The sequence below is a fragment of the Ammospiza caudacuta genome, chromosome 25 (genome assembly GCF_027887145.1).
Source record: "Ammospiza caudacuta isolate bAmmCau1 chromosome 25, bAmmCau1.pri, whole genome shotgun sequence".
NCBI lineage: Eukaryota > Metazoa > Chordata > Aves > Passeriformes > Passerellidae > Ammospiza > Ammospiza caudacuta.
Genome location: NC_080617.1, coordinates 4,617,875 through 4,680,220, shown reverse-complemented (window position 1 = coordinate 4,680,220; position 62,346 = coordinate 4,617,875). Strand labels below are relative to the sequence as shown.

At 54.5% G+C, this 62,346-nt stretch overlaps 6 protein-coding genes across 11 annotated transcripts; all 6 read right to left on the bottom strand.

The window, feature by feature from the left end:
• Window positions 1-2,861: 2,861 nt before the first annotated feature.
• EVA1B (eva-1 homolog B) lies at window positions 2,862-4,713 on the bottom strand. Of its 2 annotated transcripts, XM_058819819.1 has the most exons (3): window positions 4,635-4,713; window positions 3,367-3,483; window positions 2,862-3,285 (listed from the first exon to the last, which is right to left on the bottom strand). In XM_058819819.1, the coding sequence occupies exons 1-3, from the start codon at window positions 4,711-4,713 to the stop codon at window positions 2,867-2,869; spliced, it is 615 nt and encodes a 204-aa protein (XP_058675802.1). In that variant the 3' UTR covers window positions 2,862-2,866. The 2 variants fall into 2 exon arrangements, with proteins under 2 accessions (XP_058675802.1, XP_058675801.1); XM_058819818.1 differs by lacking the exon at window positions 4,635-4,713 and having other exon boundaries at window positions 3,367-4,406.
• A 730-nt stretch (window positions 4,714-5,443) lies between these two features.
• On the bottom strand, window positions 5,444-27,200 carry STK40 (serine/threonine kinase 40). 3 transcript variants are annotated; one of them, XM_058819686.1, is made up of 12 exons: window positions 27,145-27,200; window positions 21,167-21,279; window positions 19,154-19,273; window positions 18,169-18,254; window positions 17,567-17,710; window positions 16,275-16,502; window positions 15,405-15,457; window positions 12,449-12,564; window positions 9,290-9,434; window positions 8,497-8,616; window positions 8,142-8,226; window positions 5,444-7,504 (listed from the first exon to the last, which is right to left on the bottom strand). In XM_058819686.1, the coding sequence occupies exons 3-12, from the start codon at window positions 19,263-19,265 to the stop codon at window positions 7,286-7,288; spliced, it is 1,308 nt and encodes a 435-aa protein (XP_058675669.1). In that variant the 5' UTR covers window positions 19,266-19,273; window positions 21,167-21,279; window positions 27,145-27,200; the 3' UTR covers window positions 5,444-7,285. The 3 variants fall into 3 exon arrangements, with proteins under 3 accessions (XP_058675669.1, XP_058675668.1, XP_058675670.1); XM_058819685.1 differs by lacking the exon at window positions 27,145-27,200 and adding an exon at window positions 24,317-24,489; XM_058819687.1 differs by lacking the exon at window positions 27,145-27,200 and adding an exon at window positions 24,317-24,479 and having other exon boundaries at window positions 21,194-21,279.
• A 1,077-nt stretch (window positions 27,201-28,277) lies between these two features.
• Window positions 28,278-29,837, bottom strand: LSM10 (LSM10, U7 small nuclear RNA associated). Its single transcript, XM_058819776.1, has 2 exons — window positions 29,802-29,837; window positions 28,278-28,830 (listed from the first exon to the last, which is right to left on the bottom strand). The coding sequence occupies exon 2, from the start codon at window positions 28,823-28,825 to the stop codon at window positions 28,454-28,456; it is 372 nt and encodes a 123-aa protein (XP_058675759.1). The 5' UTR covers window positions 28,826-28,830; window positions 29,802-29,837; the 3' UTR covers window positions 28,278-28,453.
• On the bottom strand, window positions 29,838-41,919 carry OSCP1 (organic solute carrier partner 1). 3 transcript variants are annotated; one of them, XM_058819774.1, is made up of 11 exons: window positions 41,786-41,897; window positions 40,013-40,042; window positions 35,570-35,724; window positions 34,699-34,866; window positions 34,271-34,351; window positions 33,608-33,711; window positions 32,854-32,982; window positions 32,366-32,435; window positions 31,623-31,759; window positions 31,003-31,066; window positions 29,838-30,712 (listed from the first exon to the last, which is right to left on the bottom strand). In XM_058819774.1, the coding sequence occupies exons 1-11, from the start codon at window positions 41,895-41,897 to the stop codon at window positions 30,596-30,598; spliced, it is 1,167 nt and encodes a 388-aa protein (XP_058675757.1). In that variant the 3' UTR covers window positions 29,838-30,595. The 3 variants fall into 3 exon arrangements, with proteins under 3 accessions (XP_058675757.1, XP_058675755.1, XP_058675756.1); XM_058819772.1 differs by lacking the exon at window positions 40,013-40,042 and having other exon boundaries at window positions 29,839-30,712; window positions 41,786-41,919; XM_058819773.1 differs by lacking the exon at window positions 41,786-41,897 and having other exon boundaries at window positions 29,841-30,712; window positions 40,013-40,055.
• Window positions 41,920-43,411: 1,492 nt separating this feature from the next.
• Window positions 43,412-50,486, bottom strand: MRPS15 (mitochondrial ribosomal protein S15). The gene is made up of 8 exons (XM_058819834.1): window positions 50,353-50,486; window positions 49,435-49,497; window positions 48,819-48,894; window positions 48,047-48,095; window positions 47,436-47,520; window positions 46,201-46,259; window positions 44,047-44,238; window positions 43,412-43,597 (listed from the first exon to the last, which is right to left on the bottom strand). Exons 1-8 carry the CDS (start codon window positions 50,426-50,428, stop codon window positions 43,457-43,459), a joined length of 741 nt encoding a protein of 246 aa, XP_058675817.1. The 5' UTR covers window positions 50,429-50,486; the 3' UTR covers window positions 43,412-43,456.
• A 509-nt stretch (window positions 50,487-50,995) lies between these two features.
• Window positions 50,996-57,652, bottom strand: CSF3R (colony stimulating factor 3 receptor). Its single transcript, XM_058819827.1, has 16 exons — window positions 57,560-57,652; window positions 56,660-56,755; window positions 56,094-56,393; window positions 55,895-56,018; window positions 55,651-55,820; window positions 54,828-54,982; window positions 54,496-54,655; window positions 54,094-54,176; window positions 53,557-53,770; window positions 53,195-53,383; window positions 52,930-53,031; window positions 52,568-52,714; window positions 52,260-52,400; window positions 52,047-52,137; window positions 51,833-51,914; window positions 50,996-51,385 (listed from the first exon to the last, which is right to left on the bottom strand). The coding sequence occupies exons 2-16, from the start codon at window positions 56,727-56,729 to the stop codon at window positions 50,996-50,998; spliced, it is 2,418 nt and encodes an 805-aa protein (XP_058675810.1). The 5' UTR covers window positions 56,730-56,755; window positions 57,560-57,652.
• Window positions 57,653-62,346: the final 4,694 nt, after the last annotated feature.

Below are 62,346 nucleotides of genomic sequence, written 5' to 3'. Positions count from 1 at the left end.
CGGGAGAGCTGCTGGAGAGGGGCGGGCAGGATGCCGGGCATTTCTGGGCACTGCTGGGCACCATCACCCTGTGCCACCAGAGCCAAGGAGCACCGGGGCCTTGGATTGGGGTGTCCTCATCCCGCAGCCCTCGGTGTTTCAGCCGCATCTTTGGGTGGGAATCCCAGCACCATTTTGGTGTCTGCGAGGCCTCTGTGACAAGGGCTGTGCTGGTGGCAGCGCAGGGACCAGGCAGCATCAGGGCTGCTGGCCCACCATGGGGCCAATGGCCCACCACGGGGACATGGTGGCCAACCACAGGGACAGCGTGGCCAGCTGTGGTGACAGGGGGGCCTGCCATGGGGACAGGGTGGTCCATCATGGCCCGATGTCCTGTACTCCACCTCGCCAGTGGGTTTGTCCTGCTGTGACCCCAGGGTTCAGGGATGCTGGTGGGGATGACACCCTGCCCGTGCTGCAGCGCTCACTGCAGCTCTGCAGCTGCTGCTCCGCCTCACACAGAGGAAGCGCCGACCACAGCAGGGCTGCTGTGGGGCTGGTGCAGGGCTGGGAGAGGCTGGAACGAGGGCCCTTCCAGCACGTGATGATCCCCTTTGCTCCCCAGCAGCTGCAACCAGAGAGAACAACAAGGAGGGCGAGGACAGGGAGCCCCTGGGGTGAGTGCTGGGCTGGAGGAGAGGGAAGCACAGGGATGTGCCTGGGCCAGGGCATGCCACGAGCAGGAAGCGCTTCCTGCTCCTCTCTTGTCACTGCTGGTCCCAGCCCCAGCCGTGCTTCTGCCTCCTCTCCCCAGAGCTCCCAGCACCAGCGAGGATGGAGCCGACCAAGCTCCCACTCACCAAGAGGATGGCTCCTGCTCCCCCCGTTCCTGCCAAGACCAAACCAGCCCCCGTGCTGGCCACCAAGTAAGAAACGTGGCTGTGGTGGGGTGTCCAGGGCCACTGCGATGTCCCAGTGCCAGTGCCATGCTCACAGCTGGCCTTGGCGTGGGGCTGGCACCTCCCTGGCTGTGCCACTCACACCTCTGCTGTCCCCAGGCCCAGTGACCCCCAGGCCAGCACCTCAGCTGACATGGAGTGGGGCAGAGCCGGTGACCCAGGTAGGATGCAGGGGCCTGCAGGGGTGTCTGGGCCCTGCCCAGCGCCAGGGGCTGATCCCTGTTCTTTCTTTGGCAGATGCCAATGGCTTCAACACGGTGTCAGTGACCACAGCCAGGCTGAGCCACCCCACAGCCACACGGCCACGAGTCCCTGGCCAGCGGCCACCCAGCATGGTCCTGGGGAGCACGGGGGGTCCCCATGGCGGGGAGCAGCCCCAGGGGCTGCCCCGTGCTGCCCCCTGTGCCCCTGTCCCCAGCACGGGGCAGGCGCCGGTCCCAGCATGGAGCACAGAGGGGCTGGAGGGGCTGGAGGGGAGGTCACTGGCCCTGGAGGATCTGAAGGCTGAGGTCCGGACCCTGCACATCCTCGTGGACCTGATGCGAGTCCAGCACCTGTGAGTGGGGATGGGGGTGCCGGGGGGTCCCCAGTGGCTCCTGGCTGCCTGTGCTGGCCCCAGCTGAGCCCCCCGGGCGTGTTGCAGGCGGGACCTGCAGGAGCTGCGGCAGGAGCTGTGCCAGGAGCGGGCTCAGCGCCAGGCGCTGCAGGTGAGTCCCTGCCAGGGCTGGCTTTGTCCTGGGGTCCCCTGTGCCCCCCAACAATCACAGCCTCATCCCACAGGCAGAGATCGAGCGGGTGAAGAAGGGGCTGCCCTGTTAGCATGGAGGAGCAGGTGGGTGGCACATGGTTCCTGTGCCCCCCAGCCTGGTTCTGCACCCATCGGACACCAAAGCCCACCCCAGACCCAGGCACTGCTCCCTGAAACATAACAGCCCCATGAACTACAGATTTCGTTTAAAATAAACTATTTTGGGTACAAAGTGCTGTGTGGGGGTTGCTCAGGGCTGCCATGCCCTTGAAGGGTTGGGCTGGTCCGGCCAGGCACAAGGGGTCCCACCATGGCCCAAGGGGTCCCACCATGGCCCGTAGCAGGGCTGGGGCAGGGCCTCCTCCCCCTCCCCTTCCGCCTCCCCCCCTCCTCCTCCTCCTCCACCCCCGCACAGTTTCCCAGGCCAGCTCCAGTCCCAGCCCCGGCCCATCCTGGCCTCCAGCCACTGGAGAACATCTGGAAAACATCTGGGTCCCGCTGGCGCTGGCGGCGGGGGGGAGCCAGCCTGGGAAGGAGCTATTTTTGTAAATCCTTCGGGGAGGGGGCAGCGGGGCCCGGCGCCCCGCGGGGCCGGGCTGGGATGGGGCAGGATGCGGCCGAGCTGCGGCATCCCCGGGGAGCGGCGGCCGGCCCGGAGCCCAGCGGGAGCATCCGCCTCGCTCCGGCCGCGGGGTCACGGCGGGCGGCGCCGGAAAGGACCCGGCTAATTTTAGTGGGGCCGGGAAGGGAATTGGCTCGGGGAGGGGTCCAGGGCCCCCAGAACCCGGCCAGACCCGCCACGCCGGGCTCTAGTTCGTGTACAACAGCACCATGTTTGTGGGGCAGGAGCCCACGGCTCGCACGGGTGAAACCCCCGCCAGATCCAGCCAGGGCTGCCCTGTCCTTGTCCTTGTCCCCATCCCCGCGTGTCCGGGGCTGTTCGGCTGTTGCCAGCCGTCGTACCAATGGCTCAAAGTGCATCGTGTCCCGCAGTGGCGGGGCGAGTCCAGCCCCGAGGGTGCCCGTGACACCGGGGATGGCTCTCGGTGCTGCAGGGTCAGTCCAAGGCGGCTCCGTCAGCTCTGGGGCAGCGAGCAGCTCCCCTGTCCGCCTGGTCCCTCCTGGCTCGGTGCGGGATGAGCCGTGGGGTGCACACACCGTGCCGGGGCAGCTGCCGGGCTCAGTAGTAGTGGACGCGGCCCAGGGTGCCGATGGTGCCGATGGTGCCGGAGCCCAGGATGTCGGGCTGCCCGTTGCGCCAGATCTCGCGGATGATGCGCTCCCGCTCCTCCAGCCGCTGCGCCCGCTCCAGCTCCTCGGCCGACGCGAACACGTTCACGGCCAGCGTCCCGTCCCCGGGCCCGTGGCTCTCCAGCGGGATCTCGGTCACCGGCAGCAGCGACTCAGACGCCGCGCGGTCGACGGTGTCCTCTTCGTCCTCGTCCTCGTCGTCGTCGTCGTCCTCGCTGATGTCGCCGGGGCGCGCCGGGGGCCGCGGGGAGGGCCGGCAGGACAAGCGCAGCACCAGCAGGCACAGCGTGAGCACCAGCCCGAAGCACACGCCCAGCACGAAGTAGAGCCCGAAGCTCTCGGGGTTGGCTGCGGGGGGAACGGAGCGGGTCAGGGACCTGCCCGAACCCTCCGGGGCCCGCGGTGCCGCCCAGCCCCGTCCCGCCTCACCTCGGATGTGCGCGTACGCGGCCATGCTGTTGCTGAGCAGCTCCATGTCCCTCCGGCGGCTCTCCATCCTGGGCCCGGCCGTTCTCAGCGGCTCCAGGGGCGGCACATGCTGGGCATCTGCGGGACACGGGCTGAGCACCGCTCTGCAGGGCTGGGATCTCCCCCTTAGTGCCCCGTCCCTTCCAAGGCCGTGCCTGGGTGTGCCCTTGATGAGCTCCAGCTGAGCAGGGCTTCGTGCCTGGGCTGGAACCCCCGGGATGCCGAGCCGGAGCCGTCCCGCTCCCGCCGCCCTCCGTCCTTCCTGAGGGAGCGGGACGGATGCGGCTCCTCCTGGCCACGGCATCAGGCGGGTCTGTGGCACCGGGCCAGGGCTGTGTCCCATGCCCGGCCATGGGATGGGTCACGGGGCACAGCAGGGCCCCAGCACCAGTGGCTGGTGGTGCTCACGGGCACACACGTGTGCTCCACACACTCCTGGGCCGTGTCCCTGTCCCTGTCCCCCACGCTGCTCCGGCCCAGCTCCAGCCTTGGCCCTTTGCCGTGGGACCCTGCAGGGCAGGGACAAGGCCAGGCACAGTGCAAAGGCCACCAGGACAGGACAGCAGGAAGGATGGGCAGCAGGGCAGTGGGAAGGATAAGGGGCAGGACAGCGGGCAGGGCAGAGAAGGGCAGGGCGGGAGAAAATTTGGCCCTGGCAGGGGACGAGCTGATTCCCAGAAACGGCTCCAGAGAGAGAGGAATGAGGAAAGAAATGCAGAAAATGTGACACATCAGCAAAACCATCCCGGACGGTCCAGAGCTGAGGGGCCGCGGCACATTCTGGGGCTGGGCAGCCCCTCTAGTGGGACACCCCAAAACAAGGCCAGCAGGGTCCCTAGGAGGGAAGGGTTCCCTTCCCGTGGAGCAGCTGCACGGGCAGCCCTGCTCGGCAAGGGGCTGCGGTGGGGCTGGAGGGGCACAGCCCCCCCATGGAACCCCTGCCGGTGGTGGGGCATTGATGGGGGCCGGGCTGGCTGTAGGGCCTCTGAGTCCCCAAGATCCGAGCCCCGAGCTGCTCAGTGCTGCGTCCCCGAGCATTACACCGTGTCCCCAAGCCGCCCGCTCCGCATCTTCCGCTGTGTCACCGAGCCCTGTGCCCTCAGCCCCGCGTTCCCCAAAGCCAGAGCACCTGAGCGGGGCCGGCACCGAGCCTGGAACCCGCCGGGCCGTGCTGAGGTGCCCCGGGTGCCCGGTGCGAGCCCCACGCGGTGCCCGGGGCTGGTACTCACCGGGGCGGGAAGGCGGCGGCGGCGGAGCCGCTGCACTTTGGCTGGAGCGAGGGAAGAGAGAGCAAGGTCTGTTTAGCATTAACGCTGCAGCAACAGGAAATAGTTCGGAGGCGGCTGGCGGTCAGCGCTCCCGCCGGAGCCAATGGCAGCCCCGGCCGGCGCTGAGCGGGGCGCGGGGCCGGGGCTCGTCCCGCTCCCCCGGGACGCCACGCTCGGCCCCGCGCTGGAACGGGGCCACGGGCGGCTCCAGGGCCCGTCCCGGCCTTGTCCAGCGCCCATCCGGGCTTGGCCGTGCCGGAGCGAGGGCGAACGCTCCGGCCTGGGGGGCTCAGCCCCAGAGTGGGTTTGAGGGAGCTGCCGGGGCCGGTGCCACCCCTATGGAGGTGGCGGCCACGCAGGGTGGTCCCCTCAGCCCCACCGGCCGAGTGTGGGACACGGCACACCTCGGGGACACGAGGCTCCGCATGCCAGCGCTGTCCTCAGGCTGGCCGGGACAGGCCCAGCGGGGCTCAGGGCACCGGGCCTTGGGGCAGGACAGGGCTGCAGGTCCCATGGGACACTCAGGGCCGCTGATCCGTGAGCCTGCCCCCCTCCCAGAGCTCATCAGTACCCCAAAATCCCCCATCCCATCCCACCCATCCCTCCCACCCTTCCCTGTGGGGGCACCGGGCTGTCGAATGAAGTTTTATTGCCGACATGCAGGAGTAGTTCCGATGTAGTACAAAAATAACGTCTTTATACAAATTTTTTTCCTTTTTTTTTTTTTCTTTTTCTTTTTTTTTTCTCCTTACAACAGGCTCTGTCCCGCCGTGGCCCTGTGGCCCCCATGCCCCCTGCACCACCCCTTCCAGTTTGCTTTAGCACAAGTGAATTGACCGGTGCTGCCACTGCAGGATCCTGGTGTGATACAGCCTCAGGGAGTCCCAGAATATTGCTTTTTGCTTTAACATTGGGGAAAAACAGTAAAAATAAACAGGGAATGAGGCAGGAGTGAACCAGAAGGAGAGAGCAGGGCCCTGCTGGGGTGCTCAGGGATCCCTGCCCTGCTGCTGGTGGCACAGGGGGTGATGGGCCCACGGGACAGACCCACACCATCTTCAAAATAAAATAAATAAGGCGAAAGAGTTGGGGCTACTGGCTCAGCTGGGGCGGTGCAGGGAGCTGGTCTGTGTTAGTGTTCACGAGGCCCTGCCTGGCCACAGGGCCCTGGCGAGGCGCAGGCAGAACGTAATGCCCAACACGGCCAGGGAGGTTCAGGTCCAGCCCCCTGTCCCCACAAAGCCACTGCTGGGGTGGCCCAGCTTGGACCCCGTCCCCTTCCCCAGCCCGGGGCAAGAAAAGGCAACAACACGCTACAAACATCTGCAACTCGCTCCCTGCCCACGCCCAGAGAGCAGCGCAGCCCCAAACTGCAGGGCAGCCCCCCAGCTCCAACCTCCCTGCTCACAGGGCTGGCCAAGGGTGATGCCAGGGCTGGGAGCAGCCAGGAGCAGGGAAGGAGGCAGCTGAAGAAGGTGCTGCCTTGAGCAGGAGCCCTGGGCAGGGCACTGGGAGCCCTGGGAGCTCTGTGTGAGAACAGTTCATCTGGCAAGACAGGCATCCAGTTCATAAATGAGGCTCAGAAACAATCGTTCCTGCTCTCAGCACAGGCCAAAGCTCTTCCAGTGGCACCAGGTGACAAACCAGGATGTCCTTCCCCTGCCTTGGCATGAGGGTAGAGGCAGCCCCAGGTTTGGGCTGGGATGGCAAGAAAAGCTGGGAACAAATACAGTAGAGACTTCAGCCAGCCCCTCCTATCTCTAGGCGAATTATTCTGGGAAGCTTTTCACATTATAACTCATATATTACATCTGTACCACAACTGAGGGGGGAAATGCTAAATCAGAATTAATGCAACTGTAACTGCACCTGGGATATGCTACTGAAAAATAAGATTAAATCATAGATCCTTAGAAACTAAAGGAATCAGTGAGAGGTGGGAGACGGGGCAGGGGCCCTGGCAGGCCAAGTCCTGCAAAACCCTTGAACTGGGGACAGGATCTGATCCCTGCCCCTGACTCCTCAACTCCTGCCTGAGGTGTGGCCGGGCTCTCCGGTCACAGCAGTGGCCACACAGGACTGGCCAGCATGGCCAGACCAGGTGGGAAATAAGGACAAAAAACAGATTTGATGCAGATGAAGGGAAGTGGGAGGTTTCAAGAAATTCTGCCTTTCGAGAAACCCTGATAAATCCAAATCCAAGCTTATTCAAACCACACGGAGCGGGCGCCACGGGCCGGCCACGGCTCTGTGCCAGCAGCTTCACCCTTGGAAGTCTCCTCCTCCTTTCCCACGGGCTTTGCTTGATCCAGAGAACAGCATGGTTAAAAAGACAAGAGAGGTAGATTACAGTCATGATCAAAAGCAGATTAGTCATCTAGGCTTCGATTTTAAAAAAACAGATTCCAGAAGATGCCAAGAGGTTGCTGCTTCCAAAACTAGCTTTTCCAAAAGTCTCCTCCGTCCGGGGCGGGGGTGGGTGCGTGTCCCTGGACAGAGCTTGGGATTGCTACATTATTCCCCGTTGTGGGACACCGGTATTGCTGTAGGCTGGAGCGGGCGAGGTGAGGGCAGACTGCAGGGTGGTGCTCGTGCTCTTGGGGCATGGGAAGCTACTTCCGGAGGTACCTCTGGGCCAGGATGGCCGCGTCCAAAGGGTTCATGGGCTGCGCGTCGTGGCCCAGGCGCCGCACGGGCGGGATGTTCCCGAACTGCCGCTTCTGCAGGAAGCTCTTGGCCTCATGCAAGGTGTTCTTCTCCTCAGCCAAGAGCAGCTGCTGCCTCATGTAGTTCTCGAACTCGTACTGGGAGCACTCCTCCGTCACCTTCACCTGCAGAGAGCGATCTGTCAGAGCCACACCTGGCAGCCCCACGGCTCCTCTGATGGGCCTGAGCTACCGTGGCAGCTAACACAGAAAAGGGACCTGCTGCTGGGGACGCAGGCAGGACTCCTTGTGAGCTAGCAGTGCCACCAGGACACAGCAGCTCTGTCCTTACATGGCTCATCCCAGCCCTGGCAGCACTGAGGCTGCAGCTGCCTGACCCCTGTCCCTGTAGCACTGTCACAGACCCTGCATGGCTGTCCCTGGGCAGCCAGGCTGTGGCCAACACTTTGAGCATGAAACAAACCGCAGGAAAACAGGATGTTTGCTCCCATGGCAGAGCTCACTGGGAGCCAGAGCCAACACTGCTGCCTCCTCCCAGCATTCTCAGCTGTGGGAGAGGGAGTGAGCGCTGCTGGCAGCGGGGTGAGCTGCTCTCAATCAGCTCCGGGGCCGAGCTCACTTCCTGGCAGCTCAGCCAGCTGGATGTGCCTCCTGCTCCCAGCAGCATCAGCCTTTCCTTCCGCTGCACAACGTGAGGGACTCGGCTGTGTCCTCCCCACCCTCCCCTTCCCAGCTGGGGACACAATGGGTGCCATCACAGACAGCACAGAAAAGCAGTTCTGTGGGAAGCATGGAAACCTACCTCCTGGGGGTTTTCAGGATTTGCCACTTGGTCATCTATGTCCGGCACCACTTGCAAAGGGCCACTCAGCGAGGACATGGACTGCCTGGAGGAGAGCACAGCATTGGGATCCAGAGCATGGCACTGGCTCAGCCACCCTCACCCACCCCAGGGTGATCTCACTGGGAAGGCCATGGCTGCCATAAGCATTTGCACAGCCTCCCCAGCTGTATCCATCAGCACACTGTGGTGGACACGTGGGATTTAAAGGCTTACTGCAGTTCCCAGACTCTCCTGTGGTGAGGTGAGCCAGCCACAGCTGGAACAACACAGCCTGTGGCCAGAGACAGCGTGTCCTGACTCCCCTTGCACATACCAGGACGCTATGATGGAGCTGAGGGAATCCAGCACTTCAGAAGCCGTCAGCCGCTGCTGCGGGTCCAGGACCAGCAGTTTCCGGATCAAGCACACAGTGTTCTCTGAGACCCGGCCATCCCTGGGACAGACAACATGGGGTGAGCCTGGCCTGGGCACAGTGTGGCAGCATGGACAGGCTGGGGACACAGACCAGTGTTGCAGACTTTTATGGACAATCTTTTCCTTAGGATTTTTCCTTCTGAGAAGCTGGGAGGCCTCAGGAACAAAATGTAAACAATGATTATCTGCTGCTGTGGAATGCAACAGGTAGATCTTTGAATGGCCCATGTTGGATGTTTGTAATGAATGGCCATCACAGCCCAGCTGGCTTGGACACAGAGCCCAAGCCACAAACCTTTGTTATGATTCCTTTCTATTCTATTCTTAGCCAGCCTTCTGTTGAAACCTTTTCTTCTATTCTTTTAGTATAGTTTTAATGTAATATATATCATAAAATAATAAATCAAGCCTTCTGAAACATGGAGTCTGATCCTTTGTCGCTTTCCTCATCCAAGAACCCCTGTGAACACTGTCACAGGCCAGGAGTGACAGGAGCCAGGAGCTACAGGAGCAACCACTGCTCTGCTCCTTCCCACAAGCTGTCCCATCCCTGCTCCTGTTTCCTGCACACTGCCTGTTGTCAGTACTGCTGGGACCCTTGGGGTGCTGAGGGGAGCCCCTGCAGCTGCAGCTGGCCCCGTAAAGCCCAGCCAGCCCCCCGTGGGCAGGCAGGAAGGGCGGGCTGTACTCACTCGGGGATGGTGTACTCGGCAGCCTTGATTTTGCGGAAGAGCTCCTGAGGTATGCTGTCGTAGAAGGGGAACTGGCCGTAGAGCATGGTGAACAGCACCACCCCCAGCGCCCACATGTCACTGGGCTTCCCACGGTACGGCCGGCCTGCAGGGAGAGGCACACACAGCCTGAGAATCCTGGGAAGCACAGCCTTGGCAACCCCCTCACCTCCCACTGCACAGGTGCTGAGTAACCCTCACATGGGACCCTTTTTCTAAGAATTAACCAAAACACTTAAAGCTTCCCATAACATGACACCAAAACTCTTTCTAAGGCACATCCTCTGCAAATGAACAACACACTTGTGTCCATCTCCACACAAGTGTCCTCCTGTTCCCCACGGAGCAGGAATATCCCTGCTGGGAACCGAAGGCAGCACTGCTGTGTTGGAGTTCCCAGGTCAGTGTCCCTCACACAGAACCACCCAGCTTGCAAGGTGGAGGGAATTCAAGGACCAGGGAGCACAGGGAAGGAGAACGCAGGAAAGAAGACCAAGAAGGATAAAGCTGAGCTCATGGAGAAGGGACTCTGACTGTGGGATGAATCCAGCAACAGCCACTGAAGCCAGATGTAAAGGCACAGAGTGTGCAGGAAGGTGCTTTCCTGCACAAAGACATTTAGACAAACCCTAACCCAAGGCTGCTGCAGCCCCAGGATTCACCCGATGGAAATGCTGCTTCTAAATCCCTTTGGTCACAATAACCAGCACACAGCAGCATGGACAGGGTCACAAAATCAAACCCCAGTGCTACAGCAGAGCACAGGACTCAGGGAGAGACTTCCTCTGACTCACACAGTGAGTCACTGCTGCAGCATTTGGTATTTGTACTAATTATTCTTTGCTTTATAAGCTCAGAAAAAGGCACCTCTCCCTCTTCCTCCAACTTTTCCTGCTGTGACATTTCAGCAGCCATCCCTCAGCAGAGACAGCTTCTTCTGGAGACCCACAACAATGATTAATCCCTCAGGCGCTCCAGCTTCCCCCTGCCCAGGAGCAATACAGAGGGAGGGATGTGCCAAGCCTGAAGGTGGAATGTCCTCAAGTAACTTCCCCCTTGATACTTGGAGGGGAGCTGCAGACTGAGCAGCTTTGGGAGAGTTTTGGAGAGCACAGGAAGGGCCCCATGGGAAGGGCTGTTGGCACACACCAGAGCTGGGGTGCAGCACAATGGCAGTGAGAGCCAGGCTGGGCAGAGCAGGTGAGTCCTGAGCTAAGGCTGAGCCTTGAAGGGTCTCAAGCAGCCTCAGCTGTCAGAGATCAGCCAAGACAGCCTGTTCAGTGCCCTGTGGCCAGTTACACCACAAGAGTGCCCTGAGAAGAAACGTGAGAAGGTAGCTGGAGGCCTCACTAGATCAGCACCCTGGAGCAGAAGGAGCAGCTCCTCATAGCCTCCTTCAGCCACTTGAGCCACAACTGCTCCAAGCTCCTGCACAGCAGTTGGCTTCTATCATCCATCTGGTCACAAGGGCCTCAGGATATCCTGCAGAACAGGAAAGGCTTGCAAAAGTCCCAGGATCCACCTCCTTGCCTGCCTTTGCTCCCTTCCTTGCTGGGAGGGAAGGGCCTCAAACCTGCCTGGCAGATCAGGATGGAGGAGCTCGGCTGCATTTACTGCTGCTGCCTGCAAACCTGACAAAAAACCTCCTGAGGGGAGTCCACTGGGGCTGGATCCTCCAGGACTGGCTCCCTCTGAGGGCATTTCTGCAATACAGTTGCTTGGGATACCAGGAAAAAGTAACTCATGTGTTAATGCCTCTGTCTGGATCTACAAGAGGAAGAGGCTTTGTGTGCACAGTCCCACCCGTACATGCAGCCTTCAACACTGATCTGCCTCACCTGCATGAGAGGAAAAAACCCCAAAATGATGCCTGGGTCACTACACTGACAATCAGGACCACTCCTGCCTGCTCAAAGGCTGGTACAGGAGCACAGAATCATCAGGTTGGAAGAGACCTTCGAACCCAGCCAACACCTCAACTAGACCATGGCACTGAGTGCCACATCCAGACTTTGTTAAACACACCCAGGGATGGAGACTCCACCACCTCCCTGGGCAGAACATTCCAGAACTTTATCACCTTTCTGTAAAAACTTTTTCCTAATATCCAAACTGGTCATAAAAGGAGACCAGGTTGTTCAAACACAACCTAAACCCCTGCTGGCTGGGGCTGACACCCTGGCCATCCTGTAAGTGCTGTGTGATGAAATCAATACAAACTGTTCCACTATCTTATCAGGTACTGATATAGTTACCAGGATGCTCCTTCCCACCCTTTCTGTGAATGGGTGTCACACTGGCTTGCTTCCAGTCATCTGGAACTCCCCCAGTGAGCCAGGACTGCTGGTAAATGATGGAGAGAGGCTTTGCAAGCTCATTTGCCAGCTCCTTCATCACCCTGGGGTGGATCCCATCTGGTCCCAAAGATTTATGAACAGAGCAGAGCAGAGAGCTCATGGAGAGAAACTGGACAGAAAGCATAGCTGTTCCTGATGGTCCCATGCACTGGGAACAGTTAAAGACAGGAGGACACCAGGGAAAGCTGCTCTGTGCTGGAGCCAGACTCTGCTCAGAGCCTCTGCTGGAGACAAGGCACAGGCCAGGCTGCTGGAGGGGGGGATCCAGCCCAGACTGCTTTGGCCTGCTGTCATCATTCCTTTAATTTTAAGTAACTCCTCTCAGTTGGTCCAGAAGCTGCCCAGAGGGTCACTGGAAGTGAGCAGCAGCTGGAGGAACTGGTGCTCTTAGTGCACAGCTGGAATGCACTGACATCCTGGTGGGATCTGCACTGGCTGCTCCTTGGGCCCAGGGTTTTACCTGCAGCTTAAGGAAAGCCTCAGGAACTGAATTCTGACTCTGGAAATAGAACACGTTGTCTGCAGTCAGACTCATTTGGGAACAGCCAGATTTGAAGCAGCTTTGAAGTTCAGACAAGCCTTAAGAAAAAAGTCAGGCTCAATCCTCCCCTCCAACTTTCCCAGCTGGAAAACCAGACCAAGTCTCCTAACTGGACCTTAATTAAGAGGCTCTCATGAAGGTGCATATGGGAACAAAACAGGTGGGTTTATTTATTGTCAGGAGTCACAAATGAGTGAAATGAGCATTGAAGGGAATTCCTACCACTGAGCACATCTGGGCTGATGTAGGCAGGGCTGCCACGCTGGTCCTTCAGCAGGTCATCCTCGCTCACCAGGTGCTTCCCCAGGCAGAAGTTGGTGATGGTGATCCGGTGAGTCCTGGGGAGAAGCACAGGGAAGGGGGTCAGGGAACACAGGACATGCAGCACAGACAGCAAGCTGACTCCAGAACAGGGATTGTGTCTGTGGGGCTTTCTAGGGGGCTTGAAGTGCTGGCAGAAGACACACAGAGGTGTGAAATGAACTCTGTCCCAAAGGGGAGGGATTCCAGGGATTCCATGCCTGCCAGCAAGGCACCCACAGGGGCAGTGCAAGGCTCTGTGACAATGTCTGGGTGGCCTGTGTCAGCGTGGCTGTAAGCACAGGCTGTACCTGGCTCATCTTGCAGCCTTGGCTGATCTCCTAGGAACATCCCAGCCTGCAGCACCAGAGCTGCAGGATCTGCCCCAGGTGCTGCCTGAGCACTGGAGGGTGCGAGTGTGAACAAAGCTGAGGTTTATTTCAGCTGCTGATTGTGCCCTGCACTTCCCAGCTGCCATCTTCTCCACACTGCATCTTCTGGGAGCTAAGGGAAAACACCCTGTGGGAGCTGCCCCGTGCTGGCCCCTGAGCACTGGGTGTTCACAGTCACCAGAGGAGCTGCAGAAGTTGTGATCAGCCTCAGCACAACCACACCTGTGTCACTCCAGAGTCCCACACAGGAGCCTGGTGGCAGCTCCATCTGATCCACAGCACTGCTCTCCACACACAGGTGTGCACCACACAAAGCCTGAGCAACACCCAAAAACCTCACACAGAAAAGGGAGAGCTGCAGGTACACAGAATTTCTTTATTGGTTCACCCCTACTTCTCTATGGTACTGCCAGCTCCCATTAACAATTTTTTCCAGTGCAAGTGAGCTAATTACAAAACAATTGTTCCATTAATCTTCCCTGTCATTCAGGTAATTTGGATTTTAGCTTACAATGTAAAGGTGTGAATACAAAAACACTGTCTGGAAGATTTCTTGAAAAGTATTTCACAACTAGAACCTGAGAGAACGGATTAAGTCAGTCACAATAACAAAGAAACATTTCCAGCCAGTCTCACAGACAAATGAAGTAGAACCAAGTGTGGGTTGGCCATGGAGAGCTGGTTATTAAAACAGACAGACTTGTGTTTAAGAAGTGTTAGCTTCAACTGTCAGGAGACTTCCCTGGCTGAATAACAAGCTGCAGGATTTGTTAAGGATTTAAAAGACTAAGTGTTCTGTAGGACACTAAAATGTTCAGGGTCGCTTGATTCTATTTAGTGCCTGAAATTTGATCTAATCTGTAATCACTCAACTCCTCCTGCACTGGCTTATGAGGAAACCTGAGAGGCTTTAATGTCTGTGGGGAAGGAAATCTGAGGGAAGTCCCCCAGGTGGGACTGCCTGCAGGACCTTGCAGTGCCACGTTGTTACCTTCCCTGCCTGCCCTGAGAAGGGCCCTGGCTCTTTGTGAGCAGGGCTGGAGCAGAACAAAGGGTTCAGCTCAGCCCCACGGGCTGCTCCTCTCCATGGAGATGGCTCTGACGCCTCTCCCACCCTTCCCTGTGACTCACTGCTGCACAGGCTGCAGCTCTCCCTCACCAAAGCTGAGAAAAAAGCAAAAGCAGAGATGTAACACAAAGAGGGAATCTGGCAAGTGTGTTCAAAGCTTCAAACACCTCCCCCTGCTAGTGGGGCCCTGGGTGTAGCTCCACTGGTGGGGTGCTCCCCTGCACTCAGTGCCCAGAAAAGAAGGGAAGTTCTGCATGGATCCTTTAAAGCACCAACCTTTGTGTGCCTCTTCCAGCAAGGAGGAGAATCAAAGCAGCAAGCACAAGAGATTTATCTTAAAGCAGCTCTACAGAAACAACTTGAAACAACTTAGAGGTGGCCCTGAGAAGCAGCAGCAGCTCTGTGTGTGTGTGTGGGGAACCAAGAAGTTCAAGTTCTGTAGATAAAACCTGTTTCCTCCCAGTGTTAGGGAGGAGAAAGCAGCAAGCTGTGAGCCCAGCAAACCTGCAAGCTTTGTGGACTCAAAGCCTGCAGAACTCCAGCCTTCCTGCTTTTTATTCACTCCACAGAAACCCAGACAGTGTAAAAAGGATGAATTCCACTCATTCTTCAAGTAAGTGCAAAATATTTAGTCAGTAATGTAATCCTGGAGGAGAGAGCAGAGGATCTGGGCTGAACTAGGCTGCCAGTAAAGAACACAGAGCCCAAGGCACTGAGCAGCTCCCCAGAGCCCCCAAGCAGGGCCAGGCCACCCCCTCCTGCCCTGAGGTCCTGCTGAGCTCCTGCCCCTCTCTGGGCTGCTCCCTCTGGGTCTGCACCAGCATGCAGCACCTGCCAGGCTCCAGAGGCTCCTGTCAAACCAGCAAGAGAACAAGGGAGCCATTTCATACACAAATCCACACTGGACAGAAGTGCTTTTGTTTAGATAAGTCAATATTTCACTGCTAGCAAAAACACAGCAGGGCAGCAGTCAGATCTAACACTGCTGTGATTGTAGAACAGCCAGCAGGGCTGGGAATGCCTTTAGCATGATGGAGGGTGAATGATGGGAACAGAACCAACCACCATGTTTTTTTGTTGTTTTTAATATATATAAAATCAATACTTCTCTTGCAGGTTACTAAATTACTATAAAATTGAGTTTTCAGTAGTTAGAATCCAAAAAGAAGTCCTGACAAGGGGCCACTAAGCTGGGTGGGAAAAGTGAAATACCTAGGTGGGGCTAAATTCAGTTTTGGAGACTAATTTATATAACTTTGAGCTGGATTTGTGGTTTTGCACACCCTGCTTCCCTTTTCCTCACCCTCCTGCACCAGAGCACTCAACAAGTGCTGCCTTTGGCAGTGTTTGCATTAGAAATCTGCTTCAAGGAAGAAACAAGACTACTGCCAGGCCAGCAGCTCTCCAGCACACTTACCTTTTGTTTAGCACCATGTTTCCTAGTTTCAAGTCTCTGTGCACAATATTTTTCTGTAAAAAATACAGGAGTGTTACATGAGCAAAAGCCTATTTGTTGTAGCAGTATAAATGTCATACTTGCACAAGAGCACTAAAAAGAAATCATGGCATCTGCACACTCTGAAATAACCCAGGTCAAGGTTTCAGGTCAGGTTTCACCCTGAGTACTTTGTGCCCTTCACTTTTGATTGTGATCAGGACAGAACAAGCAAATTTGCTACTCTGAACACAGACAGACTGGGTGTATCCAAGAGACCTGGAACTGAAGTGTCCAGGCTTGGTTAGAGCAATGTGAGGAGCATTTCTTTACAGACCCATGCTGCACTGCCCTGTGCCACAGGGGAACGAGTCAAACATCAGCAGAATCCATTTTTATTACAATAGTTTCTAGTTCATTGATCTCAAAACTTGCAGCTTGAGGTTCTGATCTCAAATCAATTCTTACACTGTGATTTATTTTGCTTTGCAAGGAGACAGTTTCTGTTTCCTGTGTTTGATCAGGCTCTGCTCTCCTCTTTGAGCTTACCACACTGTGGCTCACCTGAGCTGCCCTCAGCCCAGCTGGTCCCTCTCCACAGCCCACAAACACCACATTATCATCCAGAAACGTGAGGAGCAGGGAGGGAAGGGAATGCAAACATGAAGAGCAGGGTTAGAAGGGAATGTACTTTATGGCTTGGGGCATGAGGTCTTATGCAGAACACTGCTACCATCCCTGCCTTGTAACCTGGCCACTGCCTGCCCCAGGAAGTTTTGAAGCATTTGCTGTTCTAACATGGAAAATTTTGCCTCCCAGCACTGGAAAGGAGCTCTCTTTCCAAGCCCTCACCTTGTGTAATGCTTCTACCACTCGTACCACGTCATAAAATATCACCACGGTCTCCCGCTCGCTGAGTCTCTTCTCTTTAATGACATAATGCTGCAGATTGATCAGATCTGCTGTTTTGTCACTGAAATCATGAGCACAGAGACAGTCCAACACCAGGCAAATGCGCTTCTTCATCTTCCTCACCATCCTGTTGGCTTCCAGATCTTCTATGATTTCACAAGCTCGGTCCTGGGGAGGCAAACACAGCAGCAACCCCTCAGGGCAGCTCCAGGGCACATGCACAGAGCCTGGCAGAGTAAATAACTCAATAACTGGGGGTGATCTCAAAATGAGCAAATGCAATCATAGTGCTTGGTCTTTGTCCTGAAGCAGGATTTTAAAAAGATACAGGAGCTCTACTTAATGAATCACAGAATCTCAGGCTGGTTTGGGTTGGAGGGAACCTGAAGTTTCATCTCATTCCATGCCCATGCCCAGGGACACCTTCCACTATTCCAGACTGCTCCAAGCTCTGTCCAACACTTCCAGGGATGGGGAATCCACAGCCAGGGCCTCCCCACTCTCCCTGGGAAGAACTTTCCCTAGGAGGAGGAGTGCAGAAGGCAGTGTGCTCTGTGTGCACATCATGCTCTTTATGCACACAGACACCTTGAGCTGAACCCAGGACACCTCTGCAGTGGAACAGAGGGATCCAACACACCTTTCATAAGAACAGAAATCTCAAGGCACAATTAGCATTTCTTCCATGACAATAAACAAGACACAGCTGAGCTGGACATTTGGCTTATTTAAGATTTAGTACAGATGGTCTCAAGTGAAAAGTGTGTTGGCAAAATGTAACCAGCAAGTCAGGCAATACCAACACCCAAAGCAGTAATTGCTATCAGCCCCTCACATCAGTGAACAGCCCTAAAGGCACCAACACAATCCACTCACACAAAACTGATCAGCACAGTGACTGGTTTAACTTGCTGAAACAGTTTCTTGGTTATTTGTCCCCTCTGACAAGTTATAAACAGTACAGAGACCAAAACCCCAAATTTAATTCTAAAAGGTGCTAATTGATTTGCCAATGAAATAGGCAAACTGTCGTTCTGTCTGTAAATGATCTCACATTTCCCAAAATCCTACTGTGCTCTCCAGATCTCCTGTTTGAAGCAGCTCTGAGGTGGTTAACCTCAGAGTGCTGCAATACAAGAGCAGGGTCAGCACGAACTGTACATTAAACAAAAGCAGCTCAATCCATCAGCAATCCCTGGCACTGCCCCAGCCTGGATGGTGACCAAGTGTACCTGGAAGAGCCCGTGATGATGGACCACTCCTTCCTGGTTGTGGAGCAGGGAAAGAAGAGAATACTCCGTGTGCAGCAGCATCTTGCCCTGTCGCTCCTCCTGGGTTTCTATTCCTTTATCACCTCTTTCTTCTAAGGTGAGAATCTTCAGGAAAAGGGAAAATTTCTTTACAGTTCCCAGAGGCACACAAATGCCCCCAGCCCTCTCTCATTTTTGGCATTCCCATGTGTTTACAGCTGGTGGAAGTGCTCTGATGGTTGTGTCCTTGCCACAGGCCTGGCTGCACTCAGCACCATCTGTGCAGAATGCACAGCAACAGCTTCATTAAAGGTAGAACCATGGAAAGGTGGCTGTTTGCAAATATCCCAGGTGGTTTTACCCTTCTGGAGCTGCCCCATTCAGGTACAGATCCAAGGGCTCTGGGAGAGCAGCAGAGGCCTCATGTCAGGGCTGATCTGGACATGGATTTGGCCCTGCCAAGGGGGAGCTGCAGCAGCCATGCCCCACTGCACTGCTTCAGCCACACCCCTCACTCACTGCCCAAGTGCTTCTGCACAGGAGCTGGAGAGCCCTGAAGGTCTGGGAGCCTGCAGTTTGCTTACCTTCAGCTGATAAAAGTCATCTGTCCCGTCCTTTCTTGCCAAACACTGAACAATACTTGGCACAGGGGAGTTACCTAAACGTGGACCTACAGCACAAAGCAGAAACAGACTTGTTTTCCCTCCAGCAGCAGTGACTAACCCGGGTTACATCAGCTGTCACTAGTTATGTTTGCTTGCACCAAGTTCCCTTTTTTGCAGGAGGCTTGAGTGCATTTTCACAAATCTAAAGCCAAAAGAAGAAGGTCTTGAACTCTGAAACCTTTTGGGATAGTGTTTCATTTGTTCTCTGGAGCAACATTTATCAAAGCCCACACATGGCCCAGCTGTTTGCAGAAATCCTAATTTCTGCATGCCTGAACCACACAGCTCTTACATTCACAGCAACACCCATGGCAACTGTTACTGCCACACCTGGGAACACAGCTGCCACCTCTGCAGGGATGGCTCAGGGGTGTCCAAATTAGCCCAGATTTCAAGTAAACACACAGTCTCCACTCCTCACTTTAAACCAGTCAGCTCAAACTGATTTTCCATTGTGAAGTCTATAAATACAGTTCTGAACTAACAACTATTCTAGCAACTGTCCAGAGCTGGCAGAGTGGCCTTGCCTTGGTACATATTTTGAGTACCAATTGTTAAGTTGTCCCCATGCTGATGTGACAACACATTCCAAGTCAGCAGGGTCGAACACAATCAAAAACCCCCCCAATGAATTAGGTATTTTATGAAATTGAAGAACAGAGTTTAAGAAAACAAACCCAAAAATAAAAACCCCAAAGGCGGTAAAACTAAGATCCATTTCTCTCCCAAGCCTTGCTGCCTTGCTATCCCACATCTCCTGAGCTTGGCCAGCTGCAGGAGCTCCCAGGCCGCTGCTCTGCACATCCTGTGCTCTCAGGTAAGACACTGAGTTTCACACCTGCTTCCCCTCACTCCAGAGTGCCTTTTGTTTTCAGTTTTGCCCCCAGAGCCCCTCCCTGCTTACCCAGGATGAAAGGACCTGCTCTCTTGGCGTTATTCCCGGAGATCCCCGCACACAGAGCCTTTGCCTTAGCGGATGTTTCCCCAGCTCCTCTGTCCGATGCTCGCCGCTTCATCCTTGGCTCTTGAGAGACAACCGAGATCACATCTCTGAGTTATTTTCTCTTGTTATCCCTGATTTCTGCTGGAAGGCTCTCACCTACAGATGCACTGGTGGCTGTGCCTACTTGTGTGTCTACACACAGCCCTGGCTCCCTGCTGACAGACCAGGGGTGGGCTGCAGGCTCAGAGCAGCTCTCAAGGCATAAATCAGCCTCGTTATTCAGGGCAACATTTCCTACAACAGTTGTTTGAGAGACATAGTGGGAACAAGTCAAGATAATTAAAGCTTGTTTTACAGCAAAAACAAGTTTGCAAATTAACATATTCTAAAAGCTCTGAAAGAAAATGCCCAAGTTAGCCCTGTGTATGGGTGTCTGCTGCTGCTGCAGCCTTTTGGGGGTTTCTCCACAGAGCATCCACATGAGGCATCACAGCCACCCACTGAGTCCCTCAGAGGCTCGAGTCTGTTCCTCAAACAGCCAAGAATGCACAAAGCTGACCACAAAAATCAGTGTCTTTCACCTTTCCCAACAAGGGCATAGAAAACAAGCACAATAGTTATTGTGACATTCAGTTCAGCTCACAATGTTTTTTCAAAAATGTATTTTTAGCCTTGAAAAAAGTCCCCTCTCTCTGTACCTCATTAGACTCTGACCTTATTACATCTCCATCTACCTACATCTAGTGCAGCTGGAATTTGGACTCCAGCACATAAAACCCTGTCACCTCAGCCTCCATGTGCAGGAATCAATGCTGTGTTTAGAACTAACACATTATTAAATGCTCCAATGGACATTCCAGTGGAAGGCAACACTGGTGACAACATGTGTGTTTTCCTGCACAACCACTATGGGCAAAACCCCATTTTATTAGATGTGAATCTCATGGTTTGCATCTGGAAATTTATTCAAGGTCCACACATCACCATTATTCAGCACCAACAACTAAAAACTCAACTACCTCCTCCTTATTCAGGTAGTGCAGAAAGTCTGATTTCCAACGTCCATTTTCTGCTGCTCAGAAATCTAAAGAGAATTTGCACAGCCAAGATCTAAAGGGCCAAATAAATTCAAGGCTTATGGCTAAAACTAAAGAAAAGTCTTGTTTCAGTTTAGCTGGAAAAGCATCTCTCAGGTGAGCTGCTGGGTGTGGTGTGAGCTCTCCACATCCATCAGCTCCAGCCAATGGAAGCTCTGCTCCCAGTACAGCTCCTCTTCATCTCCAGATTTTAGAAAATGGCTTCAAAGACTTTTGCAAACATTTACACATTCAATGTCTGTGCTCTCACTTTTTAAAGGTACTTTGGGGAGTAGGTGAGAAGAGGAACCAAGCACAGCTCCATTTCCTTACTCAAACCCAATCCCAAGAGTTTTTCCCTAAGAGGTTACTACAACAGGCAGGGGGAAATATTTTCTGGGCTGTACATATTTGTTTTAGAAGATGCCAGGTGTTTCACCACGTAAGGGATTGATAAATCACCTCCCTGTGAGTGAAGTTCACCCTGTGGCAGTCCCACCCTCTCTGTGGACACAGGCTGATCTCACTGCACTGACTCATCCAGCAGCACCTGCCCAGGGCCAGCAACAGCCAGGAGATAAAGGGAGGAGCCTTGCAGCAGACTTTGCATCCCTGACTCCAGCACCTTCACACCTCCACAGAGCAGTGTCACCATCCCACTGAGCTGAACAGGACACAGTTCTGACCCCCACGTGCTCCTTGCTCTGTTTATTCTGCATTCCTGCCCCAACATCCTGATGAACTCCTCCTCTCCTTGCACATCACTGTCTCAGCTGGAAATGTGAGTAACACTTCCACTGGAGAAACCCCCTGCACAGGAGCTCTGAGATAATCCATTGTGCCATTTGGCTTGCTGCTGCAAATGGTGTTACTGTAACAAAACAACCTCAGGACTCACGTAATTCAGCATCAACTGTATCCTTACTCTTCTTCCAAACTAGGTTTTCCAACGTCTCAGGAGGCAGGAGCTGTCACCTTGGAGAAGGCTGGATGGGCAGAAGGTCGAGGACTCTGTAATGTGAAATGAGATACACTTGATGCTGTGGTTTTGGATTACTCTGGTTATGGTAACACAGGATGCACTGAACCTTTATTTGGGCTGTTTATTTGGGCTTGGAAAAAAGGATTGAAGCTCTTGGTGGGAGAATAAAAGGCTCTGGAAGTTCAGTCCCTGCACTGCTGGACACACTCCCATGTCACCCATCTCCAAAGTGATGCAGGGCAGGCCTCTGGAGCAGGGACAAACACAGGCTCCACTTGAACCCCTGCCATGCAGCACCTGCCTGGGCTAACAGCATCTCAAACACACCTGACTGAGCACCAAGAGACTCCCTGCCACCACCAGCGGCTTTCTATTACACTAGGAGTTAACAGAGTTCAGGTCAGATCAGTATCTGATATCACTGTCCCTGGGATGGAGTGTTTCAAACATGGGTTTGTCCTGGTTCCTTGCAGCAATGTAAGAGCCTCTCTCTCAAGACTGATCCTGCTGATGTTAAAATTATTTTTTCTGTTCAGTCTTAAGAACTGGAATGTCCCACCTGTTTGTGGACAGATGCATCCCTTCCCCCCAGATCCAAGCTGAATCAAACCACTCTCCTCCCTTGTCCTGCCATTGGAACAAAAATGGTCCCTCACACAGACAAAGTTACAAGTCCAGCACAGAAATTTATACTCAATTTTGATGTGACACACAGGATATATCAAAGAGCTCACTGGAGAAGCCAGTTCAAAGCCTTTCATTGTGCTAGCTAAGGCTTTAATGGAATTATGAATCAATTAATTTGGGGACCTAAATGTAATGCCTTTTAATTATGTAGCTTAAGGGAATTGTTTAATTCCTGAATTACTGCATGTCCCAGTGCCTGGTGTAACAACAATGGAAAACATGAGATGAGGAAAGCCCTTTCCATCCCAGAATGAGGAACAAGCAGCTCCTGCAGTCCAGCAGCCACAGCTCAGAGCTGGAATGGAAAAGGCACCTTTGGGGCATGAGCAGAATTACTCAGCAGCACAGGAACCACTCTTGGCTCCAGAGCAGCTGGTGCAGCCCCCACTGCACTTTTGGGGGGCTTGTCTTGCCCCAAGGGCACAGCATGAGCTCAGTGGGGGTTACACTTCTTGTGTGAGGACTGGGAACCCCAAAGTGCTTGACCCCACTGCTGTGATGAGATGATTGTGGTGAATAAGGCAGGGGATGGGCTGGGAACCACAGCAGGTGACAGAGCCCAAGAGCTCCTGCTGGAAGTTCAGGACTGCTGAGAAGTTCCTTCAAAGAGCTCACACCATTCCAGGAACACACAGATGGAGAAATTCCATCACCCACTGCAGCAGAATTCTTGCCCAGTGTTCCTTCCTGAAGCCACAAGCTGGAGCATTTGGGATGAAGCTGCAGAGCTGCTCCACAGCTTTTTGTCCCTCTCTGTGCAGCCTTCATGTTTGCAAAAATAAAGCTAAAAAATAAGGTCACATGAGCAGCATCAGGCTGCACCTTTTCCCACCCAAACACCACAGTGGGCAGTATTTACCAGTGATGGTTAATCCAAGGTCACATTTAAGCCTGGCTCATGGGAAGCTGTGTTCAACATGACCTGAAAAGCTCCACGAACAAAACATGAAACGGGAAAAAGCTGGAGCACGGCCCAGCTTCCCACATGGAACAGCAGCAGGTTGGTGTCACTGCAAGGAGCAGCGATCCCAGGGTTGCCTCACTCCTTCCCGGGCAAACCCGGCCAGGACAGCTCAGAGCCGAGTCATCAGCACGCCCAGGGCCAGAGCTCGGCTCTCATTGGAAAAGCTTCCCCGAGAACAGGCGGAGCTTGGATCGGGCAGGCCTGCGGAGGAGTCACTGGCTGGGGGATTAAAGGGAATGTTTGCGGGGCAGATCCCAAGGAAAGCAGGCTGTTGCATTAAGTGTATGAAATCTGGTCAGAAACACACCCCTTGTGTCCCAGCTGGTCCTCAGAGATCAGGAGCACATCCAGAGACCTGGAAGACCAAGAAGACATCATCCCACCCTGGGAGCAGGGAGAGGAGAGTCACCCACCAAGGGTATCCAAGGGTTTTTAGCTTTTCTTTCTCCTCAAAAGGTGAAATTTCTGCCCCCCCCCCTTAATCCTCTTCCTCCCACACTACACACAGCACGGTCTAGGGGAAAATTGAGAAAGAGTTATGTGTGGTGGCATGTACTTCATTAAGCTGATGTGCATTTTAATATTTAAATGACTCTTAGGCAAAAGTTACTTTCTGGACACCGTGTCCTTCAAAGTTTCAGTCACAGGACTTTTGTTTTGTTCTTCAGTGCCAAACCAGGCCCATCCTGTCTGTCCCTCCTCCTGCAGCCAGCTCAGCCTTCCCGACATCAGCCAGGAACAATTTCATCCCTAAAGATAACGTGGAATGCACAGGGGAAGCCTCAGCCCTTCCCTGGCTCCTTGCTCATCATCTCACATGGGAGGAGGAGTGGGGGCATCAGGGTGGGCTCCACTCCTCTCCCTCTGCACAGCACAGGGGTGATTCCCTATGCAGGAATGTTAACTGGTAGTTACTGAAGGCTCTGGGGGTTGAACAGTTTTCCAGGAGAAGCAATAATATATATATATATATATTTTTTTTTTTTTATATGTATATATAAAAAGCCCATGGGATGAGTCAGTGCAGCCTGTGTTCCGCTGCCCTTCCGGGAAGGGAAGCCTGCTCCCGAAACAGAGCCCTGACTCACAGGGTTCTTGGAACCCAGAGCAGACTCATTCAACTTCTTCCCTCAGCGAGAAGTTCGCTCAAAACCAGGCACAGAGTTTCTCTGCCCACAGGAGCAGGAGGAATCCTGGGGCTCTGGTGCAGCACGAGGGGCTGGGACAGTGACACAATCCCCTGTGTCCCAAGGATTATCCTGGGACAAGGACAAGCTGGGAGACAGGAACATCTCTGAGCTTCCCCACTGGATATCCTCCTGCTCAGCCCAACCAGTGCATCAGCAGAACCCCAGGAACATGAACAAGGCACAGCCAGCACCTGGGAGTCCCCACAGGAGCCCAGCACACCTTACCTCCACCCACATGCAGCTGTGGTCAGTCTCCAGCTCCTCAGGGACAAAAAAGGCTTCCACAGGCCAAGTCACACAGCAGGGAAAGCAAATTCCATCCTGGCTGCCCCCCCTGGCAGCCAGGGAAACTCTGAAGCACAGGGCTCCAGTGCGTAACTACGGCGCAAGCAACAAGCCAGGCTTTCTTCAAACCCTTCTGATGCATCAACACATGAGATAGCCAAGGACTCATCTCTGGGAGTTCCCTCTTTGGTTACATAAACACCAACCTCAGCTTAACCCTTTCGTGCTGCAGCACAGGCCACATCCAGCAGGAAAACCCCCAGTGCAGCCCAGCACGCTGACAGCAGGAGCTGGCAATGCAGCTGCAGCACCTGAGGCTGCACTGCTGCCCCAGCACAAACCCCTGACCCGCTCTGTGCCCGCAGCCAGGCTGTGCTCACCTCCCAAACCCCACCAGGGGCGAGGGGTGGGGTGTATGACAAGGTTTTATTCCTCACTGATTGCTTCTGATGCTATCAATATGCCACAAGCCCCTGCAGCAGGACAGGAGCTCTGTGTGCAGAGTGTGACCCACACACGTGCTGACACTTCCCAGCGAGGTGTGGCTGCAGTTTCTTTCAGCAGTGACTCACCTGGCCCTACCTGGTGAGACAAATGTGTTGAAGTCACCTGCACACACTGCCAGGCCCACACTGCTGGGGTTTGCAGTGTGACAACACACTGACAGGAACTGCACACTTGCAAAAAAAAAATATTAACCAAAACAGCCTGTTTCACACAGAAAATGGCCAGACAGAGCCTGCTCTGCCCAGCTGGAGCTCCCAGGCAGGGAGGAGACACACTGCACCTGCCTGGAGCCCCTGCACAGGCAACACCCCCCAAGTTCACTGGGCAGCTCAGGCACAATCCTCAGGGCTCTCTCTATTCATAGTCACAGAATAGTTTGGGTAGGGAGGGACCTTAAAGACCCTTCCACCCTCCTGCCATGGGCAAAGAGACTTTTCACTACCCCAGGTTGTTCCAAGCCCTGTCCGACTCGGCCTGGAACATTTCCAGGGATGGGGCAGCCACAGCTTTTCTGGGTAACCTGTGCCAGGGCCTCCCCAGCCTCAGAGGGAACAAATTTTCCCTAATATTCCATCTAACCCTGCCCTCTCTCAGTGTGAACCAATGTCCCCTTGTCCTGTCACTTGAGGCTCTTGTGAATAGTCTCTGTCCCTAATTCTTGTAGCCCATTCAGGCACTGGAAGGGGCAGTTATGTCACCCTGCAGGCTCTCTTCTCCAGCTGAACAACCCCAATTCTCTCACAGCAGAAGTGCTCCAGCCCTCTGATCAGCTTGGTGCCTCCCCTGGATTCATTCCAACAGGTCCATGTCCTTTCTGTGCTGAATCACAGCCCAGCTCAGTGCCTGTGAGCTTCCCTTGCCTGTCCCAGGCTCTGAAACATCCTGAGGGTCACAGCCCAGCTGAACTTTGCTTTTAAGGAGCACAATTATGGGATCAAACCCTCAGCATGGATAGCACAGAGAAACAATCAATGGATGCAGCACAAGCCCTCCAGCAACGGGGAAATATGTCCTGAATCCTGAGTGCTGCCAGCCCAGGGCTCCGTGCCAGCAGGTGAGTGCTCCTCTGCTGTCCCTTGGGCCACACCTCACCTGGGTGCCAGGTCCAACCTCACCTGGGTGCCAGGTGCCTCCCCTGCTGCCTCAGAGGAGCCAGCTGTCCCACAGCACACGGCACAGGGGTGGTGGCTCAGCCCCACCACATCAGGCAATGGCCTCTGCTCCGACTTCTCCAGCTCCCTCTGGACATGGGATTGCAGCCCCACACCCCCAGCACATCTGTTCATACTAGTAGATGTTAAGCCCATACATTAAGGCTCTAAACTAGCAAAGAACTGAATCCCCAGCTCTGGTGCAGCACATTTCAGCACAGCCAGGGCAGGAGGGAGCACAACCCCAAACCCCTTGTGCAGGGGGTGGAGATGATGTCCCACGAGGTCCCCCCAGCAGTGAGACCTTTCACACCCTCAGAGGGCTCCCAAAGCCACGACCAGAGAGGGACAGCACCCAGCTCTGGGGGTGGGAGGTCCCCCAGGCCCTCGGGTGAGCTGCAGGGAGTGCAGGGCAGGGTCCGTCCCTGCTCCGACACCTGCTGGTGTTACTCACCCTCACCTACTCACTGCTGAGGCACACGAGGCTCCTCCGGGCACAGAGGTCCCCAAAGTCTAAATTCAATCGCTCCTGCCCAGACTGAAGGCAAAACCAGTCCCAATCACGGGCTGTGCCTCTTTCAGCCCCCCGAGCTGCTGCGGGGCTCAAACCGAGCGCCCAGCCTGGAGAGCACCGGCACACCGAGCTGAACCGGGCGGCCAGGGCAGCTGGGGGCTCCCCCGGCCCGGCGGACGATCGGTGGGACCGGGATGGGGACGGGTCCGGAACCATGTCCCCCACGCTCACCCTGGTCCCCGCTTCCCCGAATTCACCGACAGCCCCAGCTCCCTCGTCTCTCACCCATATCCATGGCCCCGGTACCGGTTCCCCCGATCTCTCTCATCCTCCTCACTCAGTCACGGCCCGGTTCCGGTTCCCCGCTCTCTCCCGCCCCTCACTCACACCGGCCCGGTTCTCCGCTCTCTCCCGCCCCTCACTCACCCACAGCCCCGGCCCCGTTCCCGGCTCTCTCCCGCCCCTCACTCACACCGGCTCGGTTCTCCGCTCTCTCCCGCCCCTCACTCACCCACAGCCCCGGCCCCGTTCCCGGCTCTCTCCCGCCCCTCACTCACACCGGCTCGGTTCTCCGCTCTCTCCCGCCCCTCACTCACCCATGGCCCCGGGCCCGGCCCGGCCCGGCCTCGCTCCGCTCCGGCGGCCGCCTGGCACCGGAAATGACGCGCCGCCACCGCCCCCCGCCGCCAGCCCGCCCCCTGCCGGCCGCTGCCGGAACGGGGAAACGGCGGCGCTGATTGGGCGACGGCGACAGCGCGGGCGGTGATTGGAGGAGAGCCCGGGAGCCGGACGGTGTTTTGCGGCGGGCTCTGATTGGTTGAGGCGTGCAGCGGAGAGGGAAGCAAGCAGCGAACGCTGATTGGTTGTGGTGCGATGAACCCGGCGCTGATTGGCTCAGACCGGGGCCAGGAGCCCGCAGGGTTGGTGAGCACGCGGGAGATTCGAACGCGCCGTGATTGGCCAGGGGGCGGGGCCTGCGGAGATGGCCCCGCCCATGGAGCCAGCGGGCCACGCCCACAGAGCCCCGCCCGGCGGCACCGGGACCCCCGGACTGGGACCCCTGGGTTGGGTCCCTCCGACTGAGACACCCTGGGTTTAGACCCCCGGATTGAGACCCCCGGACTGGGACCCCTGGGTTGAGTCCCCCCGACTGGGACACCCCGGACTGGGACGACAGAACCCCCGTGCTCCGAGCCCCAGACTGAGACTGGCGGGATTGGAACCCTCCGGGTTGGGCACCCTGGTCTGCCCTGCCCTGCTGCCCAGCCCGGCCCGTGCAAACGAGCACCCCCAGGGCACAGCCCCCAGCTCTGTGTCCTGCGGGATCCCAACCCCTGGTGGGAGGCAGAGTTTGGTAACGGAGGAAGCAGAGGAGCTGGCAGTGCCAGCATGCTGTGTGCTGGGTGAAGCACGTTCCTGCTTTTTGAGGCAGACGGTGCTGCCCCTTCCCCTGCATGTTCACTCCCCTTCATCTCACTGAACACTTCCAGAATGGTGGCTCAGGAGGAAGATGAGCTCAGACCAGAATCAGCCCCTGCCCAGCTCAGCACCAGTGGCTCCAGGGTGGCCATGCTGGTGACAGCAAGTCCTTTACTCAGTGGGCAAGCAAAGGCTGAGCCAGGGGCAGCGGGATGTCAAGAGTTCTTTGGCCATTGGAGGATGGACATGAGTTGCTGCCAACAGAACAGAAAATGAGCAGAGAGACCACAGAACCTTTAAATGGTGTTATTCACTACAAAAACCAGTCCTGCTCCTCTGCAGGTGGAGAGAACAGCAGAACCTCAAGTCCTTGGAGGAAAATGTCTCTTGGGGAACATCACTGGGTGGGACAGAGAGAGCTGGCAGTCCACCAAAGGGTCACATCTACCCAGGCCCATCCTGGCTGCCGAGGGCAGTGCCAGGCCCTCACTTGTGCTTGGCAGGGAGGAACTCCCGGCGTCCCTTGTCGCGGGCCCCGAAGTAGCGCACCCTGTGGATGGCCTGCAGCTGCTCCTCGATGGTGGCGCGGATGTCCACCTCGTCGGGGATGTGCACGTAGCGGATGTTCCTGCCGGTCACAAAGAGCTCGTCCAGGCGGGACACGGCGCCCTGCCGGTCCGTGAAGGTCACCTCGGCCAGGCGCACGTTCATGAAGGCGTCCACGCTGGTGACGCGCCCCGCGGCCGCGCTCTCGTCGCGCAGCTCCACGGTGGTGACGCGGCCGCGCAGGCCCTGCAGCAGGATCACCAGGCTGTTCTCGGCGATGGTGCGCTCCTTCACCGAGTGGCTCACCTCCATGGCGGCTGTGGGGGCACAGGGGCTGGGCACAGGGGCTGGGGACACCTGCCTGCTGTGCCTCACACGGAGCAGTCCCTGCACATGGGCCAAGCCCTGCACACACACCTACACATGAACCAATCCCTGCATGTTCACCTGTCCACGGACCAACCCTTGCACACACACCAGAACATGGGCCAACCCCTGCACATGGACCAACCTTGCACAGGGACCAACCCCTGCACACACACCTGCCCGTGGACCAAATCCTGCCCATGTACCAACTGCTGCACACACACCTGGGCATGGACCGGACCCTGAACATGGACCAACCCCTGCACACACACCTGAACGTGGATCAGCCCCTGCACATTCACCCACCCATGGGCCAAATCCTGCCCAAGGACCAACCCCTGACAAACACCTGAACACGGACCAGCCCCTGTACACACACCTGCCCGTGGACCAAATCCTGCCCTCACACCTGTACATGGACCAAGCCCTGCACACACACCTACCCACCGCACCAGCCCTCAAACACTCACCTGCACGCACACACATTGCCCCTCACACTCTCACCTGCACACGCATCACCGCTCACACGTGCCCCTGCACGCATACGGCCCCTTGCACACTCACCTGCTCTCACAGCACCCCTTGCACACTCACCTGCACACACACGGCCCCTTTCACACTCACCTGCTCTCACAGCACCCCTTGCACACTCACCTGCACACACACGGCCCCTTTCACACCCACCTGCTCTCACAGCACCCCTCGCACACACCGCACGCCGCCCCTCGCCCCAGTCGCTCCCATTCTCCTCGCCCACCCCCCGGCACACGTTCCTGCCCCCTCCCCGCCCGCCGGGGCGCTCCGTGTCCCTCTCGCCCTGTCCCTGCCCTCATCCCCGCTGTCCCTCCCGGGGCCCCGCGCTGTCCCCATCCCCCCCCCCCCCCCCCCTCCGCACACGGGCCCCCCCCCCCCCCGCACTCACGCGCCGCCGCCTTCCCGCGCGCTCCCCGCCCCTCGCGCACGCGCGGCCCCGCCCCTCGCCCCGCCCCCGGCGGGAAGGGGCGGGGCGGCCACGCGCGGTGTCCGTGTGTCCCAATGTCCCCAAGTCCCGCTGTCCGTGTTCCGGTGTCCCAATGTCCCCAAGACTCGTTGTCCGCGTGTCACGGTGTCTCCGTGTTCCGGTGTCCTAATGTCCCCAAGTCCCGGTGTCCGCGTGTGCCAATGTCCCTATGTCCTGCTGTCCGCGTGTCCCGGTGTCCGCGTGTCCCAATGTCTCAGTGTCCGTGTGTCCCGATGTCTGCGTGTCCCAATGTCCCGGTGTCCGTGTGTCCCGATGTCTGCGTGTCCCGGTGTTCGCTTGTCCCAATGTCCCGGTGTCCGTGTGTCCCGATGTCTGCGTGTCCCAATGTCCCGATGTCTGCGTGTCCCGGTGTCCGCGTGTCCCAATGTCCCGGTGTCCGTGTGTCCCAATGTCTGCGTGTCCCAATGTCCCGATGTCTGCGTGTCCCGGTGTTCGCTTGTCCCAATGTCCCGGTGTCCGTGTGTCCCAATGTCTGCGTGTCCCAATGTCCCGATGTCTGCGTGTCCCGGTGTTCGCTTGTCCCAATGTCCCGGTGTCCACATGTCCCGCTGTGTCCGCATGTCTCAATGTCCCCAAGGCCCGGTGTCCACTTGTCCCGGTGTCCACTTGTCCCAATGTTCACGTGTCCCAATGTCCGCTTGTCTCGGTGTCCGTGTGTCCCAATGTCCCGGTGTCCGTGTGTCCCGCTGTCCCGCTCAGAGCCCGTCCATCAGTGCCAGCAGGTCCTCGCCCTTCCCGGCGCTGCCCGGGCGCGGTTCCGCCACGTCCAGCTCGCCCAGGATGCGGGACAGCTCCGCCCGCCGCGCCGGCTCCTGCGGGACAGACAGACAGACGGACACCGCGCTCAGCGCCCGCCTGGGCTCCCCTGGGACGTGCCCCTTTTACACCCCCAACTCGGCTAAAAACTTGCTCTGGTGTTTGTCAGGATTCAAGTTTTCTTAGTAAATATTCACCAATTCCACTGTCTTGGCAAAAAATTGGCAATTACTATTAGTAATGAGTTTATGTGAAATTGGAAAAAAAGTATTTTTAAATCCCTATTCTGGGTGAAACATGGTCCTTAATGAAGCAGAGAACCAGTGATGTGAAACATGTTACACACCTGTGTGGCTTCAATGTTGATAACCTTGTAGGACAGCTCCTCTGGTCTGGTCTGTGCAGCGTGTCTTGATTAAAAACATTAAAAAAGTGGTTAATCCCATGAAGATGTATAAGGAAATTATAAAAATCAGGCTTCATCAGGCTCCTGTAGGCACAAATGATGCTCAGAGGATGCTCACAGGGCCAGACTGGATGGGGCTTGAAGCAGCCTGGTCTGCTGGAAGGTGTCCCTTCCCATGGCAGAGTAGAATTAGAGGACCCTTCCAACCCAAACTATTCTGTAATTCCATGAAGTTTGGCAATGCCTCTGTTCCTATTTGCCAAATTAATATATTCACCCAATTTGGAGGCTTCTCCCTGTCCTAGACATTTTTGTAAAGTGCAGAACAGCAGGAATATTTCTGCAGCAGAAACGAGCAGATACAAACATCCTGCTAAAATGGCTGGAGGGAAATTTCTGTCCAGTGGCACTGGGAGAAAAGCTGCATCACAGGAGACATCAGGAGCAGGATAACAACACCCTGCTCTGATCCTAAAGCTCTTTGAGGGCCAGCTTTGCTCTCCAGGGCTCCCCACAGGGCACCCCAAAACCAAAGCCAAACCCAAAAGGATCCAGCATACTCTTCCTCCTCGTCGGTGGTGAACAAGTTCAGCCGAAATCCTGAATCACCAGCAGGTTTCTGGATGTCCAAACCTCCCAGCAGCCTGGCTAAAAAGTTCAGCTCTTCTTTAGCAAGGGGGTTGGGGGCTATGTTCTCCTGCAGGAAACAGCAATAGGTTTGTTGAGCAATTATCTGGGAGATTTGGGCTGCAAGGAGCTTTGATATTCCATATATGTCCTTCAAATATTCCTGATATTCCATACATATCCTTCATATTTTCCTGATATTCCATACATGTCCTTCATATATTCCTATATTCCATACATGTCCTTCAAATATTCCTGATATTCCATACATATCCTTCATATATTCCTAATATTCCATACATGTCCTTCAGAGGGATATAAACACATTTATTTCTCCGTTTTCCTGGGACAGATTGTGCAGATAATCAGTAATCACCAGCTCCCTGCTGGAAATGGTTGTTTGAATTTATAGACTCAGCACAAGATACTTTTCCAGCTCAATTGGACAGGTGAGAAATCTGTAAAGCCAACTTTCTTTTCTGAGGAGATTGAAATGGAAGCAAGAACATCCTTGCAGTAGGATTCTTTGGGAAAATGTGCCCTTTCCCTGGCTTCAAAGGACTGGGGAGGATTGGCTGAGGCTCTGAGACCAGAAAAGCTTCCCTGACCTTATCCCATATTTATAGACTCAGAATTTGGCCAGTTTAAACAGGGACAGGAGGGGGACAGCACTGACCTTTGCCTGGGATGCCAGGTTTTTGGAAGATCCTGACATGTGTGTCTCCACTGGCCGGGTCACGCTGTACCTGCAGGGAAAACACTCATCAACAACAGCTTGTTCTGGGACCAGGCATAGAACCAGAGGGATGCAGAATTTTAGGATATTTCCCTGAAAACTGAACAATTGCAATGAGAAGCTGCAGCTCAGTGTGGTGCAATGGTGAGGCAAAGAGAGGATTTCTTGATTGTGGTTACATTAAATCACATTCCACATGAGATGCCCCACCAGAACACTCTTTCCTCAGCTCCACTGTGGACATAAATCAAAGTTTTGCCTGTTTTTTGCAGCTCTTTTTACACTGTCCACACAGGACAGCACCTTATAGTGAAGTCAATCTGATAATTAAAGCAAAAGATCCCAAAACCACACCAGGCTGAAAATGTGTTTCTGGCCAACCCATCAGCATTTGGTTCAGGTTTCTACACAGAACAAAAATTACTTACATGTTTGTCCCAAGTTTGAGGACTCTGTCTCCATAAAGCTCAAAAGATCCTTCCCTTTGTGGAGTAACATAATTCCCAGCAGTGCTGAACTCAGCCCTTTTAACTTCCACTCCTTTGTGATTGAATATCCTTAAAAACGAGGCATAATTGAAATATTTAGTAGCTTCAGTCCTGATTTTAGTACCTAATTCCTCTGCTTTCTTCACGAGGGGAATAAAACTCTATTCTGTAGTATAATAATAATAAAAACCTAATAAAATATGATAACAATTCTGCATAACAATAACATAATAATAGTAATAATAATAATAATAATAATAATAATAATAATAATAATTCTGTACATGGCTAAATGCCTCTTTTATGGGATAAATTAATAACAGCTAATTTATTATAATAGAAAACTCCCAAAAGCTGCTCAGCATTTAATTGCTGGGTGACTTAGTCCCAAATTCTGCCCTTTAAATAGTATTAAATATAAATAATATATAATATAATATAATATAATATAATATAATATAATATAATATAATATAATATAATAATTTTAAGGCCCCTTAAATAGTATTTATCGGAGTTTCAAATATAATAATAATAATAATAATAATAATAATAATAATAATAATAATAATAATAATTTTAAAAGGCCCCTTAAATGGTATTTACTGGAGTTTCAGCTGTCCATGCAACAGGAATGTCAGTCTGAGCTGGATTCCTGAGCCCTCCCTGTGCCCCACACGTGGCACCAGCTCACCTGATGAGCCCTGGCACCTCTGTGCCCCAGGGGACAGGCCCTGAGATTGGCAGCACAAAGCGACCATTGGAGTTTTGTACTTTATCCTTCAGGAAGATGGAGACCTGCAAAGGGACATCACAAACATCACAGCCTGGGGAAATCCCCCACAGACCTTCCCATCCAAATTCTCTGAAATCTGAGCCTGAGATTCTCTGCCTGGGCTGGGGAAGGTTTCCCAGAGCTCTTGGTCTGTGTAGGGATGTATTTACAAAGCCAGTGATATGGAATTGTGGTCCAGAGGATGGGCACACTGATCTAACATTAAATAAATTATATTAAAAACTACATCCTGTTCATGCATGTGAGTGTGACCAGTTTGTTTAGAGAACATCGAGTTCACGCTCAGGTTTCCTATCAAATTTCTCCTAAAAGGAAAAACAGATTTATCCATCTAAATCACACTAGTAGACATTCCTTTTTTTCATTATACCGTAGAATTATTCAGCATTACTGCAGTATATGTGCTCAATTTATGAAATTTGAGTGCAATTACAAGCACATCAAGATGATTGAAAAGCACAAACAACAAACCCAAACCTGCAGTGTTTATAAGCAGATCCCTTTACATTCCAACCCCAAACTCTCTGTCATTCTCTCTGCCTAGTTAGATTGAGCTCTTACCCTGATGTGCATGTCCTGGAAGAAAATGAGAAGTGTTTGCCTGATGAGCTGGAATTCACCATCAGAGAGAGGGTTGTAGGTCTGGAAAAGGAAAATCATCATGCAAGGGTTGCAGATGTGCCATGTCCCACCCAGGGAAAGAGGGAACAAGCTGAATATTCTGATCTACTTGCAGGGGGAGCAGAGATGCTCTAAGGGGGCTGCTGGTTATTATCAATAATTATTGTCTGCCACTAAAATTCTGATTTAATTTCTGCTGAAATCAGTGGAGACTTAAATCAGACTGAATAAGCAACACATTGATTTAAACTGGGCCAGTAGAAAAATACCCTCACAGCCCTTTCCAATGTAGTAATTAATCTCTAAGAGGTAAAAACCCCATAAAATCAAACCACAGCGTGTCTCACCCTTTTCCTGAGGATTCTTACCTCAATCAGCCTCCTGAAGGTCTCATCCACCTGGTTCAGAATGCCAGGGGAGTCAGAGATGAAATCCTTGATGGCATCCAGGTGGTTGAAGGTGACCAGCAGAACGTCCCTGGGCCGAGGGCACAGCAGCACTTGGTATTTGAAGGCCATGGTCATGAGGTCGTAGAGCTGCAGAGGAACACAGGAATGTTGGTTGGAAACCTCCTGGGCATGGAGAGGGGGATGCAGTCAGGCCAGCACCTGCCTGTGGCACAAGGAACCATTTTAGGTTCATTTCTTAAAAAACAAGAGCTCTGCAGTCCCATCTCCAGCCTTCCTGCTGGGTCTCCAATGCCATCAGCGCTCAGTGAGCAATATTATTGTATTTGTGAGGTGCCCTGATGAATGATGGATCTAGGCCATGTTCTTAGAAGGCTAATTTATTATTTTATGATACTATATTATATAAAAGAATGCTATACTAAACTATACTAAAGAATACAGAAAGGATATTTACAGGTTAAAAAGATAATAATGAAAACTCGTGACTCTTGCCAGAGTCCAGACACAGCTTGGCCCTGATTGGCCAAACAGTGAAAACAACTCACAGGAACCAAATGAAACAATCACCTGTGGGTAAACAATCTCCAAACACATGTGATCACAACACAGGAGAAGCAAATGAGATAAGAATTTGTTTTCCTTTTTCTCTGAGGCTTCTCAGCTTCCTAGAAGAAAAATCCTGGGCGAAGGGTTTTTCCAGAAAATGTGAATGTGACAGAGAACCATTTTCACAAGGAAAGCTGTTCCAAAATACTTCAAAATGGAAAAGCCATGGGTTAAATATTGCAACAGAACCTGGTGAAGGGCAGCTGGGCAGCTGGAGTGTTACCTTGTCCATGCTGGCCTGGTTGAGTCTCATGATGGAGGCGTGGGCCAGCCGGTCGTACACGGTGCGCAGCGCTTTCTTGGAGTACAGATCCTGGGGCTTGAACAGCTCCTCCATGAATTTCCTGTTGAACATGGTGCTGATGATGTCGTTCATCACTGCAAAGACAAAGTTAGGCTCTGTGGTTTGCCCCAGAACAGCCTGGTCCTGCTCCATGCCAGGGGACAGAGTGCAATGGGAGAGGGGGAGCAGCATCTCTGCATCCAGCTCTGCCTCAGCCTCACCTGAGCATCACCTCTGCCTCCAGCTCTGCCCCACCTGAGCATCACCTCTGCCTCCAGCTCTGCCCCACCTGAGCATCACCTCTGCCTCCAGCTCTGCCTCAGCCTCACCTGATGTCCCCCAGGGCACAGATGCCACCTGAGCTGAAGGCAGCAGGCCCTGTTTGCCCGTGGGAATAAGGCTGGCTTTGCTGTCCTGTTTTTACAGCTATGGTTGGCACTTTTCGTTTTTAAATAATGTTGTTTGTAGGCTGCTCTGATGTGTTATTATCTGCTGCAGATAATTAAAAAGAATATAAATAATATTAAGAGATGCAGTTGTGCTTCCTAAGGAGAGTTTTGCATTGTGGTAGATCTTTGCTGTGCCTGTTCCTCCACACCCTCTGACACCACCAGTCTATTTTTTAACTTCTCAACAGAAGCTCCTGCAGGGCTCTCTGTAATCTTTATTCCAATCAGATTAGCACTGGCAGGTATTTAATAAAGCATTTATATCCCTGGGATCTATATCAACCCACTCATGGCTCTCTCAGCTGAAACATCTGCAGGCCCTAGAGTTTCAAATGCAGAACTCCAAACTTCCTTACTTGTGGTTAATTTTTAATGTGCAAATTTAGCCATGGAACTGTTTTATTACTGAGGAGTTTTTAGAGCTCAGGAGTGCTGAGTGTGAGTGCTGTGCTCTGGTTATTGAGTTTTTAATGCAAACAAGATGGAAAACATTGTGCAGTGCTTCAAGCAGAGGCTGCACCTGAGCTTTTGTGCTGGTTCTGCCACTTTTATTATCTCCCTGATAAATTCTAAAGAGTTATCACCAATAAACATTTATTCCTCTATCAAAAAAAAAAAAAAAAAAAAGGTAAACGAATACATCAGGTCACAGATTACTGTACAAGTGTGGATTTTCCTAAGCAGATGATTGTTACAAAGCTCATAATGCCAGACAATTCTTGTGGATTAGAAAAATCTCAGAGTAAATAATAAGGAAAAAAAAAAAAAAGAAAAGAAGAAAAGTGAACATACAGAGAGTGGTAGTGACCAATGGTTTGAGTTATTGCTTTAATGATTCCCTGGGGGGGTCAAACACTTGGCTTTTCATCTGTTCTACCCCAACAGACAAAAGAAAGATAATTTCCTAATTTCCCTGTCACTTCATCTCTTCCTGGAGGATAAACTTCCTGGGGACTACTGGGGCAGGGAGAGCTGTGTTCCCAAGGGCAGAGGCCTCCTGAAATGGTTCTCTCTCCTCTCTAAACCTGCTGGTTCCTCACACAAAGCTCAGCAGCCCCTGTGCTGAACCTGATAGAGCTCCCTAATCCTGGTTTAAACACCCCAAATCCACAGACAGATCTCAGCTCCTGAGCAGTATGGATTAAGAATACACCTAATTGCAAGTGGGAAAAAAGTCCCTCCTTCCTTTCAAACAAACTGGCCATAAAACAATCCCTACTTGCAATCTCAGGCAGAAATCCTCTATTTTTCGTGGAGAAAATAAAATATATTAGTACTAGTAGATATTAGTATCTAGTTAATTTTGCAGGGAATCAATTATGACAAAAATAAGAACTTCTGCTTTATACTGCCATTAAGGAAAGTATTTTTAAGCTGCTTTTGTGTGCTGCCCATAGAAAGATTTCTCCTGTCTTTGGAGAGCCTCAAACAACCCAAAATAGCAGGAGACAGATACCTCCCAGTACACTGATTTTTCAACAGAAAAACCACAGTCATAAATTATCTTCTGAAATTAAAACCTCTTGTGTGGGCTATAAAAAGAACTGAGAAAGACATAAAAAAAAAAAAAAATCAATCACGGTAAAGGGCAAATTGATAATAAATCTCTCCCATGTCTGATAATGACACAGCAAAGGTCTCAAGGGGGCCATGGAGGTGACACAGGAGCATTGGCCCAGGGACATGGCACAAGCAACACAGAGAAAGCAGCTGAGCAGAGAGGGGAGGTTGTAACTGGGATGAGAGGAGGGAAACCAGTGTGGCCAGTGTGCGATGGACAGGGCTGAGGCTGGCGGTGATGGTGGCTTTGGCCTCCTCACACCACGTCTCTGGGGACAGACTGGTGCCACTGGGATGCACGACATGAGGCTGGAGCTAGAGCGGGCTGATGCTGGTGCTTCCTGGTGTTTTGCGGAGATAATCAAAACTCTACAGCTTTTGTGAAAGTTGCAAAGCTGGTATGCTCATTACAGCGCTGGACGCATGTGGGAATTGCTCTCCTAAAATGATTTGTACTTCTGGGGACTTCAGGTCTCTTTTTATCTCTTTCTCAAATACATATGTATGCATATGTAATAAACATGTAAATATGAAATTGTATGCAATTTCACAATAGGTTCATACACATTCATTTTTACGAATTTTGCGTGACGTTTGCCGCTAGTTCTTCTGTCGCAGGCATCTTTTTGTGAAATCCCTTTTCTTTAGGATTTTCCCTTCTGAGAAGCTGAGGCCTCAGAAACAAAATGTAAACAATGGTTATCTGCTGCTGTGGAATGCATCAGGTAGATTTTTTGATTGGGCCATCTTGAATGTTTACAATTAATGGCCAACCACAGACCAGACAGCTCAGACTCTCTGTCTGAGCCACAGATCTTTGTTATTCCTGCTTTTCTATTCTTAGCTCAGCCTTCTGAGGAAACCTTTCCTTCTATTCTTTTTAGTATAGTTTTAATGCAATATATATATCATAAAATAATGAATCAAGCCTTCTGAACATGGAGTCAACATTCTCGTCTCTTCCCTCATCCAAGAACCCTTGTGACCACTGTGACAGCTCTTCTTTATCAGAAAGAATTCTTAGGTCAGGTTGAGATGCTCTCACAGCAGTCTCTCTGTCTCCCTCTATCACCCTCTTTCTCTCTTCTCTTATCTCTGTTTTCACTGAAGCAGTTTCTCTGAGCTTAGGCCTTTGCAGTCAGGCTAAATAGCTGTGTTCTCTAACCACAGACTCAACTCAAAAATGTACATTTCACCTAAATCAAAACGGATTTCTACCCTGGAAAATTTCTACTCTGCCTCGCTGGAGGGTGTTTGGGGCAGCAGAAGGAACATTCTGTGTTCTGGACAGTCACCCTGAGTGCCACAGGATTGTGGTTCTTCAGGGACCTTGTTGCTGCTCCACCAGTGACAGCCCCAGGGGTGACACCAGGACCCTCAGAGCACTGAGCACAGTGTTTTTCTCTCTCAGGAGAAGGGAAGGGCCAGCCTGGGACCTGCCCCTGAGCCAGCCCTGTCCCCTGCCTCACAGCTCTGGGCAGCTCCTCCTCGTTGGGGATGGGATGGAATCTGTCCCTGGGCTTCTGAGCTAAAGGGTGTGCTTGGAAACAGGATGGAATGGTAAGGAAAAAGCTGGGGCAGACTCCAGGACATCAGCATTTACCTTCAGTAGATATTAAAACCTACCAAAATGATGCTTGTTTTGCAAAACACCTATCACAACCCTCATAATCACAACCTTGATCCCTCTTTAGAAAGGGCTGCTCAGAAGGACCCTGTAAGTTCTGCTCATGCTCTCTGAACAAAAACCTGAGATTCAAGAGATTAATTTCCTCATTCCTTAGCACAGCCCCTGCTGCAGGCTCCTGTTCCAGGGCAGATTCCAGAGGGAAACACCCTCAGGATGCTCCAGGCAGGGTGAGCTGAGGGCTCCTGCTCCTTTGGGATGGCTCTGCCAGGTGTGACCACCAGCACAGGTGGGAAAAGCAGCTGGGATGGGAATGCCTTCGATCATCCCTGGAGTTCACCTGTCCAAACCCTGAGCAATGCACGAGATAAAACCTTAAAAAAAATGGAATACACCAAATATTCCTGCATTTAAGCAGCAAAACGACCTGCACAATGCTCACACAATTACATGCTCGCATGAAAACAGTGGTAAAGAAACACAAATACCATTTTTGCAGGCAAGACCACCAGGATAAAAAACTTTGATCCATTTCTAATCTTGGTTAAATTAACAGCTAATTTTTGAGGCCATATGATTTTAAGGTGTGGTCTGGTTTTTTTTTTCACTGATTTCCAGTAATTTAAGGTGAGCATTATTTGTGACACTGACTGAAGGCTGCAGGAACAGCCTCAGGGGTTCAGGCAAGATGAGCCCCAGGTGTGCACGTGGGGTTGGACTGGTGCATGCACACAGCAGGTACTGTACCTCGTTTCCTGTCCACATCTGTCCATTCATCTACACGAAGCATACAAAACAAAACAGCAGTTCAAGATGTAAGAACGAGAGTTGCAAGGAGAAGAAAAGAAAATAAGAAAGAAATAAACTTTAAAAAAAAAAAAAAGCAGCTAACTAGTGGATTTTGTCTCTTCTCATCAGCATTCAGCAGTGAATGAGAACCTCGCCCTCCCCTTGGATAAAATCCTGCTGCTTCAGGGCACATCAAATTTTAGTTTTCAGCCGCATTTTGCACTTACAAGTAACCAACATTTGAGTGAACAGCTTTAAGCATCAACAAACACCTCAGTGGGGATGAACCACATCTCAGTGAAATTAACACACAATTTTTTGGAAGAAAAAAACAAAAATCCATGTGTGGACAAACAAAACCAATCCAATTCTCCAGATACTCCATCAAGATTTAATTTAGCTAAAATCCTAAACTTGTCCCTGAATGAACAGCAGTAAACTTGTGTCACATCATTCCCTCATCAGGATACACATGAATAATTACAAATTTCCCCCCTCACAAACAACACAACAATTACACAGTGAACCCTTTGTTGTTTAGCACTTCATAAAGGACAGGCAGGAGGGATAACAATACCAAGCTCATACCAAGTGGATTTTTTATTAAAACATCACAGATCTTCCCGAGGCACATTCCCCATGCCCTGACAGAGAGGTGCAAGGACTTGTAAAGCAAAGCTTCAAATTGAAGTTGTAAATGCAGAGGTGCTTGGCTGGGAGCTGGAGTTTCACGGCCCACGTGAAGACACAAGGCTCTGTTTGTACAAGGATTTTGGCCAAATGGGATTGCATAAAAGCCAGGATTTCAGGAGCTGTACTGGTATTTGAATTCCACACAATTGCGCGTGCTGTGTCTGCACGAGATTTATAATTTTATTCCTGGAAACTCCTTCCCATTGCAAAGCACCTTGCTCTGCCCCAAACAGCCCAGGAGCTGGGCTGCCATAACCAAATCCTGGGTTATTTTGAGTCCAAAACTGCATTTCTGGAGCTTTAACCCCAGAATTGAGCACAGAAACACCCACACGGATTCCGCTTTCTCCTTCTGGGTGAGAACCTCCCAAACCAACCCCGGCAGCACCCTGGGGATGGGGAGGGACTTGAGGAACATCGAGCTCAACCCAACGGGCTGTGCTACCCAGCACAAAACACTGAGGGCTGAATTCTGTGATAATTATTGTGGTAATTACTGAAATCGGGGCAGGGAAACTGATGCCCTGAGCCCGCAGCATCCTCTGGTGACAGCACAGCGTGTCCCTGTGTCACAGCTGACAGAAGGACAGGACACAGCCTCAAGCTGCGCCAAGGGGAGTTTGGGCGAGATGTTAGAAAGAAATTATTTGCTGAAAAAGTGATTGGGGAATGGAATTGTCTGCGCAGGGAGGGGTGGATTCACCATCCCTGGAGGAGTTTGAAAGCAGATGGAGGTGGCACTGAGTGCCAGGGTTTAGCTGATGGGGAGGTGTTAGGGCATGGGTTGGGCTGGGTGATATTAAAGGTATTTTCCAGCCTGGGTAATTCTGTGATTCTGCGGCATCCCGGGAAGCGGCACCGCCGGGCGGAGCAGCCCGAGCCGCTCTCCCTGCCGCTAGCGGGGACAGAGCCTTGCGCGGGGACACCGGGAGCGGCTCCGCTGGCACTCCCACACCGGCAGCGGGGACAGAGCCGCGCTCGGGGACACCGGCGGTGGCACCGGCACACCGGGAGCGGAGGGAGCCGCGCACCGCTCACCTTTGCGCGCCTTCTCTCCGGGGATGCTCTGGGCGCGCAGCCGCTGGTCCAGGATGTAGAGCATCTCCCCGCCCAGGTTCAGGAACAGCAGCGGCAGCGTCCGCGCCGACATGGCCCCGGCACAGCCCCGGCTCGGCCCGGCACGGCCCGGCCCCGCTCCCGCACCGCCGCCGCCGTTGCCGGGCAGCCGCGGGGCCAATCCGGGAGCGCCGTCTTGGCCGGGCGGGGCGCGCCTGCGCACGGCCCCGGTGTGAGTGAGCATCGTTCCGGTCTGAGTGTGCATCATCCCCATCTGTGTGTGCATCTTCGTGATCCATGTGTGCATCATCCCCATCTGTGTGTGCATCATCCCCATCTGTGTGTGCATCTTCGTGATCCATGTGTGCATCATCCCCATCTGTGTGTGCATCATCGTGATCCATGTGTGCATCATCCCCATCTGTGTGTGCATCATCCCCATCTGTGTGTGCATCTTCGTGATCCATGTGTGCATCATCCCCATCTGTGTGTGCATCTTCGTGATCCATGTGTGCATCATCCCCATCTGTGTGTGCATCATCCCCATCTGTGTGTGCATCATTGTGATCCATGTGTGCATCATCCCGATCTGTGTGTGCATCATCGTGATCCATGTGTGCATCGTCCCAGTCTGAGTGTGCATCGTCCCAGTCTGAGTGTGCATCATCCTGATCTGAGTGTGCATCATCCCGATCTGAGTGTGCATTATCGTGATCTCTGTGTGCATCATCCCCATCTGTGTGTGCATCATCCTGATCCGTGTGCACATCGTCCCCATCTGAGTGTGCACTGTCCCAGTGTGAGCATGCACATCATCGTGATCCATGTGTACCTTGTCCTGATTGATCCATGTGTGCATCATCCTGATCTGAGTGTGTGCATCGTCCTGGTATGAGGAGTGTGCATCCTCCTGTTCTAAGTGTGCATTGTTCTGGTGCGAGTGTGTGCATCATCGTGACTCATGTGCACATCGTCCTGATCCGTGTGTGCATCGTCCCAGTCTATGTGTGCATGGTCCCAGTGTGAGTGTGTGCATTGTCACAACCCATGTGTGCATCACCCCCAGTCCCTGTGTGCATTGTCCCTGTGCCATCATCCCTGGTCCCCGTGTGGATCATCCCAGTGCACAAACACAGCCCCAGCACGTTGAGGAATGGTTTGGGTTGAAAAGGACCTTAAAGCCCATCAAGTGCTACCCCCTGCCATGGCAGAAACACCTTCCACTGTCCCAGCCTGCTCCAAGCCCCATCCAACCTGCCTTGCACACTTCTAGGGATCCAGGGGCAGCCACAGCTTCTCTGGGCACCCTGTGCCAGAGTCTCCCCACCCTCACAGGGGAGAATTTATTCATAATGTCAAATTTAAATGTCTTAAGTTTCAGCTTATAAATATCTAAGAAGATGTGGCAGTGCAAACCTCTGGACGCTGTGCTGACAGGGCACAGGCAGCCCTTGAGCTGTTCCCACTGACAGAACTGCAGGGTAGTGCTGGAGTCCCCAGGTCCTCTCACAGACCAACCTGCCCAGCACTCGGCCTGAAATTAAATTTCTAAACCACTCAAACCACCAGCTGCCCTTCCCAGGTGCCCACACCACACGAGCAAAGAGGTTTCAGGTCTTTGGGCAGGAGTTTATTGTCAGCCTGGCTGTGCCACTACACAGGTGTCCCCTCCTGTGCCTGCTTCTCCTGCACCTGCTTCTCCTGCTGTTCCCGTGCAGCTCTTGCTCTTGCCTGCCACTCTCTCCTCTTCTTCAGTCTCTCAGCTGCTTGCAGCTTCTGCTTCTCCTGGAACACCTGTGGAAGCAGAAGGGAGAGAGATAAAGCTGCCTGCAGAGCTGCTGCCCAGGCTGTTTGCTGCAGGCAAAGTGGTTCCAGCAGGAGCCAGATCAAATCCTCCTCCCTGCTCCAGCAAACCATCTGAGATTATTCTGTTACAGCCACCCAGTCAATCACTGAACCTTTCAGGTTGGAAAAGACTTCTGAGACCACACTTTTACGGAGGGGTTTTTCCTGTGCAGCCTTCTCCATACCTTGATGCACAAAGCCTTCTCGACCAAGGGGATTTTCTCCAGAAAATGTGAATGCCACAAAATCAATTTCCTAGACTTTCAGAGAGGGGTTTTTCCCTGCTCCATACCTTGATGCACAAAGCCTTCTTGACCAAAGGGATTTCTCCAGAAAACGTGAATGCCATAAAACCGAATTCCCAGACTTTCACAGAGGGGTTTTTCCCTGCTCCATACCTTGGTGCACAAAGCCTTCTTGACCATCCAGCGCTTGGTGAGGTGGCGGCTGTAGGGCTGGGGGGGGCTGTACTGGATGCCCAGCTCCTTGCAGGTGTTCTCAAAGGTGCTGTAGTTGACCCGGCGCAGGTAGCCCAGCATCTTCCTCCTCCTGTCCAGACCCATCAGCATGAACCTGCGGTTCCTTTTGTCCTGCAAAGCACACAAGGTTCACTCCACTGCAGGCAGGTTATTGCATTTGCATCCCTCCAGACAGAGGAAGGAATGATGTGTTGCTGTCATATTTTCTGAAAAATCCCTTCACCAAGATTTTTTCTCCTGGGAAGCTGAGAAGCTTCACAGAAAAATAAAAACAATATTATCTCATTTGCTTCTCCCTGTTTTGCTGCTTTGGAATGTGGTCTAGAGATTGTTTATCCACAGGTGATTGTTTGATTAGTTTCATGTGAATTGTTTTTACTTAATAACCAATCACTGTCCAGCTATGCTGGGACTCTGGAAGGAGTCACAAGTTTTCCTTATCACTCTTGTTAAGCCTTCTGTCTGTATCCTTTCTCTATTCTTAAGTATAGATATAATGTAATGTAATGTAATATATACAAATAAATTAGCCTTCTAAAAACATAAAGTCAGATTCTCAATTCCTCCTTCATCTGGGATCCCAGCAAATATCACAATGATGAATCTGACTCCATGTTCTCAGAAGGCTAATTTATTATTTTGTGATACTATATTATATTAAAGAATACTATACTAAAGAATACAGAAAGGATACTTACAGAAGGCTAAAAAGTTAATAATGAAAACTCCTGACTCTTTCCAGAGTCCTGACACAGCTTGGTGCTGATTGGTCAAAGAGTGAAAACTCACAGCAGAATCCAATGAAACAATCACCTGTGGGTAAACAATCTCCAAACACATTCCAAAGGAGCAAAACAGAGGAGAAGCAAATCAGATAATTATTATTTTCCTTTTTATCTGAGGCTTCTCAGCTTCCCAGGAGAAAAATCCTGGGCAAAGGGGTTTTTCCAGAAAATGTGAATGTCGCAGCAGATCGTCCTGCCTGTCCAGTAAATTACTGAGAAGAGAGCAGATTTTGGATGAAGGGCAATGATAAGGTAAGGACAGAGTTTTAGAACAATTTCTGTTGGCAGATGCTGTGAGTACATCAGGTTAGCACAAGCTGATCCAAGGAGATGTAATTTACTTTGCACTGGAATTGCTTTCTCCCTTCCATGGTTGCACCTTCACCTTCCCTGAAGACTCTTTTCAGCTTGTGCATAGATTCAGGCTCTGCCAAAACTGCAGGGAAGGTCTTCTGGCTAAAACCTGCTCCTCTTGAAGTGTGCTGCTTCATAATAACAGAAGTATTTACCTTTGTGTTGCCAGAAATTAAGCTCTGACTGGCTGTTCTTTGGAAGGGCACAAGCATAGCCTGAGCCACACCAGTCAGGGCAATGCCTCACAGGAGACATCTCCCTGTCCTATACAAGTGATTTATGTAAAAAATTCAGCCAAGGAATTCTAAAAAGTCCAACTTCAACACTTGGTACAGCTTCTGGTGGCTTGTAATAAAAAGCTCAGTTCTGTTCTCCTATACCCTTCAAGTTTTCATGAATAACAATTATGCACTTCTTTCAAATGCAAATCAATCCATTTTTGGATCCATTCTTCTGCCCTGCATAAAGAATCTTTGATATCTGTTTTATGAACATAAATTCAGGCAAGCTGTCTCAAATTTGGGCCTGAACCTAGGCAGGGGAGTGGGACATTCACACAGCGTTGTCCACCAAACATTTTCATGAGCAGAACAAGCACAGATTTTGCTCTTTGTTTATTACTGTGGCTGCAATCATTAATTAGCCAAAACTAAGGGGTGAAGCCACATCTACAGCGAGGAGCAATGGAGCTCAGGTCTGCCCAAAGGAATCTGCTCAGCTGTTTCCTCCACTACAATAACAAACCAGAACACAGAGCAGAGTGGGCGAGACCCCAGCTGTGCCTGAGCAAGCAGCTCCCCACCCTGGCACCAAGGAGCAGCTGTAACTATTTCATAAACCTCCTTAGGAAAGCCATAATCCCCAGGATTAAACTCCTTTTGTAATAAACTGAGCAAACCACCTGAGCAGCTGTGGGCTGAGATCCCTGAGTTACCTTGGGGTGCCTCTGGAGATGCTCCTCGAGCGTGCGGATCTTGGCAGTCAAAATAGCAACTGTGAAGGACAGAGAGAGAAGCTGTGTGAGAGCAGCAGCTTTCCCAGGTGATTTAGGATCATCTGCCTTGCCTCAAGCTGCCAGCTGAGCACTGCTGCCCCTCCAGGGACCCACAGCAGCACAGCAGGGGCTGCCCATGGCAAAACAGTGCCCATGGCAAAACAGCGTCCAAAATAAAACAGGGTCCAAAATAAAACAGTGCCCACAGCAAAACAGTGCCCATGGCAAACCACTGCCCACAGCAAACACTGCCCATGGCAAAACACTGTCCAAAACAAAACACTGCCCACAGCAGCACAAAAACCACTGCCCACAGCAAACAATGCCCACAGCAGCAGAACAAACACTGCCCACAGGAAAACACTGCCCACAACAAAACACCGTCCACAACAAGCACTGCCACAGCAGCTCCTGACAACAGCAAAAACTGCCCAAATCAGTCCCTGCCCACAGCCCACAGCACAACAAACAAGAACACACAACCTGCAGGGCTGTGATAGTTATGAGGCTGTTTAATTAGAGAGTAAGGTTTTAGCAACTCATATAAATTTATCTGTGAATTTATTCCTCTTGCACTCATTCAGTTCTCAGTGATTTGACATTTGTTTCACCTCGTGGGATTTAAACTCTGGGGAAGCAGACAGCAATAAAAGGGTTTTTTTCCCAAAGGCAGCAGCCAGATCTTTGGGATTTCAGGCTCTGGAGGGAGGGCTGGTGGCATCCTGAGGCACTGAAGGGCTTTGCTGACGACAAAGGAGCTGTCAGTGTTGGTCAGTGCAGCAAGACCTTTGTCCCTGCACTGTCCCCACTGTGCCTCAGCCACAGCTCTCTGATGCACAGAAAAAATTGGGCTCTGTGGCTGAATTTGGTTCATTTTGGTAACAGCTGCAGCTCAGTGCTTCAAATCGCAGAAGCACTCCAAGCAGAATAAAGCACACAGTGCCTTTGGAGGGTGGATGTGGAGCAGGAATTTGGAAGCAGCCCAGCAGCCTCTGCAACACTCCCAGACCTGGAGCAGCCCTGCAGGGCATCCTGCAGGCCACCTGCCCCTCAGCAGCTCTCCTGGAGGAGATCCTCCTGAATTCTACAGCAAACTGCAAGTGCTGGGGTGGGAACAGCTGAATAGAAGCAGAAAAGTTTCATCTGCCAACAATACCCTTCCCTTTTTAACTTGCCTTGCACTTCAAAGGAGCCATTGTCATGGGGAGACCTCCTGACCTTCTCCACCAGCTGCTGTGTCTTCACCTTCAACTTCTCCCTCTGTGGGGCACAGAAAAGAGGTTGTCACTGTCCCAGAACACTCAGCTCTCTTCCCAAACACCCACATAAGGGCTTTGCAATTCACACCTTCAGTGTGAATTGCTTTTACATCCTTTTACATCCTTTTAAGGTGAAGTGGCAGCACAGAGGAATGGCATGGAGATCTTTGTGCCACTTCCCTACCTGTTTGGTTTTTGGGCAAATGGAAAGTAAAATTAACTTGAAGCACATCTGCTGTCCAGTGCAATGGTTTTTAGAACACAGGGGGTCAGCCATGAGCAGCAGCAGAACAGCTCAGTGCCCTGACACCCCTGAATACTTTCTTGTTTCAATTTAATATGCAATTGTTACCACTTTAGTGTGATAAATTTTAAGACCAAACCAGATTTTCACTGCATTTCATCACCCCATGTTTCCAGTCACTTAGAAATACAGTAAGGGAAAGATATTTAACAGCATAGACAAGTCTCACATGAAGGTGTTCATTAAATCTGTTTTATTTTCAAGCAAGCACAGTGACACTGACCTGACTTGCCATCTCCAGGGACAGCAGGCGTTTCACCACATCATCCACGCTGCAAGGGATGGCAAATTAGCTTATAAACCAGAAACAATTCTACTTAACAACAGAAATTAACTCAGCTTCTCAGAACATACTCCCTTTTCTCAGCTTTAATTTACTCCACAAATTTTCAGGGATTCTCCTCCTGCCAAACCTGGCAGCCATAAACGGGTGCTCACTTTCCTAAGCAAAATCATGGCTCAGATTACAGGAGTATTGAGTAGTTTTGCTGCAAAAATATTTAATTTTAAGGCTGGTTCCTTCAGAGAGCAGTGAAAGTCACAGCTGGACCACTGGGGGCCCTCCCTGCACCACACATGAGCAGCTCTGCAGCAGAGCACAACAGTGCTGAGCCCCAGAGCCCAAATCTGGCAGCAGCTGAATTCATGTGGAGCTGTTTAATGACTCTCTCCATCACCTGAGCTCAGGACAGGCACAGATTATTTCCAAGATGACTGTTTCTAGTATTTCAAGGTTATTTCATGTTTTTTTTTTTTTTTTTTTTTGTTTTCTTATGGACTACAAAGCCCACAGAGGATGTTGGCAACCAGCACTCAATCTCACATAGAGTGAACAATCACTGACCACTGTCTGTGTCTGTAAATTTGATTTCAAACTGACTTTGTGCCCACAGAGCATTAATAACTAATTAGTGAGCAGGTGCCAGCTCACACACACCTCATTTTTAAGGTACAAACCCCTGGAGAGAGCAGCCACTCCCTCTCCCTGTCCATACCTGTTCATGATGGGGAGATTGGCATAATCCTTCTTCAGCATGGTGGGAGGAAGGTCATCCAGATGGCTGGGGATGTCTGCAGAGAGAGGAACATTGGGAAAAGAGCAGGACAAAGTCAGAGCTCTGATATGTGCTGAAGAACTGAGCAGATCCAGCCAAGAGGGCAGAACTGAGTGACAAAAATGGGTTCAGTCTCTTCCCTTCAGCACTCTGGATTTACAATGTGGTGTACATGTATTTACAACAATCCACTGAGCTCAGAGATCACAGAATATCAAAACAGTTTTGGCTGGAAGGGATCTTAAAGCCCATCTGATTGCACCCCCTGCCATGGCAGGGACACTGCACTGTCCCAGGGTGCTCCAAGCCCTGTCCAGCCTGGCCTTGGGCACTGCCAGGGATCCAGGGGCAGCCACAGCTGCTCTGGGCACCTGTGCCAGGGCCTGCCCACCCTCACAGATCTCCTGCTACTGACAATCCTTCATTTCCCCACACTCAGGAGAAAGGGAATCTTCTGAGCTTGCAAGGAACCATTTCTGGAATGATTTCTGTGCCATGAGGGCACAGCTCTGAGCATGCCAACAGCAAAACACTGCTCCTGTGGATGCTGACATACCTTTCCTCTTCTTGGTCACAGGTCTGGCATAGCCCCTGGCTGCCTGGAGCACAGGACTGCAGCCTGGGTGGGAGAGACAGAAAGGATTCAGACAGGAGTGCACTTGTCCAGGCAAATACTCTGTACAGTCCAGTCAGTGCTCTGTGCTGTGTGCTCCTCTGTACAGTCAAACACTGCTGGGTGTGGGGTCAGAGCACTGAGACTCTGGGTGAGCAGTGACCAGGCAGATCTTTGTCCCAGAGGTGTTTGGGGTGGCTCAGGGTGGCTCTCACACGGTGCCAACACAAACCAAGCTCTGCTGCCTGAGAGTGGGCAAATGCCAGGGCTGAAGCAGCAGAGCTGGCTGCACACACTGAGCAGTGTCAGAGCCCCCCCGGGCAAATGTGATCATTTAGAGGGCTTAAACTGCTGAATTAACTGATTAATTAATTAATCTCATTAGCGACATGGATGGGCTGCTCTGGGCCACCGCAGTGTCAGAGCTCAGGGGCAGTGACACCTGGGGACAACCTTTGTCTGGCACAGACACGAATATTCATCACCAGCCGGGACTCGGTCATTCTTTGACCTTTCAAGAACAAACTCTTCCAGCTGCTCCTTCAGGGCCCTGCTGCTGGGACCAGGACCCGCCTCAGGCCACTCGTCTGTGCCCGGCTCGGCCACCCCCGCTCGCTCCCGCTGCTCCGAGGGACCCCCACACCCCGGGTACCCCAAGGTCACCCGGTGCCCCGTCTCTTTTCAGGAGGAACAAACCACGAGCCCGGTGTGTGACCCCCCGAGGGCCCCCAGCCCACTCCAAGACCGCCTTTCCCCGCACCCTCAGCTCCCACCGCGGCCCCGGCCGCTCCCAATTCCTCCAGCGGGGTTCGCTTCCCTTTCCACCCTCCCAGCAGCCTCCTGATCCCCCGTGCCCCTCACCGGGCTGTGCCCTGCCCAGCGCGGCGGCCCCGGCGCGGGCGGGCCCGGCCAGGCCGCGGCCCAGCAGCGCCAGCATGGCCCGCGCTCACCGACAGGCCACCATGGGCGCCGCCATCTTGCCCAGGCGCGCCTGCCGAGCGCCGAGACAGGGCGGACGGAGCGAACGCCGAGCGCGTCGATGGCCGTCCAGGATCCTGTCCCGATCCCGGAGCCCTCCCGGTGCCTTAACTGTCCCCACCCTCGTCCCGGTCTTCATGTGCATCCAGATCTCCATCTCCGTCTCCGTTTCGGTTTCCCCTATCCGTCCTCGTCCCGGTCCCGATCCCCGTCCTGTCCCTGTCCCTGTCTCGGTACCATCCCCATCCCCATCCCCATCCCCATCCCCATCCCCATCCATCTCCATCCCCGTCTCGGTCCCGGTCCCGGTTCCCGGTCCCGTTCCCGTTCCCTTCCCGCAGAGACGCCCGGCTTGTTCTCAGCACGACCCCGTTTATTTCGGAGGGAGATGGTCGGGAGGGGACACGCACAGAGAGCGGGATGGAGCCGGGCAGTGACCCGGGGTGCGGCTGGAGCCCCGGGGGCGGACCCGGTGTCCCGCACCCCGGGGCTCCATCCCGGTGCCGCTGCCCGGCTCCATCCCACACTAATCCGCCCGGCACTCGTGCAGCTCCTCGGCGCCGCCGATGCGGAGCCCCTGCAGCAGCGGGAAGGTGGCGGGGGGCTCCTCCAGGAACGCCCATTCCCCCCCGCCTCCGCCGCCGCCGTCCCCGCGGCCCCGCAGGTTCTCGTAGAAGCGGGGAGCGGGCTCGGGGAGCAGCCGCTGCCCCCGGTACCCCGCGGCGCCCACCCGCGCGTACTGCACCGGCTCCCCGGGGCCCTCCTGCCGCACGTAGGGCCGGGGCAGCGCCGGGGGAGCGGCGGACAGAGCGGGGGGCTCCTTCCTCGGCTGCTTGCCCGGTTCCCCTTCCAGCACGGTGACCGTGGAGATGGCGGCCGGGCCCGGCTCCCTCGCGGCGAGGCTCTGGAGCGGCTCCTGGGGACAGCGGGATGTCACGGGACTGCCACTGTCCCTGCTGTCCCTCCCGGGGCCATGGGCTGAGTGGGCACTGAGGGATGTCACGGGTGGTGCCACTGTCCCTGCTGTCCCTCAGGGGGCAATGTGCTGGATGGGCACTGAGGGATGTCACGGGTGGTGCCACCTGTCCCTGCTGTCCCTCCCGGGGCCATGAGCTGCGTGGGCACCGAGGGAGGTCACGGGCAATGCCACCCGTTCCTGCTGTCCCTCTCGGGGCCATGTGCTGGGTGGGCACCGAGGGAGGTCACGGGCTGTGCCACCCATCCCTGCTGTCCCTTCTGGGGGCCATGTGCTGAGTGGGCACCGGGGGAGCAGCGGGAGGTCATGAGCAGTGCCAGCTGCCCCTGCTGTCCCTCCCGGGGCCATGAGCTGGGTGGGCACCAGGGAAGCACCAAACGCTCTCACCTGTGGCAGTGCTGCTGGCACCCACTTGCCCAGGCTGCTGTTGGCAGGGTCGGGGACGCTGGGCCAGAGCTGCTCCTTCATCCTGGGGACCACGGGGATGGGGGACTCAGCGAGGCGGGCTGGAATGGGTGGCCTCAGTGCTGGACTGGCTCCTGGAGGGATGCCAGCTCTGCAAGGCCACCCTGTCCCAGCGGGGCAGGGCTCTGCCACTCACCGCTCATTCTTCTGGAGGCAGATGAGCAACACCATGAGCCCGACAAAGACCAGCCCCAGGCTCAGGAAGAGGAACTGGAGCTCGCTGTCATCTGGGAAGAGGGACAGGGTCACAGGGAGCTGCAGTGGGCACTGCCAGCTGTGCTGTGCCACGAGGCTGGGCAGGACCAGGTCCCCTCCCGTGTGCCCCTGGTGGGGTGGCCGCAGCCCTCACCCAGCACTGTGGTCACCAGGGTCAGGCTGGTGCCGTTGGTGCTGCCAGCAGCCGTGGATGCCATGATGTGCACCTTGTACAGGGTCGATGGCTTCAGCCCCCGGATGGCAAAGGAGCTGAGGGAAGGGCTCACGGTGGCACCTGGGGACACACGGGGCTGTTGGTGTGGCAGTGCCCCCACCTGCTGGCAGGGACCCACCAAACTCCCTGACCCTCTCTGAGAAGCACACAGGGACTCCTGGTATCTCCACCCAGCACACTGAGGTGGGACAGAGGGCCAGGTCAGTGGTGCTGCAGGCAGGACTCACTGGCCATGCTGGTGATGCTGCTGGCCCAGAAGATGGTGTAGCTGGTGATGAACCCGTTCTGCACCTCCACTGGCAGCGGCTCCCAGCACAGCTCGGCCTCTGACTTGCTGATCCTCTTCAGGTGCAGCTTGGGGGCGTGGGATGGTGCTGGAAAGAGCAGGACAAAGGGGGACCAAGTGCTGAGCAAAGCCAGTGCCTCGGGTGGGAACTGATGGGGGGATCCCACCATGACGCCCCCAAGGCTCACTCAGAGATGACACAAATGCAGCCCCCCAAGCTGAGCTCTTTGCTACAGCCCCTGGATTTGGGGTACAAGGGAGAGAGGTGGTTCCTCCTTTTGGTGGGGCTCCCTTCCCACGTACCTTTCTGCTGGGAGTAGGCTGTGGTGTGGGCGGGCACCCCGACAGTGCCCTCGTACAGAGGGTACACTGAGATGTTGTAGCGCTGGAAAGGCTCGATGCCATCTGCAACGGAGAGCAGGGGGGGCACTGCTGAGAGCCCCCAGCACCACGGCACCAGCCCACCCACCCTGGGGTGGATCCAGAGGGAGGAGGCAGGGTGGGGAGTGGGCTGGGGGCTCTGGTTTGGTCAGGATGGGTGCCAGAGCCCCCTGGCAGGCCCCCTTACCCTGGATAAGGGCTGTGGTGGCTGCCCCATCACGCTCCATCTGCCAGCACCCGCTGCAGTGCCCAGGCTCTGCTGCCACCCGCTGCCACTCCAGCACATAGGCGGTCACTGGGGCCAGTGGTGCCTCCCAGTACACCCAGAGGCTGCGCTCACCCCCGGGCACGGCCCGGAGCCCGGACAGAGGCTGACCTGGTTTGGGACAAACAGCTGGGATGGTGGAGAGGAGAGGGAGGAGGAGGAGGAGACCTCTCCCACATCTCCCCCCGTGGTTTGGAGTCTGCCCTCTCCTTGCCCTGGCCGCGCAGCCCGCTGGGGCGAGCAGAGCCCGGGGCACCCGCGGGGGTTTGGGGCACTGCCCTCACCTGTCCTCTCCAGCAGGATCACCTCGGTCGGTGCCGACTCGCCCGCGGCGTTGTAGGCTGACAGACAGACCTTGCTGGTGCCCGCGGGCACCGAGAAGTTGCACTGGGTGCGGGTGGTGTTGCAGACGGTGGGGGGGTCCCTGCCGCTCCTCCGGGGGCTCAGGGTCACACGGTAGCCCAGCACTCGCCCGTTGGCCTCCCGCTGCCGTGGGGCCTGGGTGTGAGCAGGGCGGGTGGGTGCCAGTCCCTGCGGGGACCCCAGGCAGTGCCCCCCAGGCAATGCCCCCCCCCAGGCAATGCCCCCCAGTCAGTGCCCCCCAGGCAATGCCCCCCCCCAGGCAATGCCCCCCAGTCAGTGCCCCCCAGGCAATGCCCCCCCCCCAGGCAATGCCCCCCAGTCAGTGCCCCCCAGGTAATGCCCCATAGGCAATGTCCCCCAGGCAATGCCCCCCAGAGATGCCCCCCAGGCAATGCCCTCCAAGACAATGCCCCCCAGACAATGCCCCCCAGGCAATGCCCCCCTGCCTCCCTGCTCACCTTCCAGCGCAGCTGCACCTCCAGCCGCCCCCCGGCCCCAGCTGGCTGAGCCCCCCACCACGCGTCCAGCTTCCCTGTGGGGGCTGCAATGGGAGGGGGTGGGAGAAGCTGAGAGAGGCCCGTGTGGCTGTGTCCCCAGGACTATGCCCTGTGTCCCCAGCTGTGTCCCCAGCACTGTACTGTGCGTCTCCAATGCTGTGCCATGTGTCTCCAGCACTGTGCCCTATTTCCCCAGCACTGGGCCATGTGTCCCCAGTGCTGTGCTGTGTGTCCCCAGCACTGTGCCATGCATCCCCAAGGCTGTGTCATGTGTCCCCAGTGCTGTACCATGTGTGCCCAGCACCATGCTGTGTGTCCCCTGCCTGCTCGAGGAGAGGGCACCCCCGGGTGTCTCACGCTCACCTTTCTCGTGGGTGGTGTAGTTCCTGCTGGGGCTCCACTCGCTCCACTCGCCCAGTGCCGAGGCTGAGCTGCGCCGGCAGCGCATCTGGAAGCTGTACTGTGTGCCGAACAGGAAACCGCAGCGCTGCGCCGTGCCCGCCTGGCCGATGATGCCACTGACCTGGGACAGCCAAACCAGGGCTGTGCTGGCTCCTGCCTTGGCAGGGACTGGCCCTGCTGTGGGCTCAGGAGACTCCTTGCTGTCCTACTCACATGGGGACCCCCCGCTCCCACTGCTTGGAGCAGAGGGAGGGTCCCGGCTCCTGCCCAGCCCCCTGCCCCACAGCACTCACCAGGGCCCAGGCAGGGTCCTCGGGGGCCCGGTAGCGCAGCTCACACTGCAGGTCCATGTGCTTTGTGCCCCGCGCCACATCCCAGGCCAGGGCAATGCAGTCGGTCTGGAAGGGGATGGACTGGATGCTCTGCAGGGTTGGGGGGTCCAGCTTGGCTGCAGGAAGGGCAGGGGAGAGTTGGAGAGGTTTGTGGTGGGCAATGCTCAGAGCCATGACCTCACATGTGCCTTTTGTTAATGCCAAGAGCTGCAGCCAGGGTGCTGCGGCAAGAAATGGGGGAAACCACCCCCAAACATTTAGGAGAATGGCTGGTGGCAAGGGGCAGGAGCTGGTGTGTGCCCCTGCTTGGGATGGAGGAATGCAACACTGGCACAGCTCTGCATTAATGCCTATGCAGAGAAAACAGATTTCATGGTGCCTGGAACACCCCACATTTGGGTAGGCTTGGGGGTGAGAGTGTGGCACATCCATGGGAGAGCTCAGCTGGTTCCTGGGCAGCCCTTCCCCAGCCCCAGATCAGGGCGGATAAATCTCTCCATCTGGGAAGGCTCCTTTTATAAATAGTTTATGGGCACAGGATCCATTATTAATAGAGCTGCTGAATAAATGGGTAATCAATTGCTGCAGGAGCTGTGGAGTGCAGCAGGTCAACTGGCAGCTCATAACCCGGTGCGTGCTGCTTGCTCTGCAGCGCTGGCACCGATTCATCCCGCCAGGACATTCATCACAGAACCTGCCCATAAAATGGGCCCCACGTGCTTTAATGTCACTTTAACACACCTGACGAGCTTCCCTGGCCCCTGACCTGTGTGCAGTCACTCACCCACGTCCATGGGGTCGATGAGGAGGTGCTCGGACTCGGTGGTGCCCAGGGCGTTGGTGGCAGACACCCAGATGTCCATCTGCCGGTACAGCTGCAGCAGCTGGCGTGGCACCGTGCAGTGGCTGTGCCCTCCTCGCGGCATGCAGCCCGTCACTGCCTGGGCTCTGCTCCTGCAGCAGACAGGGCACTGGGCTCAGGGTCGTTGCTGTGGGGTTTGGCAGGGGATAATATTTCCAGGACTTACCCCATGTATTTCAGCACAAAGCTGGTGGGGAGGTGGCTGTTGGTTCCCTGCTGCCATTGGCACGTCAGCCCGTAGTCATCGAGGTTCAGGACACAGCTGAGGTTGAGGGGCTTTGCAGGAGGATCTGGAGGAGAAAGAGCCTGAACAAGTGCCCGTCCCTGTTGGGGAGGAGGGTGACCCACAGTGGCAGCAGACTTACAGCCCGCCCTGATCTCGGCCATGCCAACGCGCTGCTTGGTCCCATTCCACTCCACACAGCAGAACAGCCTGGCCTGGGTGTGGTTGAAGCGGGGCAGGGTGAGGTTGGACACCTCTGTGCCCCCCGGGCCCTGGCGCTGGCTCCCAGCCACAGGCTTGTTGTCCAGCATCCAGCTGATCCGGACCCTGCCCTGCTCCAAGCCCTGGCAGAGCTCCCTCTGGATGGTGCAGGATGCCCTGACAGCAGAGCCCAGGGGCACAACGGGGGGGCTCACAGTCACCGAGGCGCAGCCCAGTGTCCCTGTGGGCAGGAAAAACCTGTCACACCCTGGGCACAGCTGTGCCAAAGCCACCTCAGCTCCTCAGCGCCCAGGCAGGACACAGGGACGAGCTTCTTCCCTTAGATGGGCCCCCCACTCTGGAGAGGAAGAGCCGAGCGTTGGGCAAGGCACGGGCACGTGCCAGGCCCCATCCTGCCCGTGCCCGCCGTTCCTGCCTGCCCCGGGGGGCAGCGGCTGCTGGGGATGCTGTGCCCGTGGCACGGGACAGGACGGGGCCCGCACTCACCGCCCAGCTGGAGCAGCAGGAGCAGGGAGAGCTGCAGCAGGAAGGGTGTCCCAGCCCCGCGCCTGCCCATGGTCTCCTCCGTGCCTTTGGCATCACCTGGAGCGGAGAAAGCGCCTTGTCCTGGGGGTCGGCAAGGGCTGGGGACGAGGTGAGCTGAAGGAGCCGGGCTCCATTGTCAGCGGCTCTTCCTGGAGCAGAATGTCCTTTCGCTGTCAGCGTCAGCCCTTCCCGCAGCCCTTCTGACACCTCCGCCCCCGGCTCGCCACAGCCGCTGGGGCGGGAAGCGCAGCGGAGAGAGCCCGGAACGCGGAGAGAGCCCGGAACGCGGAGAGAGCCCGGAACGCGGAGAGAGCCCGGAACGCGGGGCCGTCCCCCGCACCCCGGCACCGTCCCGGGCACAGCACCCGCAGGCACGGGCTGATTTTATCTCCATTATCTCCAGCCGCTGCCGGGCAGAGATTTGCGGTTTGAGGGCGGGTGAGGGCGGCGGAGGGCGATAAGCTGGGAGAGGGAAGCGAGTGACCGACAGCAGCAGAGCGGGACTGGCCGGGGCTGCGGGGTCCTGCCCACGCCGCTCTCGGCTGTCCCTGCCTGCTGCTGGAATGGCCTGGGAGCGGTGGATCCTCTGTCCCGGATGGGTCCCAGACACGTTCGTGGCCCAGGAGGGGCTGCCCACACTGCACCCAGTTGCCCACAGCTCCTCACCCCCAAGCCAACATCCAGAGGGAGGCGAAGCACTGAGTGTGGGAGTGGGACTGCGGCCACCCCTGGGCACTCGGCACGCGTGGCTGTCCCAGGCAGGGGATGGGCAGAGCAGCCACGGACCAGATGCTGCTCAGTGGGACCTGAGTGTCACCCACCCCTACCCCATCTCCATCCCTACCCCACCTCCATCCTTACCTCGCCTCCATCCCCGCCCGTGCTCCGTGTCCGGCGTGCCCGGGAGCCGCTCACGGCCCGCTCCGAGCGCGGGGCTCCGGCAGCCGGCGGCTGGCCGTGCCCGGAGTGTTTGCTAACATGCTGCTTTCCCCGTTAGTTCCTCAAAACCAGGGCCGTTAGTTGCTGTGACGCTGTGAAGAAGGTGATTGCAAAACACTTCCCTGAAGCCTGCGACCCCCTCCTCTCTCGCCGCAGGCAGGAAAGCCCGGGGGGCGCGGGCACCCCGAGCAGCGCCCGGCCTCCACCCTGCCCGCTGCAGGGCTGGGCTTGGCACAGCCGGGATGGGGCACGGACAGTTCCTCACTGCAGCTGCCCTGGGCACACCCGGCTGGGCTGGGGGACACGGCAGAGGGGCGCTGGGGGAAGTGGCAGCAGGCCATGGGTGAGGGAATGAGCAACTCAAGGGGCAGGAGGCAAACCCAGCTGTGTGATGCTGCCTGGGAACAGCTCACATCCCCACACCCGTGTCTGTGTCCACGTCCACATAGTCCAGCTTGCCCCAGGGTGAGCAGCCCACAAGGGCAACCCGTGCCATGATGTTCCCACCAGTACCTCCCAGTTCTGACCCTTAACCCGTGTTATTTCACAGTTCCTTGTCTGGTGCCATGCTGTGCCCACCCATGCCGTGATGTTCCCACCAGTATCTCCCAGTTCTGACCCTTAACTTGTGCCATGATGTTGCCACCAGTATCTCCCAGTTCTGACCATTAACCAATGTTATTTCACAGCTCCTTGTCTGGGGCCGTGCCGTGCCGTGCCCACCCGTGCCAGGCTGGAGCACAGCCCCGGGGGGGAATCCCATGTCTGGGCACTCGGATGGGGCTGGCATGGGGGTAAACAGAGGTTTGCTCAACCCTGCCACACTCAGAGCCTTCGCAACCCCGGCGGCTGTTGTGCAAAGAGCTGTTTACTCCGGCTTGGGGCGGTGTTTCATTTCCACGCTCACACAGGGCTCACATAGCCCAGCACTGCCAAAATTTGGGGGTCCAGAGCAGAGCCCTGGGAGCAGCAGGGTGTGTCCGTGTGGTGGGACACCAGCCTGGGCAGATCTGGCATTGAGGCGAAGGGGATGGCCCGGGGCTCTCAGCACCGACCTCACCAGCCCGACAGTCCAAGCAAAGGCATTTTCCCCCAAATCTGCCCAGCTTGTAAAGGGTCAGGCTGCTGGCAGGGGTGGGTTGAAGGCTCAGCACCCTGGGCTGGGGCACGGCGCCGATGCCCACTGCCTGCCCAGGCCGGGGTGAGCTGCCCTCGCAACATTTCCCTGGGGTGTAGCAACAAGCCCCGGCCCGTCGGGACGGAAGGCGGTGCCGTGCGGGCTGTTTACCAGCCGAGCAGGAATATCCGTGGGTAGCCATGGCGACCTGGGCATCTCCGTGGGAACCGGGGGCGCCGCGCTGCGAACACCCAGCTGGACACCGGCAAGCGCCCGCCGCCGCTGGGGCCCCGCCGCAGGCTGCGATCGGGCTGGGGAGGGGATTTTGCGTCCATCACCAGCGCACGGCCGTCCAAGGGCTCGCCTCGCCCTGGGAAAGGCTCGTCCCAGCAGGCTCCGAGCGTGCCAATGATCCGGGAGAGCTGCCCGGGAGCGGGGATGGAGCAGATGTGCCCCCTGTCAGCGCTCTCGCTTCCCCTTCGGCTCTGAGTCATGCTCACAAGCTCCCAGAGCCCGTCCCTGCCATGGGACAGGGATGGGACGGTGTTCACAGGGGTCTCGGGATGAGGAGATGAGGATCTGACTCCATGTTTCCGAAGGCTGATTTATTATTTTATGATATATATTATATTAAAACTATACTAAAAGTATAGAAGAAAGGACTTCATCAGAAGGCTTGCTAAGAATAGAATAGCAAAGAATCATAACAAAGGTTTGTGGCTTCGACTCTGTCTGAGCCAGCTGACTGTGATTGGCCATTAATTAGAAACAACCACATGAGACCAATCACAGATGCACCTGTTGCATCCCACAGCAGCAGATAATCATTGTTTACATTTTGTTCCTGAGGCCTCACAGCTTCTCAGGAGGAAAAATCCTAAGGAAAGGATTTTTCATAAAAGATGTCTGTGACACAGGAATACAAGGCAGGGTCCTGCAGGGATCCTGAGCTGTGTGTCCCACCCTGGCAGGGGGATGTGTGGGTAGGGGGCTGCTGTGTGTGTGAGAGCCATCTGGGTGCCAGAGGGTCCCATGTGCAGGTGACACAGGCCATGGTGCAGGACCGCAAGGGGAGCACAGTTTGGAGGGAGGGTGGATGCTCACAAGGCAGTTTGGGGGTGAGTGGTGGGGCAGTGGCTCCCAGTTTGTGACATGAGAACCTCCCGAGGCTGCGGCCATCAGGCAAGGGGGAAGGTGGAAAGGGGAAGCAGCTGCGGGGTTTTTCCTGGTTGCAGAGTGTGAGATGGGGACTGAAGGCACTGGACAGCAGCCCTTGGGCATGGCCAGACCCTGTGGGAGCTCTGGTTGCAGTGCACAGGCAGCAGCCCCATGTTCGGTGCTCAGGAGCTCTCAGACAGGCATCTCTGTGTTCCCAGTGCCTCTGATTCCATCCCTGCTGGGTGGATCATTGCTCTTAAACACAACAAAGCACATTCCTGGTGCGTAGCAGCTCCGCAGGCAGCAAAGCCCATCTTCCCTAAAGGGATTTTCCCTTTCTTCTTTTCACTCCCTAAAAAAATAGAATATTGCCAGCCACGTAAGACGCAAGATACAAGTGCAAAATCTTCTGCAGTCTCTAATGGGTGAGGAGAGCTGGTTAATTGGTGCCCAATGCAATTAGTCCAGACTCTACCCCTTTGCTCAGCCATCAGCAATAAGGAGGGAGCAGAGGGCTCCCCATCAAGTGGGGAGAGGTGGTGAGGAGAGGATGTCATCACCAGGGGACAGGGGGACATGGGCAGCATGGAACCACTCCTGGGACAGAAGCCCTTGCAGGACCCTCCTGTGTCTGCAGGCTCTGGTCACCCCAACACCAGAGATGTCCCCAGTGCCTGTCCCTGCTGTGCCACTGCCAGCTCCTCCCCACGAGGCAGCTGCAGTTTGGAGAGGATTGATGGCAGGGGTCCTCCAGGCTGACCTTGAGCAGCTCCCGACACATTCCTGCAATTAATGAGGCAGGAGGATTAATTTCTGCGTGGCAGATCCGGGGAGGCCCTGATGGGCATGGGGAGGGGAGGAAGCGTGGGATGTGCTGCCATTATTCACCTCTGCTCTGCGAGATGCCAAAGTGGTGCCAGGGGGCTGCAACTCCAGCTTGGCAGAGTGGTTTGACAGGGTGGATGGGCAAGAGGGAGAGATTCTCCATGGCACCACCAAGAACCTGCCTGTCCCTAAATTCTGCCTCTGTTACACAGGTATCTGTGGCAGAGGAACCTCCCCATGAGCTTTGGCCTCTCACCCCTCATATTCCTGGAAATTCCTGCTCTTTTCTGCTGAGTCACTCCAGAGCTCAGACTTACGGAGCATCTCCTCCTGCTATTGCTGAAAAGAAATTTCCCTTTGATGCTGCCTCCCATCAAAACACCTGGGCAGGGGCTTCTCACCCCCCAGCACACCTGGCTGTGCCCCTGGTGCCAGGCAGCAGCTCTGACTCTGGTCCCAGCCATTCCCATCACTTCCCAGCAATCAGGCTGCAAGCAAAGCACTATTATTTTTCTGCTCTAATAAACACCTCTGAGAATAATAGAAAAAAAACCCCAGCTTTTATCAGGAGAAAAGGATACCTGGGGATTATTTACTCAGAGTCAATAGCTGCAGATAGGGCAGCCACCAGCTGCTCATGGCTGGAGCATTGCATGGAAAAGGGGCAAAGCCCTCCCAAGTGCTCGCCCCTTGCTGCTGCTGAATGAAACCCCAATCTGGGCTGTGGAGACCCCCTTCATTCCCCATCCATATCAGTGCCAGGCCCCTGGAAGGCACAGGGAGGGCTCTGGGTGCTGGAGCTGTGGGGCAGGAATGTGACTTGGAGCTGGCACCGCTCCTCCAACAGGGGCTGAGATCTGGGAGAGCAAAAAATCCACGGTCAATTGAGCTAATCACAAAGGCAATGAAATGTCCTCGTGAGGTTATAAACATCCCTGCTTGAGCACAGTGACACAGGGAAATAGGAATCCAACCAAGCAGCCTCCAAAAGTGCTTTATTCCCCATTATTTTCATTAGCTGCCTTGTAATTTGATTTGTCCCTCTCCTGCTGCTGGCTTTTTCCATGGCCAAGAGGAGTGAGAGATGAGACATCCCCAAATAAGCCTGACAGTGTCCAGGGGGGTCAGGAGTGAACACAGCTCCCCTGGCTCCGTGTCTGTGCCCTGTGAGGTGGGACTGAAGGTTGGGGTTCCTGCACCACCCTGATGGCTCTGAGACTCCCCAAATCTCCTGGCCAAGACTCCCTGTGGTTCCCAGTGCCATCAGTGCCCTTCCTGGGGGCACAGGGAGCAGGGACAGGGTCCCAGGGCTGGCACTGTGTCAGCACCACCCCCTGTCTCTGGGTGATGCTGTGCCCCCTGCTCCACGCTGACATCCTGTCCCCATTATCTGCAATTTCCTTGAAAGCTGTCAGGCATGGAAGGGGGGGCCCCTTTGCAAATGAAGAGAGGAGGAAACAACCAGGTCTGCATTTATCCCACTAGAAATTAATCCCCCCTTCTTATTTAAAGGTATCAGTGAATGAGGCCAAGTTGTTAAGTGACAAAAGAAAAATGATTCTTGCCTTCCAGGGTTATTAAAATCATGTTCTACAATTTTAGCAGCCAC

What these genes read in the sequence shown, in the direction of transcription:
- EVA1B (XM_058819818.1), bottom strand. Translation starts at nt 3,748, where the DNA reads ATGGGACACAGCCCTGGCCCGGTGCCACAGACCCGCCTGATGCCGTGG. An exon ending in CGCGTACGCGCACATCCGAG is followed by an intron (nt 3,286 to 3,366) that starts GTGAGGCGGGAC and finishes TTCCCCCCGCAG; the next exon opens with CCAACCCCGAGAGCTTCGGG.
- STK40 (XM_058819686.1), bottom strand. Translation starts at nt 19,265, where the DNA reads ATGAAGCGGCGAGCATCGGACAGAGGAGCTGGGGAAACATCCGCTAAG. An exon ending in AGCAGGTCCTTTCATCCTGG is followed by an intron (nt 18,255 to 19,153) that starts GTAAGCAGGGAG and finishes TTTGTGCTGTAG; the next exon opens with GTCCACGTTTAGGTAACTCC. An exon ending in GCCGAGTACACCATCCCCGA is followed by an intron (nt 8,617 to 9,289) that starts GTGAGTACAGCC and finishes TGTCTGTCCCAG; the next exon opens with GGATGGCCGGGTCTCAGAGA.
- LSM10 (XM_058819776.1), bottom strand. Translation starts at nt 28,825, where the DNA reads ATGGAGGTGAGCCACTCGGTGAAGGAGCGCACCATCGCCGAGAACAGC.
- OSCP1 (XM_058819774.1), bottom strand. Translation starts at nt 41,897, where the DNA reads ATGTCGGCGCGGACGCTGCCGCTGCTGTTCCTGAACCTGGGCGGGGAG. An exon ending in CCTTCAGGAGGCTGATTGAG is followed by an intron (nt 34,352 to 34,698) that starts GTAAGAATCCTC and finishes TTCCTTTTCCAG; the next exon opens with ACCTACAACCCTCTCTCTGA. An exon ending in TCAACATTGAAGCCACACAG is followed by an intron (nt 30,713 to 31,002) that starts GTGTGTAACATG and finishes TCTGTCCCGCAG; the next exon opens with GAGCCGGCGCGGCGGGCGGA.
- MRPS15 (XM_058819834.1), bottom strand. Translation starts at nt 50,428, where the DNA reads ATGCTGGCGCTGCTGGGCCGCGGCCTGGCCGGGCCCGCCCGCGCCGGG. An exon ending in TGTGACCAAGAAGAGGAAAG is followed by an intron (nt 48,895 to 49,434) that starts GTATGTCAGCAT and finishes CTCTCTCTGCAG; the next exon opens with ACATCCCCAGCCATCTGGAT. An exon ending in AGAAGGCTTTGTGCACCAAG is followed by an intron (nt 43,598 to 44,046) that starts GTATGGAGCAGG and finishes CTGCTTCCACAG; the next exon opens with GTGTTCCAGGAGAAGCAGAA.
- CSF3R (XM_058819827.1), bottom strand. Translation starts at nt 56,729, where the DNA reads ATGGGCAGGCGCGGGGCTGGGACACCCTTCCTGCTGCAGCTCTCCCTG. An exon ending in CTACACCACCCACGAGAAAG is followed by an intron (nt 54,177 to 54,495) that starts GTGAGCGTGAGA and finishes CTCCCATTGCAG; the next exon opens with CCCCCACAGGGAAGCTGGAC. An exon ending in CCTGGTGACCACAGTGCTGG is followed by an intron (nt 52,138 to 52,259) that starts GTGAGGGCTGCG and finishes CCCTCTTCCCAG; the next exon opens with ATGACAGCGAGCTCCAGTTC.